Source organism: Medicago truncatula, chromosome 1 (assembly GCF_003473485.1).
Source record: "Medicago truncatula cultivar Jemalong A17 chromosome 1, MtrunA17r5.0-ANR, whole genome shotgun sequence".
In the NCBI taxonomy this organism is placed as follows: Eukaryota; Viridiplantae; Streptophyta; class Magnoliopsida; order Fabales; family Fabaceae; genus Medicago; species Medicago truncatula.
The window spans coordinates 17781310-17853398 of NC_053042.1; the positions used below are offsets into that span (position 1 = coordinate 17781310).

General features: G+C 33.3%; 5 protein-coding genes and 3 long non-coding RNA genes across 10 annotated transcripts; 5 read left to right on the forward strand and 3 right to left on the reverse strand.

Moving 5' to 3' along the window:
* Positions 1–10825: 10825 nt before the first annotated feature.
* Positions 10826–11565, reverse strand: LOC25483038 (uncharacterized). The gene is made up of 2 exons (XR_003010468.2): positions 11305–11565; positions 10826–11202 (listed from the first exon to the last, which is right to left on the reverse strand). It is a non-coding gene; the product is annotated as an uncharacterized lncRNA (long non-coding RNA).
* Positions 11566–17691: 6126 nt separating this feature from the next.
* LOC120580184 (uncharacterized) lies at positions 17692–18276 on the forward strand. The gene is made up of 2 exons (XR_005645869.1): positions 17692–17891; positions 17992–18276. It is a non-coding gene; the product is annotated as an uncharacterized lncRNA (long non-coding RNA).
* A 1031-nt stretch (positions 18277–19307) lies between these two features.
* LOC112417984 (uncharacterized) lies at positions 19308–22386 on the forward strand. Its single transcript, XR_003008326.2, has 2 exons — positions 19308–19551; positions 21497–22386. It is a non-coding gene; the product is annotated as an uncharacterized lncRNA (long non-coding RNA).
* Positions 22387–29708: 7322 nt separating this feature from the next.
* LOC120578108 (F-box/kelch-repeat protein At3g06240) lies at positions 29709–30866 on the forward strand. Its single transcript, XM_039830236.1, has one exon. It carries the CDS (start codon positions 29709–29711, stop codon positions 30864–30866), a length of 1158 nt encoding a protein of 385 aa, XP_039686170.1.
* Positions 30867–33910: 3044 nt separating this feature from the next.
* On the forward strand, positions 33911–35179 carry LOC25481441 (putative F-box protein At3g16210). The gene has a single exon (XM_013586072.1). It carries the CDS (start codon positions 33911–33913, stop codon positions 35177–35179), a length of 1269 nt encoding a protein of 422 aa, XP_013441526.1.
* Positions 35180–38553: 3374 nt separating this feature from the next.
* LOC120578112 (F-box/kelch-repeat protein At3g06240) lies at positions 38554–39711 on the forward strand. The gene has a single exon (XM_039830240.1). The coding sequence runs from the start codon at positions 38554–38556 to the stop codon at positions 39709–39711; it is 1158 nt and encodes a 385-aa protein (XP_039686174.1).
* A 548-nt stretch (positions 39712–40259) lies between these two features.
* LOC25483040 (B3 domain-containing protein At1g49475) lies at positions 40260–43130 on the reverse strand. 3 transcript variants are annotated; one of them, XM_024775296.2, is made up of 6 exons: positions 42364–43124; positions 42025–42107; positions 41425–41893; positions 41224–41348; positions 40869–40946; positions 40260–40753 (listed from the first exon to the last, which is right to left on the reverse strand). In XM_024775296.2, the coding sequence occupies exons 2-6, from the start codon at positions 42085–42087 to the stop codon at positions 40514–40516; spliced, it is 975 nt and encodes a 324-aa protein (XP_024631064.1). In that variant the 5' UTR covers positions 42088–42107; positions 42364–43124; the 3' UTR covers positions 40260–40513. The 3 variants fall into 3 exon arrangements, with proteins under 3 accessions (XP_024631064.1, XP_013467138.1, XP_039690646.1); XM_039834712.1 differs by having other exon boundaries at positions 40588–40782; positions 42364–43130; XM_013611684.3 differs by lacking the exon at positions 42364–43124 and having other exon boundaries at positions 42025–42274.
* Positions 43131–46053: 2923 nt separating this feature from the next.
* LOC25483041 (alpha-1,6-mannosyl-glycoprotein 2-beta-N-acetylglucosaminyltransferase) lies at positions 46054–48061 on the reverse strand. Its single transcript, XM_013611685.3, is given in 2 exon segments — positions 46054–46415; positions 46417–48061. Coding segments are annotated over 2 exon segments (1251 nt in total). The 5' UTR covers positions 47634–48061; the 3' UTR covers positions 46054–46381.
* Between the last annotated feature and the right edge of the window lie 24028 nt (positions 48062–72089).

Genomic DNA, 72089 nt, shown 5'->3' on the forward strand with positions numbered 1-72089 from the left:
TCAACCTCACCTTCTTCTTCCGCAGAAGAGAAATGTACCGTCTTACTAAAGCAGTTGATATGAACTCGATTATATTCTAACCAATTCATACCAAAGATAACATCCATACCCGTCAACGGCAGACACACTAAATCAATCACAAAATCTCTACCAAACATAGATATAGGACACCGCAGACAAACAAGAGAAGTGGTTACTGAACCCTTAGCTGGAGTTTCAACAACCATTTCCCCTTTCATATCAGATATATCCAAGCCCAACTTATAAGCACATTCAATAGCAATAAAACAATGAGTAGCACCAGTATCAATAATAGCAATTAAAGGAGTACTATTAAAGAAACAAGTACCTCTGATAAGTCGGTCCTCATTAGGAGTTTGCGTACCAGTCAAAGCAAACACCTTTCCACCAATTCTAGTCTTCTTCGGCTCAGGACACTGCGAACTGATATGACCTTCCCCATTGCAGTTGTAACAGACAATGTCCCCACGCTTGCATTCAGCTAAACTGTGACCCTTCTGACCACACCTGAAGCACTTCCTATCATCCCTTCCACAAACATTACTCTTGTGGCCTTTCTCACCACACTTGTAGCAAACAATCTCAACAGGAGCATCTCTCCTCTTGGGCCTCCTATCATCACCCATCCTCTGCTTTCCTTTGTCAGCAGGAGCACTGTAAGGCTTAGGACGATTCTGTTGTCCCTTACCCCTCCTCTCACTCATAATCTTATAATGAGCTTTGGTGTCTTCTTCATAAATTCTGCACCTGTTAACCAATTCAGAAAAGACTCTGATCTGTTGATACCCAATGGCTCTCTTGATGTCAGCCCTCAGCCCATTCTCAAACTTGATACACTTGGAGAACTCAGCCGTCTCCGCACTATAATGAGGATAGAATGTGGCAAGCTCCACAAACTTTGCAGCATACTCTGTGACAGACATGTCACCCTGTTTCAACTCCAGAAATTCAATCTCCTTCTTACCCCTGACATCTTCTGGAAAATACCTGCCCAGAAACTCTTTCCTGAACACGGCCCAGGTTACCACAGCATCATCCTGCTCCAGAACAGGCAACAAACTAATCCACCAATCATCGGCCTCCTCAGCTAACATGTGCGTCCCAAACCGCACCTTTTGAACCTCAGAACACTGCATGACCCTGAATATCCTTTCAATCTCCTTCAGCCATTTCTGAGCACCGTCAGGATCATACCTACCCTTGAAAGTTGGTGGATGATTCCTCAGGAAAGTCTCTAGCATCCTGGTTCCATCACCACCAGTCTCAACCTTAGGTTGCTGTTGAACAGATTGAGCTACAGCCTCAAGCGCAGCAACAAGAGCAGCGTCACTACTTCCAGTCATCTCGAGATTCTACACGACAAACAACAACTCAGAACAACAACAAAAAGCAACATTAAAGTTGACACTCTATCCTAGGTGGCTCAACACGACTCTACTACTTGGCCGGACGGACCAACCTGCTCTGATACCAAATTGTAACACCCCGTTACCCAAAGCAATAAAATAACATATAAACATCAGAGTAATTCCACAAACGGGCATGCTACATTGCAAATTCAAAATTCTTAAATAGAAAATAAAACTATTTAATTCAACATCATTCATAACTTCAATAATTATGCAGCGGAAAGTTTGCATTTCAATAACAACAACAATGTTTTATTCTCCAACAACATCTTGGCATTAAGCCTAAACAACAATAAGTTAGCCAATGAAAGGGCCACATCAACAAGTTCCAAAAATTGATACATAGGAGGAAAACAACAATAAAATAATATAAATGTTCTCATCCCACGTATCAGAGCCCTAGACACGACAATGAGCCACCACCAACTACTCAGGATCACCTGCAAGTTACCCATAGGAAGGGCAATGTTTTCAAGCAGAAGGGGTGAGATTCACAACAATAAATATAGATATTAAAATCATCAAATGAATCTAACACCCTATTACTTCAAACATATTAATCTTGTAAATATCAATATTTAATTCACAAGCCACAACAACATCACCATAATAATCCATTTAGCAAGTATGTATACAATGTACATATTACCAATAACATCAACAACACATCAAGATCACAATGAATATATATGAATAAATGTATATTCAACATCAACATCAACATCAGATAAAACCGAACAACAACCAAGACTCATGCAAATGACATGACCACTGCTAAGACACCATCTTAGACTTCTTAATGAAATGCAATTATGCATGTGGTACCAATCAGGACCGGAGCCCTCACCGCTTTTGAATGGTTAAAGCATTCATCAGGACCGAAGCCCTCACCGCTGTTGAGCAACTAGTACTCCAGGACCGAAGCCCTCACCGCTGTTTTATGCATATGCAATGGACCTACTTGTGTATATCTACATACAACTGACCATGCAATGCAACTCCATGTGACTCCACTTAAACAACATGTATGATTCACTACTTTGCATACATTTCATTCATCATCAGTAATCATCAATTCAGCAATCAAATCAACCACAATAATGCATAATTACATGAAACTATGCTCAACACAACAACATTAAGGTACTACCGTTCATGCACGAAAATCAACATTCAGGAACTGAGTAGCTCGCCTCGCGAGCACATCTGCTCGCCATGGCGAGTTCACAAAAACACTAGCTCGCCATGGCGAGTTCAAGGCGAACTCGAGGCGAGTGAAAATCAGGTACTCTCGGGAAAAAGTGACATTTCCTCACTCAAACTCCAATTCTAAGTTCCCTATTCATCTTTTTAACCTAAAACTTCCACCATTCATCTTTAAAATCATCTAGGTACCTTAAACCATCCCCAAAACATCTTATAACAACTTTTCAAAAATCAACTTTTATCTGGGCTTACTCGCCATGGCGAGTTGGACTGCTCGCGAGGCGAGCTATGAAGTTGCTCACTCGCCATGGCGAGCGCAGCTACTCGCGAGGCGAGCGATGAACTTCTGTACGGGCAGAAAACTGGTTTTTCCCAAAAATCCCATTTTCCTCCCAATCACTCCCCAAATCAGTTTACAGATGAGAAATGAATGTTTCTATGCAACCAAAACCAAATTCTAACTTCAGAACAACAATATCTACTCCAAAAACCATAAATTCAATTAAAACCCAATTCCTCAATTTCACTTCAAAACCTGTTAAACTCAAATCAGACTTTAAAATCTATACTATTGAAGTAAACCTCACCCTTACCTTAGAAATTGAAGAAGAAATGCACAGCAATGATCAACTCTTGGTTCTCCTCTCTTGTTCCTGGTTTTCTCTCCCTTGGCTTGGTTTCACGTAAACTGCTTCTGACATCTATTTCCCAACTTCCCTCTAACTTAACTCCCTAATATTTCCATTAACTCCCCATTAATTTTAATAAATATTAAATAACCCCCTAACTCCAAAATAACTAATATTTCATACTTATTTTAATTATTATTAAATAAACCATATACTAAAATAATACACCACATAAAACATCCAAAAATCACATATACACAAATATATGCATATACTCCACATAAATCACCAACCAACATATATAAATATATATATATACTCCACATAGTATAAAATTAATTAAATAAATAACTAGGGCGTTACAGGAAGACCTAGAGTGCTGCGATTTTCATTGTTAAGGTAAGGGTGAGACTAACTTTGCAATTCTATTAAGTCTGTGATTCAATGGTTAGATTTAACATGATGTAGGATGAGTTTTAGAGTAATTGAAAACTAGATCAAAATTGTAGAATTATTGATTAAACGGTGGAAACTTGTTATATTGATGTAGAAACTGTTCCTAGACTTTAGAAAATATGTAGGATGAATTCTGGAATCAATGACAGACTTTGAACCATGAGAAAAAGCGAATCTTCACAAAAACTGCACTTCTGCCCGTAGCGACATTCATCGCTCGCCTCCCGAGCTATGATCTTTGCCACGGCGAGTGATGAACTTTATCACTCGCCTCGCGAGCAAACCTTACCCGCCTCGCGAGTTGCACCTTGCAGCTCGCCATAGCAAGCAGATGAACTCGCCTCGCGAGCTTGACCAGAGAGCTTGCAAGATTTCGTGATTTTGACTTTTTAGTTGAACCAAGATGCTGTTGAGTGCCTGAACATGTCTAATAATGATTAGGAAAGATTGTAGAATGAGATTGAACTTGGAAAGATTTTAGAATGAACTTTTGTGAGTTAGACCTGTACTCGCCATGGCGAGCAGAGGCTCTCACCTCGCGAGTGACCCAGAAACAGAGTGCCTTGTTAGGATTGTGCGATCTGTGTCGCACCAATTGTTAAGAGTTGAACCTTGAGGTAGTATTGAGACTTGTTTATGATGTTAATTTTAATATGTGAAGTTGTTTTGAGATGTTTTGACATTGATTATGAAGTGATATAATGTTATACGCATTACTTGAATTATGAATGTATACTTGAGATGTTGTTGGCTTGCATTTGATATTATGATATCTTGTTGTTGTTGCATATTGATATGTTGCTGTTGTTATTTAACTAAACTGCATGAGTCGGTCTAAGTCGAAGATGATGATGTTCCAAATTATTGGATTATATAAGAGGTTGTTGTTTTAAGATGTTTAAGAGGTTGAGTCCATGCATTAGCATTTCATAGTGATGGGGGCTTGATGCCCTGGAGCCTTTACTCAACACGATGGAGCTTTAGCTCAATAGCGATGAGGGCTTGATGCCCTGGAAGTATATTAATACTTATAGCGATGGGGGCTTGATGCCCTGGATTGGTACCATATGCATATAAGAGGTCTAAGTTGCATAGTCGCATTTGTCGAGTCAAAGATGATAAGTTGTGATTGTTTATATGAACTATGAATGAAGTGATAAATAATGATACATTATTATCTATGATCAATATTATGATGGTTTCATGTTGTTAAATATAATTGTTGAATTATATACTTAATATTATTGTTTTGTGAAATCTCACCCCTTCTGCTTGAAAATGTTGCTCTTCATATGAGTAACTTGCAGGTGATCAAGTTTAAGTAGCTGGAGTTGCTGTCGTGAGTGGTTATCCCTCACTGTGTCCTTTTAGGTGCTCTGATACGTAACGGGATGGGATCTTTTGTGGCTATTTCTTGTTCCTCTACGTATTTGATTTATGATTAAGTTGTTTGACTGAATTTATGAGATATTTTGATGAGGCCTGCGTGCCAAGACTTTATTTATGATGATGAACTAATTCTACTGCGATGTTTGAAGTATTTTGTTGAAGGATAAATTGTTATTTATCTATTTATGATTTTTAAGAAGTGTGATATCCCGTTTGTGATGATTTACTCTGATAAATGTATTGAAATTTTTAAGTTGGGAAAACGGAGTGTTACATGGTAGGCCACATTGTGCTGTTGCTGATGACGAGCCTTAGCCTCAGGTTGAGCCAGAGTACGATCAGATGGACGTGGAGAATCAGGTGGAGGATGATGTTGAGGCAATGGAGAAGGATGTGGATCATGGCCAGCAGTGATGGAGGGGGAAATGTTGCCGGTGCCAGACCATGAGCCTCTGGATAGTTATCCAGGTGGCCCACACGACACTACCCTGCTAACGAGGTACCATGTCCATGTAGCCAGGAAGGCGTCTGAGGGAGAGGTACTTATTAATGTGAAACTTTAATGATTGTAAACTGTTTTTAATCTTTGAGAAACTGATGTTAATGTTTTGTTTTAAATTTTTTGCAGTGGCGATACCAGGCATATCATGAACGCACGGTGGTGGCGTGATGGACTGTGTAATAGCCCGTTTTTCACTAGAATTAATTTAATTATTTATTTTGTATGTTTATATGTGCTTGTATCTGATTATTTGTCTTTGTGTGTATTTTATTCGGGATTACTGGATTTTTGCTTAAGAAGGGTATTTTAGTCATTTTAGTCTCAGGGGTATTTTGGTCATTTGGTGAGCAAGGGTAAATTAGTCTTTTGTTAAGAGAATTATTTTTAGTGTTATAAGTGGCAATAATTATTTTTACCAACTTACAAGTGAGTTGGGGTAATTAATTAAAGACGGTAATTATTCATTATTTTGACGGTTTAAGTGTGTAGTAGCCTTGGTGAATCAGTTGGTAAAAATATTCAGCCCATTAAAACAACTAGAGATTGAGCCCAATTGTGTAATGACTATATAAACACTTGTTTTATGAGAAAATTAGTTAATTATCTTCATTCACTCATTTTTACGAAACATTTTGAGATAGAGGTAGAGGGAGAAAGGGGATCTAGAAGAGAAAAAAAGAGCTAGAGAGAGAAAACTTGGGATTGGTGGCTAGGAGCTAAATTGAAGCTAGGAATTGGATTCTTGAAGATTAGAGGTAAGGGAGATAATGCTCCTTCCTAATTAAGTCATAATCTAGTATTTTCAATTATGGGTTTAAGTGCTTTTGTGATAATTGTAACCTTTTGTGATTTTGAATGATGGAATTCGTGCTCCCATTTCATGTGAAAATTGTGGGTGTGATAAACTTCATAAAATTGATGTGTTGTGTGGTTAAAACTCATAGATGTTGTTGTTGTTGATAAGTTACTTTGATGCTTAAAATTTGTAAAAATGAAGTTGTTGTTGTTGTTGAATATTGATGAAATCATGAAATTATACTTTGAATGTTGTTAGGTTATATTGTTAATGATGAATTATGCTATTGGTGTTGAAGATTTCATGAGTTTATTCATGTTTGGTGTGATGTTGTAGTGTTGTTGTGTTTTGGTGAAAATGGTGAAATAAGTTAAATTGTAGTTTTTGATGACTTTTAAGGAGTTGAATAAGTTGATTATGATGAGTTAGAGTAATTTGAATTTCTATTTTTGATCATTGAGTGGTGGTGAGAAACCGTTTGGGAGAAAATTGAAATTTTGAGTAAAAGTGATTTTTAAGTGTTTTTGGAAAATATGTGATTCTGGGATAAGCTATTTTGGGATGTGAAAACATGATTTTTCCAGTAAAATGTGATAGATCTAAGTGAATAGAATACGTAGGCGAAAACGGAATCAAAAACGGGTTAACGGTTTAAATTTTATGATCAAAATAGTAAAACAGAAAAGTCGCGTCTGCACTGCACTGCAACATCAGACGTCTAGCTCTTTTAATGTATTTAACTATTGTAAAGCTTTCTAAACCTTTGGAAAACATCAATTGAGTTAGATTGAACTTGGTTTTGTCAATCGTATCATAAACTTTTCGAAAATGGTTTAAGAACATGAAATTTCCGAAAATTTGTTTTCTCAAGGAAAAAAAGGTAGGACTATGGTTGTCTAGTATTTCCATGATTTATAAAAATGTTTTCGATGGGAATTATGAACTTTAACTTGGTTTTGTTTTGAAAACTTGAATTCTTTGAAAAAGGACAAAACGATACGAACTTTGTGATTGGGGTGAATTGGCCTATGAAACATATATGTATGGGGTGATTAGAGAGATTCAGTGATATGAGGTTCAAAAGTGTTGTGAAAGTGACTCAAAATTGTAGAAATTGGAGGATGCTGTCAATTTCGGTGGCCGAATTGGATAGCTCGGTGGCCGAATTTGCTCTGTCGGATGTTGGCACCTTTGAGAAGGATCGCAAGAATGTAGTTGCTGAAGAAACCCCCAAGATTGCCTCTATATTCCTGCTTCTAACATTGAAAAAGGTAACCCTGATGCAACCCTAACTACTGTAGATATTGAATATGGTAAAAAACTAGGGCTAGAAGACTTAAATTCCGCTATTGAGAGTACTAAGCACATGTATGTGGATGACTCTGAAACTGGTGTTGAGAAAACGGTTGATGACTCTGTTCAACTATCTCCTGAGAAAGATGATGATTGAAAGAATGTTGGGCCGGATGTTGGAACATCCTTGGACCAATAGGAAAAACAGGGTGATGACTCTAGAACCCCTGTTGAAGATAATCAGGCTTTAAAACTGCTTCTGAAAAAGAATTCCCTTATGATGATACTGTTGAGAACTCTGCTGCAGAAGAAGACAAAGAGACTGAAACTGATCCTGAAGAAAACCCCTATGTTGAGAAGGATAAGGAGGATGTGGTGAATGTTAACAACATTGACTCTGATGATGTTCCTCTGGACGAAAGATATGGTGAAAGTGTTGCCAAGAGGTTAAGAAGTAAGAAATGAAAAGTTGTTTCCTCTGTGACTAGAACCCCGAAGAAAGTTGTTCCAAATATTTCTAAGATCCCCTCTGCGATGGAAAGTCCCAAGACTAGGACAAAGACTGCTGGTGTAGGACCAAAGAAAGGCTAGAGCAAGGTGAAGGTAAAGACTACTGCTGGAAGGTCAAGGAAGAGGAAATGTATCTCTTCTAGTGAATCTGAGTATAGTGTTGAGGAGGATGTTCTAAACATCCTCTCATCTACATCAAAGAAGTCTGTTGGGAAGAAGGTAGTGCAGACTGTTACAAATGTGCCTATTGACAAGGAATCTTTTCACCCTCATGAAAATGCGCAAAGGTGGAATTTTATCTATCATAGGTAGCTGGCCCTAGAAGATGCTGCTATTGAGGATGAGCATGAGGTAATGAGGAAGAAGAAGCAGAGGATGCTGGTAGTGAGGAAGAAGAAGAAACAGAAGATGCTGACAATAAGAATGAAGAGGAAGCCTCTGACAGTAGCCCTGATGCTGTTTGATTCCTTGGACATTTTTCATGTTGCAACCTGTGGTTTTTCTCTTTTTTTCTTCTTCTTTTTGGGCTATGCCCTGGATAATTTGAGCATCAAGTGTGCCTATGGTCTGTAATCCTAATATTCTTCTCTTTTTGGTTCTTTTGGCACTTTATGAGTATTCTGCAAATTTATGTTCTTCTGAGGATTTTTATACTTCTGGTATTCTCTATTTTGGCATATTTTGTGGCAAAAAAAGGGGAGTAGATGTTTATGTATGCCTTCCTGTTTATGTTTGTTTATGCATTTATTTTGCATGTTTTCTTTTGGGTGTATGTTATCTGATGTCCCTGTTGATGTCCAAACATCTCATTTGTCTGCCTATGGTGCTTGAAGTAAGTTTTCCTTTCTTTATTAGTATGCATGCACATGTTAACGGGGAGTAGTAGAAAGATATTTGTCCTGTGTTAGTATTCACTCATAGGTTGTTATGTTGAGGGGAGTGATACTATGAAGTGTGCTTAGGTGTGCTCAAGTTGTGTGGTAGGATGTGGTATTTGATGTTGGAACATCCAGTTGCATGTGTGTAAGGGAATTTATTTTTCCCTTGCTGAATATTGTTTTCTGTGAGGCAATTTTTTTTTTAAATCCACTACTGTTTGCCTCTAATTTTCTTTAGTGGTACCTCATTTCTCCTATCAACCTTGTTCCTGGTAAAGATTTTCTGAAAATTTGGAAATGGCTTTTATGAGTAGTATCATATTTTATTCTGGTATGGTTGATTAAGTTGTGTGACAGAAGACCTATGTGTGGTATCTCTAAAAAAAATCTACATATCTCTGAATTCTCTTCAGAAATATTGTTTTCTGCTACTTTTCATTGAAAGAATGTTCTAGAAGTAGTTTTTGGAAAATGTTCTACTGTTCTTCATGGCTGTGTTTATGATGATTTGAAGAAGTGTATTTGTGGAATCTCTTTAGATATTCTTTTTTATGTGCTGCTTTTTCTTCATAAGATGTGTGCTCAAGATGATTGAATAAATGGATGTTTGATATCTCTCTACTTTTTTTATGTCTTCAGTTTGTTTTAGCAAAAATTTGCCAAATGGGGAGATTGTTGAGTATTTGAAGTATTGGCCTCATTTTTGCTAAAACAAATATTCATGTTGGATATGTTGTTCCAACATCATGGTATCTTGTACGATGTTGGATATGATGGCACGGATCAGTGTGCCTTGTGTTTGTGCTTAGCTGTACATGTGCTTTATCTTATTAAGGTTTCCACGCCTTATTTCTTGTTGGCCATGTAACGCGTTTTTGTCCAGGATCTACTAGAAGATTTGTTCCTAAAATATACACAATATTTTTAGGAAATCTTTGGATATGTTTGGCGGTTCCTAAAGATGTTTCTACTTTTTAGGAGATGCTATATTTGTTTCTATTTTGTTATCTGGATCAGCTGAAGGATCTATAATGTTATGGAGTCCAACAAGACTATTATAGCTTGTGTTGCTTCAGTATATATTCAAGACTTCAAGACCTAATCAAGTACTCAAGCCGTCATTCAAGAATAGAGTTTTTAGGTTTTTGAGTCGTTGTTCTTTGTGAGCCTTTTTCTTGTATCGCTTTGATACATGATAAGGACTGAGTTTTAGTGTTTGTTAATTGTAAGCCTTCTTGTATCACCTTGATGCAAGGATATGACTCATTTATTGAGTTGTAAGTTGTAGCTACTCCTAAGCTTTGAAGCACGGAGGTAGGTTATTGTTTGAAGGTAACTTCACCATATTGAGTTGAAATCTGATAAATCACAGGGGCTGTGATTGATTGAGGGAAGTGAGATGGGATCTCAGATCTAGGAGTTTCTAGGTTGAAGTCAAGACGGGTAGGTCCTAGGTCTAGAGTTGTAAACGAGGAGTTTGCTGAGAAATTAGAATAAGGACTACACTAGTGGATTTCCTTCCTGGCTTGGTAGCCCCCAGAGTAGGTGTGTTTGTCACCGAACTGGGTTAACAATTCTCCTGTGCCTTTTATTTTCTTGTCTCTACATTTACGTATTTTATGTTAGTTAAGTACGATGTTTAAACATTAAACTCAACATTCGTTTTTGTGTGTCTGGTGTTGGAACATCGCATAGAACATCTTAAAACTAACGTGCTAGAATTTCAAAACCGAATCTCAAAGATATTGATATGAATAAATCTGCAAGCATTGAACAAACCAAAATAAACCAGAGACAAGTCTGAGAAAAATCAAACTTGTATTTTAACTGATGAAATAGCAACAGACCCGAAATAAAATACAAATTATTCCGGGTCCATGAAATTAGAAAGGGAAGTAAATACAAATTATTGGAAATTTTACTACCAGAATCTTATAAACGAGAACTTATGGAAATTTCTAACGGAATATTATAGGCACATTCACTCAAATGCAATCACAACGGCCCATCGGAAAATCCTCGTATGGCTCTGTAATAATCCTACACCAGTATCTTTTAGGAGGCAAGCATTTTTCCCCTAGACAATCTGCATTGCGTCGACATGGCACATATGCTGTGATAAAAAAAAATAGAATAAAAATATGTAACTAAAATGAGAAAAAATATTATGTAGGAAGGAACAAATAAAATTTGAGTAAAATAGAAAATGTATTACCATCAACGTTCATTGCAACAATAAATACTGAAAGCAAAATAATTATAAGATTAAACTTGACAATTTCAGTCATATTTTCTCCACTTTCGATGTAAGAGATAGAATATGTTTTTATCAATTTATGATTTATGAAACTTATTGTTTGCCTTACGTACATTAAATAGTTTTCATATCTGATGAAGATGTTAACAACCTTTCTAAAATTATAATCATTACTAAATATCTTTTAAGTAAATCAATGTGATATGTTTGTCCCTTTAGCCTACATAGTAAAGTGGTTACATAAAAACTTACAATTAAATCTTTTTAAGTACATCAAAGGGTCATGTTTTTAATTAAAAACTTACAATCATAATAATATAGTAACATAAAAGCTTATAATTAAATCTCTCTTAAGGACATCAAAATGTCATGTTTGTCTTTTAAACACCATCAGTAAGGAGGTGACATAATTTTTTTTTAACTATCCTCAAAATTCATTCTAATTTTATAAATTTCCTTTATTCTATAACCTAGAAAATGGAACTTATGACTTGACCAAAACAAAAAAAATGTGGAACTTACTAATGAGGTAAATTTTTGTTAGATTTGATGTGATTATTAGGCTACATAAGTTAATGTTATCATTGATATAAACAATATCAATTTCTCTGGTACTAGTATGGATACTTGTACCAATAATTGGCTAAAATTTGACATACTTAAATTATGGTTGATCTTAACCTAAAGCGATTATGCAACTCAATATATGCTCCCCCTACAGTCACAACATTATGATGAGTTGTTTTGTTTTTTTTTTTTTGGATATTATTTGTTTAAAAAATATTTAATCTCAAATTTTAGTTTTTGGATGCCATTTATTTTGACGCTAATTTTTTATGTAGCATCTATTATTTTAAATTACATCACTTTTGATCTTTGGTGGGATTTAATATATTATGAGTAGGCGGCATAGGATGGGGTATCTGTCTGTCAGACACAACTTGATGTCTCACCTATCTCTTTGCCTATAAAAAATAAAATCTTTCGTAGGATTTCACAGTGGAAAATTGTCGATGTTACTTATTAGACATTTTAACTGAAGATGTAGTGTTAATCTAACTTATAAGATTGCTCTTAGTCTATTATGATGATACAACTTAGTGTATGCTCCCTTTTTAAGCCCACCATTATGATGAATTGTTTTGTTAGTACTTGGATATCATTTTTCTAATTTTTTTATTGTAAAATTTAGTTTTTTAATGTCATTCGCTTTCATGATATTTTTTTATTCAACCTCAATTATTACAAATTCCTTTACGTTTGGCCTTTGGTTGGATGTAAAAATGCAAAATAGCAGTCAATAAATTACACACTTATTATTAGTTATTTTAAAATGATGTGATTTTTTTTTAATTAAGTCTTATTTGTTGATAAAATAATTACCCAAAAATCGTCAACTTCAAAAAATTTATATAACTGCGGGAACATTCAGACAAATACATTCACATTCACATATCGCACCATTCACATATAACTGCGGGAACATTCAGACAAATACATTCACATTCACATATCCACATTCACGTGAAAAGTTATTTTGACAATTAAAAAGTTTTCTAACACCATATTTTAATACATTTATTAATGTAATAGTATTTTTTTCTTGATATAATCAAATTTATTATTTAAAATCTTTAAAGAGTATCTTTAAGACACACGTTAGAGTGCATTTTTATAATAGAGTGTATTTTTATAGTGTTGATGTACTTAAAGAGAAATTTAATTATAAGTTTTTATATAACCACTTTACTATGTAGGCTAAAGGGACAATAACAACACATTGATTTACTTAAGAGACATTTAGTAATGATTTTAATTAGAACAAAATTCAAATGCATGTGTAAGCATAGGGCAAAGTCAAAAATCAAGGGATCACCAACTTAAGTTTCAAGTTAGAGTCTTAGGCTCTCTAAGTCACAAATTCTCAACAAAAATGGGCACTCACCTCACAAAATCACTCATTGTAGAAGAATGTAATTGAGTCTCACTAAATTGTTTATCAGCGAATAAGTCCTGCTATAGGGTTGACAATAAACCTACTTTTCTACTATTTCTCTTGTGGAAGCAAACATGAATAAAAAAAGCACTCTTTAAAGTGCTTCATTTTCATTATACATGCTTCACAAGAAAATAGCTTCAAAAAGGTTACAAGTAAAATTCTAGAGGAACATGAATCAATGAGAGATTTCACTCGAAACATGGAGAAAGGGAGATATTTTGATTTTTTTTTTGGTTTTGTTCAAGGACATATAATGACTCGAAATCTCACATTTTTAGGGCTAACTTCTCAAGCATGGAGTTGGTTCATCAAACAAAAATTTACTTACCATCTATCCACACATACACAAGAATTAAAATTACAAGTATATTGTAACAAAATGTTCAAGCAAATGAGTAACTTGACTGTAATAGTCAAAGTAAGAAAAACAAAAGAAAACATAGATTAAAGAAGAACAATATTAGGTACCCCACTCCATATTTGAATTGGACATTATTCTCAATGTTTTAGCATGAAAAGGTAAATAAAGTGAATGAGTAATAAAAGCTCAAAAGATTGTTTGAAGAAGGATGCCTTATTGATTGGATTGCTTCACATCCTTGATATAAATCTAGATTTTGTCTTTATCTCTTGATGTAGCTTGAAGATCTGATCATGGTTATTAGTTTTGGGATTGGTGCATGGGTGTAGAAATTAGGATGATGGATGGGTTGTTATGTGTGGTTTTGGAGAATAAAAGAAAACAAAAGTAAAGAAATTAAAATTTGAGTATTATTTTTCCCATTCTATGTCATACTGACGTGCTCTGCAAAAATGACCAATATGCCATTCGGATTACATAATTCGGAAAAATACGAAATACATTTCGGATTACGTAATCTGAACTTCTTCGGTATATATAAGGAAGTTCACCTCCTATTTTACTGTTTCACTTTTAACCATCTCTCTAATTTTATAAAGATTGTTAACATCTCCATAAGATATGAAAACTATTTAATGTACGTAAGGCAAAAAATAAGTTTATAAACCGTAAAGTTATAAAACTATATTCTTTCTCTTAAATCCATAAATGATAAACTATGACTGAAATCCATAAGATATAGATCACTTTAGTTACATCATTTTATTTCGAAGGTGAGAAAAACACAAGAAGGGTGGGGGGTTGAATTGTGTTAGTTTTTTCTTCTTTTTAAGTCCAGAGTTCAGAGTATGATAAAGTTCAGATCCTGAAACAATGTTCATAGTCTAATGCAGCGGATAATGTAAAGATAAAGAGATAGAAGAGAAAGACACAAAACAATTATACAGGTTCCATCCACAATCTAGAAGTAGTCCTGTCCCCTTGCACTTCCAAGGAGAGTTTACTAAAATCAGAATCTGATTACAAATGCTCAAGTACACTAGCAAGAGACTTCAAATACTCAAGCACACAAGCAAGATGTTCCCTATGCTCAAGCAAAAAAGCAAGAGACTTCTAAACAAATAAATTACACATAATAAGTTTGGATTGAACACTTGATATACTATCAGTGGTGTTCACAATACGAATAAAATACAGACTCTTAAGACTCTAGAATTTCTAAGATATGAAAGTTTATAAGAAAATATTAGTGAACTGATGTGCAACAATTTCAGCCGAGTTTTGGCACAGGTAAATTATTGTTCAGTCTCTACAAATCTTCAAGTCTTCATTCCTTTATATAGAGGTATGAGACATACGTTGTAGAAGTGCCAGCACATCAAAAGATTCGTTTTAGAAGTTTGATCATCACCAATGATCTATTGCTTGATTTGGTTGAATTGTGTTAGTTTTTTCTTCTTTTTAAGTCCAGAGCTTAGAGTCTGATAAAGTTCAGATCCTGAAACAATGTTCATAGTCTAATGTAGCGGATAATGTAAAGATAAAGAGAGAGAAGAGAAAGACACAAAGCAATTATACAGGTTCCATCCATAATCTAGAAGTAGTCCTGTCCCCTTGCACTTCCAAGGAGAGTTTACTAAAATCAGAATCTGATTACAAATGCTCAAGTAAACTAGCAAGAGACTTCAAATACTCAAGCACACAAGCAAGATGTTCCCTATGCTCAAGCAAAAAAGCAAAAGACTTCTAAACAAATAAATTACACATAATAAGTTTGGATTGAACACTTGATATACTATCAGTGGTGTTCACAATACGAATAAAATACAGACTCTTAAGACTCTAGAATTTCTAAGATATAAAAGTTTATAAGAAAATATTAGTGAACTGATGTGCAACAATTTCAGCCGAGTTTTGGCACAGGTAAATTATTGTTCAGTCTCTACAAATCTTCAAGTCTTCATTCCTTTATATAGAGGTATGAGACATACGTTGTAGAAATGCCAGCACATCAAAAGATTCGTTTTAGAAGTTTGATCATCACCAATGATCTATTGCTTGATTTGGTTAATGTCCTAGGAGGGAATAATTTGAAATCCATTCCTTGTTTGGAGAATTAAACAGTGTAGACACAGTTGTAGTTGTACTATGTGCAGACAAGAGTCAAGAGTGGAGTAGTGGTTGTACAATTGTCCTTTTTATGCGCTCTTTAGTGAATAAGTATTCAATGCCTTCTAATTCCTCTGAAATTGTCGTTGCTCTAGGCTTTTATTCCTTCTCCAAACTTATGTCTTAAAATAACCAAATATAACTAACTCCAGGTTCTTAACTTGAAACTCTGACGAACTTCAGACTCTGGCAGTCAGCTTCTGATGTTCTTCAAACTTTGATGGTCTTCAGACTCTGACTTTCAACATAAGCTTGCTTTGTAAATTCCATTGCTCTCATTTGTTATTACAGAACCAATACTTAGTTTTAAGACTCGTAAAATTTTTAGTCTATGGTCCTGCACACTTGAACAAATATTAGCATAGCCAATTGAACTTTTAATTTCATGTTATCATCAAAACTTAAGCTGAAAATGTTAAACAAATTTTGTTCCAACATATTCTAGTTTTTATTGAAGCAATAATTCTATGTCAAGTCAATTTTGATTGTCAAGAGGATATGTGTTCCCCTCCTAAAAAGCCTTGGTGCGATATCTGAATATGAATGTATTTGTGTAAATGTTCCCGTAATTATATGAATTTGTTGAAGTTGATGATTTTTGGATAATTATTTTATCAACAAATAATATTTTATTAAAAAAAATCACATCATTTTAGAATGTTTAATAAGTGTGTTTTTTTTTTTTTAGGGAAATAAGTGTGTATTTTATGGACCGTAGTTTTTCATTTTTACATCCAACCAACGGCCAAATGTGAAGCAATTTCTAATAAAAGAGGTTGAATGAAAAAAGTACCATGAAAGCGAATGACATTTAAAAACTAAATTTTACAATAAAAAAAATAGAAAAATTACATCAAAGTGCTAACAAAACAATTCATCATAATGTTGGGCTTAGAAAGCGAGCATACACTCAGTTGTATCATCATAATCGACTAAGTAAGTATTTCATCAATTCAGCATAACACATCGACAATTTTCCATTGTCAAATCTCACCGAAGATTTTTTTTTATAGGCAATGAGATAAGTGAGACAACAAGTTGTTTCTGACAGACAGATACCCCATCCTATGCCGCCTACTCATAATATATTAAATCCCACCAAAGATAAAGTGATGTAATTTCAAATAATAGATGTTGAATAAAAATAATTAGCGTCGAAACGAATGACATCCAAAAATTAAAATTTAAGATTAATTATTTTTTATGCAAATGATATCCAAAACAAATAAAACATCTCATCATAATATTGTGACTGTTGGGGGAGCATAAATTGAGTTGGATAATCGTGTTAGGTTAAGATCAACCATAATTTAAGAATGCAAAATTTTAACCAATTATTGGTACGACTATCTATACTAGTACAGGAGAAATTGATATTGTTTGTATCAACGATAACACTAACTTAAGTAGTAGCCATAGCCTAATAATCACATCAAATCTAACAAATTTTTACCTCTTTAGTAAGTTCCACTTTTGTTTTTTGTAAGTTCCACTTTCTATCATGAAACGTTAAAGAATAAAGCAAATTTAAAAAATTAGAATGAATTTCGAGGATTGTTAAAAAGAAAAATATGTTACCTCCTTATTGAGGGTGTTTAAAAGACAAACATGACACTTTGATGTCCTTAAGAGAGATTTAATTATAAGCTTTTATGTTATCATATTATTATGATTGTAAGTTTTTTTATGTCACCTCTTTACTAAGGGTGTTAAAAAGACAAACATGACTCTTTGATGTATTTAAAAGAGATTTAACTGTAAGATTTTATGTAACCACTCTACCATGTAAGATATTTAGTAATGATTATAATTTTAGGAAGGTTGTTAACATCTTCATAAGATATGAAAACTATTTAATGTACGTAAGGCAAAAAATAAGTTTCATAAATAATAAATTGATAAAAATATATTCTATCTCTTACATCGAAAGAGGAGAAAATATGACTGAAATTATCAAGTTTGTTAATGTTATGATTATTTTGCTTTCAGTATTTATTATTGCAATGAACGTCAACGGTAATCCATTTTCTATGTTACTCAAATTTTATTAGTTCCTTCCTACATAATATTTTTCTCATATAGTTACACCCTTTTATTATTTATTTTTTTATTACAGCATCACCAGTGTTATGTCAACGCAATTATGAATGTTACGAGCAAATATGCTTGCCTCCTAAAAAACATTGGTGCAATATATTAGAGCTAGTTCGGATCAACGGATTCTATCTAGGCCTTTGTGCATGTATTTGAGTGAATGTGCTTATAAAATTCTGCTAGAATTTTCATAAGTTGTCTTTTAGTAAATGTGCAAGAACCCATAATTTGTATTTTATTCACTTTCTAATTTCATGGACCCATGATAATTTGTATTTTATTTCGGGTCTGTCGCTATTTTCTGACTCACTCATACTCTCATGGTGATGTGTTTGCTACTATAAAATTGGGAAAATATAGCATCCTATAAATAGCGTTTTTAACACTGAAGCGCTATATATACAAATACGGAGGTCTTAGATAGCACTTCTTAAGAAAAATGTTATCTATGATGCTATCTTTATACAGCACTTTATTTAAAAACGCCAGTATAGGTTAATTAAAAAAATAATAAACATAATAAAAAGTTTCAGATTAATCATTAATAGCAGTTATTACAGGAAGTGCTATTTATGATTCAACCATAAATAGCGTTTTAAAGGCGCTGCTGTATGTTTGAAAAACATAGCGTTACAATTCTTAGGTGTTTTTCGTATGGTAAAGAGTGGTAAGTTTGCACTGAGGTCGCTTGTTTGATCCTTGCATCATTTTTTTTTAGGGTTAATTATGTTTTTGGTCCATATAAATATACCAACTTTTTATTTTAGTCCCTCTAAAAATTTTCTTCAACTTTTAGTCCCTATAAAATTTTCAATCTTTACTTTTTGTCCCTATTTTAAAGTAAACTCATATGTAGAATTCATATTTTTAAATAAAATTTTGCAGAAAAATGTATAATATTATAAGGATCTCTCCCAAAAAAATTTAGAATTTTTTATCAAAACATGAATTAAATATGAATTTTTATATTTTTGGCGGTAAAAAATTCATATTTAATTCATGTTTTGTTAAAAAATCCGAATTTTTTCTTAGAGTGATTTTTACAATATTCCATAAATTTCATTAGAAAATACAATAATTTACTTAAAAATAGGGACCAAAAATAGTGATTGGAAATTTTATAGGGACTAAAAGTTGAAGGAAAATTTTAGAGGGACTAAAACGAAAAATTGATATATTTATCGGGACCAAAACCATATTTAACCTTTTTTTTATTTTATTTTTATAAAAACGCTATATAAATATTAACTAAAAAGTGCTTCCGTAAAAATAAAATAAAAAACTATAAAGTGCTATTTTATTGGATCCTCCAAACAAATAGAAAAAATCAACCAAAATCCTTTTTTTTTTTTTTTTTAACAAAACAAAACTTTTCATCTTTTACGATCGTGATTCATTATTCCACAATTGCTTCTCCCCTTCCATTCATTTTCATCAATTGTCTATCTCTCTTTCGATGATTCATTCATCACCTGCTGCCTATCTTACGACCATCAGTTCTCACCGCTGCTGTCTGTCACCTACCTATCGAGCACCACCTCTCACCGTTGTTGTCGACTGATTTCCATCTTCTTCATTCCAGGTACCTGCTTAATTCTTTCCTTACCTTTCATCCGTCAATTCAATTTCAATTAATTAATCTTCAATTTTTCATATATAATGTTTTAGGATTCAAACTAAAATTAAGACAACTGTGTTAGTATTTTGGATAATTTAACAATGGGAAATTGGATCTTCGAGTTGTAAACAATTATTATATACAAGCAGCGTGATAGATATAATAGTTGCTGCGCATTGTCCCAGCGGTCCAGATGCTTCTTTTTATTTCCTTGTCCCTGGTTCAACACTTCCAGGATTCACGTTTTTGTTTAATTAAATTTTCCTTTTATTCTTTTTGCTTCTTTGATTAATTTATCTTTTCCTTTTTTTCTTGGATCAATTTTTCTTTTTCATTTACTTTTTTCTCTTATAATTTAATTTAATTTTTAGTATGAGAGGGCTTATTGTGGATTTGACTCTCATCATTCCTCAATACCGTCTTCAAATCAGTCAAATTCTCCTTAACATATTGGATTATATATTTACAAATAAAAACAATATATATATATATTTTATTTGAGCACTTGTAATTTTTAGTCCATATTTCGTATAAATATTAAAACTTTAAGCCTCTAACAACAAACATTATTTAAAAAAAAAGAATAAACATTATAAATTATTCTCTCAAATAAAACATTATAAACCTTTTACGGATCTTATTTTCAATTTAAATAGATGATTGCTCTTTTAAAAAAAATTATATTTTTATTTAATTAGGGGCCTATATTTACTGGAGAGCCGAGCCTCCAGTTACAAAGGGACGGCCCTGTGTGATACATATAGTGTGAGGAAGAGCCATGTCAAGGAAAATCTTATGATGCCATCTATTATATTTGTGCTTGTATGGAATATGGGGTTGGGACTTACTGGTGTGCTGTTGTTGTTACGCTAATACTGTTGTAGTAAACTGGATATTACAAATGTGGATTTAGGGATATTTTTTAGAAGTTCCTTGCTGAAAGGTGACCATAATGCTTATTATTAGGAAAGCTCAATGCACCAAACACACAATTCAATAGAAATTAGGCTAAATTACATTTTTCGCCCCCTATGTTTCAAAATGTTGCAATTTTGGTCCCCTATTAAAAAAAAATGGCAATTTTGGCCCCTTTCATCCAAAAATTGCTGAGAAGACGTCATGTGTCCCAAAAAAGGGGCCATAATCGCCACGTGTCCCCTACAATAATAGTTTCTAGGCTAAACTACACTTCTCGCCCTTTATGTTTCAAAATGTTGCAATTTTGGCCCCCTATTAAAAAAATGGCAAAAGTGACCCCTTATGTTTAGAAAAATATGCTCTTTTGACCTCCTAACGTAAGTGACAATTGTCTTTCTAATAAAAGTTCTTTTCTTTTCCTTTACTTTCTTGTTATTTACTTTTATGCTTTCTCTCTTCTTCTCCATGTCTACGATGAACATGAGTGAGTAGACTTCTTCTTGTCTTGGGATTGTTGGATAAGTTTAAATTACATAATCCTAATCAAACCAAGCTTTAAACCTTAATCTTATGTAACCCTAATCTCTAATCTAAATTCACCATTTTAACATGAATTAACCATTATCAAACTGTGGAAACGAAAGTTGAGGGTTTGATAATTGTTAATCCATCATCTCAAATATCAATTCATAAGACGAAAGTGGAACTTTGATATTCAAACAAGTGAACTTAGACAAAGATTGTAAAGGCAGGAAATAGTCTTACTTTAGCAGTTTCTACTTTTTCTCTTAATTAATTGACCGGTTTCATTGAAGCAAAAAACGTTGAGTGGCTTCATTATTTTTTGTCAAGATAAAAAATCAGACGAGGAGAGCAGGGAGATGACAATTGCAAAGCAATTTATCATTTTTGCAACTTTTTAAATGCAAGTCTTATTTTCTATTTCATTGAATCAATGATCATGGTTGAAGGTTATCTTTTCTTCTTTCAGGGAGTAGATGAGTCTCACAAGGAAGGAGTTAATGTACTCTTCAATTGTATGGTTTGATTTTTTCTATTTTCAAATTTACCCTTTGTTGCCACCAATTACTTCAACACGTTAAGAGAGTAACTGCAACATGCAACAATATGAAGAAGCGAATATATACAATTGTTAAAGGCAAAAACAAACTTAACGGTAAAAAAGAGTTTTCAGCCAGTTTTAATAGTTTAGTTTTTTTTTAATAAACCGCACAACAAAGGAGGTTATCAGATTTAATCTTTACGCTACTGACCCACATAAAGAGCTGAGTGAAAAAGATAGAAGGGGAGATGGAGCACCAAGCAAGTCACCGGAGAAAGGTTGTTTGGTTGTCGTAAATGTGAAGAAGTAAAAGGAGGGGAGGGGAGTTTTGTCTACACGACAAAATATAAGAACAGCAGGGGTGGTTGGAATTACTTATATGCGGTATTCAACAATTCATATGCATGAACAAAAATACAATTTTAGCTTTGGTGCTTGAATGCAAAAACCAATTCAGGCACTTCTCAATTGGGGAATACAAACTTTGGTAACAATTCTAATTTATCTCTTCATCAATATTACCTTTTCAATGGTTGTTTTAAATTGTTATTTTTTTTCTTAGGGTGTAGGGACCAGATTAGAAGTTCTAATCCCAAAAGAGATAAGGCGTCAAAGGAGAAACTCACACCAACATAATAGACAATAGTTGCAATTTAATTCTATGTGTGCATGGCTGGGTTTGTGTGTGTTGGTGACGGATGAGAATGTTGTAATTTCTACTATTTTCTTTGATTAATTCACTTCAAATGTACTGCACAAATGAGAAATTTTTTTTTACTGTAAAGTAAATTATTTTCATTGGTTGGTTTCAATTGCAATTAGTCCATTACTCTTTGCTCTGAATGCAACTTTATTTATCTTAACATGTTGTTTTAGTTTCTTAACCCTTATATTATTTCTGTTTCTTCTTTTCTTTTCAATTATGAGACTAATTTAAATCTCAATGTCTCTCAGGCCTTTCTTTTTTCTCTATAACCCTTTTTAATTTTGTTTTTCAATCTCTATGCAGTTTAATTTCTCTATCATTGAGCATAATGGAACTCATACTAACATGGATTTGTACTTAACAATCTAAGTTGACAAATAGGAAGGAATACAAAATGAAAATTTAGTTTATAATAAGCGAATGATGTAATTGAGATATCATTGATGGACTTCAGAAATTCCTCATGTCAGATTTGACATTTTTGCTTTTGTGATTGAAATTTTTGTTTTTGTTAAAAAAAAAATGATAATGGAATATACATCTTTGAAATTTTAATCGGAGATGAAAAATTGACATTTCATGATGTGCAAAATCCAATATAAAATTGAGGCCAAGCCTATGGACTCATTCTGACCTTTCAAATAGAGTGAAAATTTTTGTCAGATATTTAGGCGACTATCACTTTCAATTGAAAGCTCTATGTTAGTTACTTAAATCTAAGTATGTTTTTTACACGGTAACACGATGCAAGATGTTTGTATTATTCTTAGAAATAATATTTAAAAATCACTATGCTTTGTAAATGATACTTACAAGTTCACGTTCAAATTCTAGAATCATCTTAAGAGCAAGTATATAGACTATGCTTTTTTATCTTGAATATCCTATTTCCATCCCATATGTGGATGATTTATATGTTGAATATCTCCTATATCAAGTGGAAGGGATGAGAGATCGAGACGAGTGAAGGAGTTGAAGAAGAAGAGAGCAGAAGAAGATCAAATGGAACAAAAAAAAAAGATTTTGAAGTTATTGAAAAATAGTGTTACATTATCGACAACAAAAATGGTGTCATTTTTTTAAAGGTTTACATTATCAATAATCACTTTTTTATTCAAACGCTTAGCACAGCCAAGAGAAATAAAATAATGAGTCGCATTCGTATCAATAATAACAATGAATTGAGTGTTGTTAGTTGTAACACCCCGTTTTCCCAATATGAAAATTTCTTAAACAAATATCAGAGTAAACAGCATAAACAAACGGGATATCACATTTAACATAATCCAAACCAGTTAAATAACAATTTAACCAAATAACTTAGACATTGCAGCGAAAATTATTTCATAATCCATAAAACGTTTTGGCACGTAGGCCCCATCAAAATATTTCAATGGTTAATCCATAACATTATATAAATAACATAATAGTCACATAAGAGAATGAAGCATGCATATTAAACACCCCATCCCGTTACGTATCAGAGCGACCTAGACGACACAGTGAGGCAAGGCCACTCACAAACAGCAACTGCACACTAAGCACGATCACCTGCAAGTTACTCATACGAAGAGCAACATTTTCAAGCAGAAGGGGTGAGATTTCATAACACAATAACATTAATCATTATAATTTGAAATCATAATTAACATCATAATCAACATTGCATCTTTGATAAACATTTATCACATAATCACAACTCCAATCATCATCAATAACATAAACATCTTTAAAACTCGACAAATGCGACAATGCAACTTAGACACTTATATGCATGTGGTACCAATCGTCATCATAAGTATTAATATACTTTCATCGTGCGGAGGACAAAGCTCCTAAACGTGCAGAGGACAAAGCTCCTAAATCGTGGTGAGGACAAAGCTCAATGAATGCTAATGCATGGACTTTAACAACAAAACACCTTAATCAACTTATCACTTATACTTCCAATAATTTGGAGTTCATCATCAACTTATTCATAATCATGCAACTTAGTTAAATAACAATTGCAGCATAATCAAATCACATCAAGTTAAATAACAAATCATTCTCAATAGTTTCTTGAAAAAGTTAATCCTAGAGGAAAGTCATAAGAGTAGCTTAAGCATTCATCCGGGAGCTACGAAGATGTATCATGATTTGAAAAAGCTGTTTTGGTGGTCTGGGTTGAAGCGAGATGTTGCTCATTTTGTGTATGCATGTTTAACTTGTCAGAAGTCTAAGGTTGAACACCAGAAACCTGCAGGATTGTTGACACCATTGGATGTACCGGAGTGGAAATGGGATAGCATTTCTATGGATTTTGTGACGAGTTTACCAAACACTCCGAGGGGACATGATTCGATTTGGGTTGTGGTTGATAGGTTGACGAAGTCGGCACATTTTATTCCTATCAACATTAGTTATCCGGTAGCTCAGTTGGCTGAGATTTATATACATAGTGTTGTGAAGCTACATGGAGTTCCTTCGAGTATTGTGTCGGATAGGGATCCGAGGTTCACTTCTAGGTTCTGGAAGAGTTTACAGGACGCTTTGGGTTCGAAGTTGAGGCTGAGTTTGGCTTATCATCCTCAGACAGATGGTCAGTCGGAGAGGACGATCCAATCATTGGAGGACTTGTTGAGAGTGTGTGTGCTTGAACAGGGTGGAGCTTGGGATAGTCACCTACCATTGATAGAGTTCACCTACAACAACAGTTATCATTCGAGTATAGGAATGGCACCCTTCGAAGCTTTGTATGGTCGAAGGTGCAGGACTCCGTTGTGTTGGTTTGAGTCAGGAGAAAGTGTTGTGCTGGGACCGGATTTGGTTCAGGAGACTGCAGAAAAAGTCAAGATGATCAGAGAGAAGATGAAAGCGTCACAGAGTCGACAGAAGAGTTACCATGACAAGCGGAGAAAGGCCCTTGAGTTTCAAGAGGGTGATCATGTATTTCTAAGAGTGACTCCGATGACGGGTGTAGGACGTGCTTTGAAATCGAGAAAGTTGACTCCGAAGTTCATTGGTCCGTATCAGATTTCAGAGAGAATCGGAACGGTGGCATATAGAGTTGGCTTGCCACCACATCTATCGAACTTGCATGATGTGTTTCACGTGTCACAACTTCGGAAGTATGTAGCAGATCCTTCACATGTTATTCCGAGAGATGATGTGCAGGTTCGGGACAATCTCACAGTTGAGACCTTGCCGTTGAGGATCGATGATCGGAAGGTAAAGGCATTGAGGGGCAAGGAAATACCCTTGGTGAGAGTCGTTTGGGGCGGAGCAACTGGTGAAAGTTTGACTTGGGAGCTGGAAAGTAAGATGAGGGACTCTTATCCTGAGTTGTTTGTTTGAGGTAAGATTTCGAGGACGAAATTCAGTAATTTGGGGAGAGTTGTAACACTCTAATTTTGATTTAATTATTTTTAATTGTGTGGTGTCATTTATGTGATTTTTGGTGATTTATGTAGTGTATATTTATTTATTATATGATTATTTTATTAAATAATTAAAATAATATAAGAATAGGATTAATTATTATTTTGGGGTTATGAAATAATTAACATAATTAGTAGGGAGTTAATTGATAATTAGGGAGTGGGAGGTTACATTTTGGGAATTGAGAAAAGGAAAGAAAAATAGAGAAAACTGTTTTACGTGAAAACAGTCTAGTTTGGGAGAAAACCAAGAACAAGGGAGAGGAGCCTAGGAACCATTTTCTGCTGTGTTTATTCTGCAATTCTAAGGTAAGGGTGAGGTTTACCGCAATTATATAGATTCTGAATGTTGATTGTGTTCTAACAGGTTTATGTGAGGATTTGGGAGAAATTAGGTTTTTGTTGATTAAGGAGTTTTGGGTGTAGGAATCATAGAATTGAGGGTAGAAATGGGTTCTGGGTGCATAAAACCTTTCATTGCATATCTGTAAACTAATTTGGGGAGTGATTTGAGGAAAAATGGGATTTTTGGGAAAAACCTGCATTCTGCCCGTACAGGAGTTCATCGCTCGCCTCGCGAGTAGCCATTGCTCGCCATAGCGAGTGAACAACTTCATCGCTCGCCTCGCGAGTGATACAGCTCGCCATGGCGAGTAGCCTTGTGAAAATCTGGATTTTGAAAAAGTTGTTATAAGCCGTATTTTGGGTAGTTTCGTGTACCTAGATGATTTTTAAGAGGACTAGAGCAAGTTTTAAGTGTAAAAGATAATTAGGGAGCTTAGAATTGAGGTTTGAGTGAGAAAAATGTCATTTTTCCCGAGAGCACCATATTTCTGTTCGCCTCGAGTTCGCCTCCAACTCGCCATGGCGAGTACCTGTTTTTCTGAGCTCGCCATAGCGAGTAGATGAGCTCGCGAGGCGAGCTGCCCAGTATTTGGTTGGTTAATTTCTGTTGTTGTTTGGATTGTGTATTTTGTTGAATTATTGCATGGCTTGTATGCTGATATATATTTCCCTGGATGCTTAGTTGGTTTTGATGAATGGATGCTGACTGATGTGTGTTGTATATAATTAAATTCCCTTAAAGGTGTAAGTTGGTTGGTGAATCATATATATGTATATGCCTAGGTTGGTTGGTATGTAGATATACTCTATGGGGATTAGTTGCATTAACATAACAGTGGGAGAGCTTCGGCTCTGGAATGCTTAGTCGTTCAAAGTGGTGGAGTACTAGTTACTCAAAGTGGTGTAGTGGTGAGGACTTATGTCCTGTTGAGAATGCTTTAACCATTCGACAGCGGTGTGGGTCACGGCCCTGATTTATGGTACCACATGCATGGGAGTTTAGAGGAGTCTTAGTGGAGTGGTGATAAGTTGCATATATTGTTGAGAGGTGTATGAATTAATATTATTAATAATATGCGAAAATGATGTTATGAAATTAATAATAATGTGGATGAATTATGATAGGGTGTTAGATTCAATTGATGTATTCTTTATCTATATTTTGTTGTGAATCTCACCCCTTCTGCTTGAAAATGTTGCCCTTCCTATGGGTAACTTGCAGGTGATCCTGAGTAGTTGGTGGTGGCTCTATGTGTCTAGGACTCTGATGCGTGGGATGGGATTTATAGTTTAAATTTCTACCTATGTATCAATTTTTGGAACAAGTTAACGTAGTCCATGTTTATCGTTGATTTTTATGTTGCGGCTTAATGCCAAGATTATTTTGGATAATGGAGTTTAATTTAAAGAATTTCCCGCTGCAGTTTAATGAAGGATGTTGTTAAATAGTTTTAATCTATTTAAGAATTTATATTTTGTAGTGTGACATGCCGTTTAATGTGGAACTCTGATTTTATAATTATAATTAAATTGATTTTGGGAAACGGGGTGTTACACGCATGGCAAGCGATGAAGTTCATCACTCGCGAGGCGAGAATCATAGCTCGCTATGGCGAGCGATGAATTTCGGCTCAGACAGAATGCACTTTTTACACGAAAATCATCATCTAACAAAGTTCTAAGCTTAGTTTCAATCCCAGAATTCAGCCTAAACATATTCTAAGGTTATAGGACGGTTTCTACATCAATCTAACACCATTTTACCGTTTGATCATCAATTTTTAGGATTTTGACCTAATTCCAAAACTTTTCTAAATCAATCCTAACTTGGTCAATTAATCATCAGAATTACAACAATTAACATTACTGAATTATTAGTCTCACCCTTACCTTGTATGAAGAAAATCGCAGCCCTTCTCTTGGTTCTCTCTTCTCTTGGCTTTTTCTCCCTTTTCTCCAAAAACGTACGTACAACAATGTTTTTCTAAAACTAGGTCTATCTCTTATATACCTCTTCCTAATATCTTATCTTATCTCACTTTCTCCCCCAAAACTCTCTAAAATCTCAAAATAGCCCTCAACTAAATATTTTTATTTCCTTATCAAATCTTATTTTATTTAACAATAAAATAAGTCTCATAATCTTATCAAAACACATCAAATTATCCAAATCAACTTAAATCATCTTAATTCAACAAAACTCACATATATATTATAAAAATATAATATAATTGCATAAACTCGATTAAATAAATAATTAAACGAAAGTGGGCGTTACATTAGTAAAACATATACATTTGAATAAATAGAATCAAATGTTTTTATAAGAAAAAAATGTCTCTAAAAACTTCACTGAATAATTGATGAATTGAGAAAATGTTTGGTTGTATGGTCGTGTAGCTAAGAAACCAAACAACTATTTGGGAGATAGGTCAGTAGGACAGTTGTATGGCCGTGTCATGTGTAGCCATGACTAATGTGTAAATATTCTTTCACTCTTTTTAAAATGTCTTCGTCCTTTGCAAGACTTATATGTGTTGTCAAAGTTTTGTTCTTATTTCTTTTATTGGTTTTCGTTTGATTTCCCTAATTTTGTAATTTGTGACAGACTCAAATGGCTTGAGAAATAATATATAGCATATATGTACTGTTTTTTCTGTAAATTGTGTTAGCGAAGGGAAAGGTTTAATGTCTTCATCAAACCAATCCCCATAACTGTCACTCATGTTTCATGCATATTTATCCTCCATGTATAGATGAGTATGCATCACAAAACTAAGTATATCCATGTTAAAGAAGTGCATGAATTACATATCTTACATTTTTTATCAAGTTCGATCCTTCTCTTTTTGATCAAGCTTGATCATTCTTCTAATTCTAATAATTTTATGCAAGATACATCAAGAAAAACTAAACCAACATTGATGTTGAAAAACATACTGTTTATGAGTTACATGTGTTAGGGCAGTAGAAAGAGCGGACAGTCGGGCACGGGATTACTGTAGTTAAATTACTATAGTTAAAGTGCTCCCTCCGTTTCAAAATGAGTGTTATTTTAGTCAAAAAAAATTGTTTCAAAATAAATGTCACTTTCAGTCTCCAATGCAATAATAACTTTTTATTTACAATTGTACTATACTCTTCAATTAATACTCCCTCCGGTCCTATTTACAAGAGAAAATTGATTTTTTAAATACATTGAATAATGTATGTATCTAGTCAAGAACCTAAACCAAATACATAAATTATTTAATGTATCTAAAAAGTAGATTGTTTCTTGTAAATAGGACCGGAGGGAGTACTACGTTACACTACTTCCAAAATATTATTTTTTCTTTAATGAAAAACAAACCAATAGTTGATTATGATAATTTCGTAAAAATGTTATGACATTTGACTACTTTATTTGATTCCATAATATTCGTAAAAATGTTATGACATTTGGCTACTCTATTTGATTCCTTAATATTGGTAAAAATGTTATGACGTTTGAGTACTTTATTTGATTCTTTAATTTAATTTGTGCCATTGGCTAAATCGACGCAGAGTAATATTGATTCTTTTACAAAGAAAAGAACGGAAAGAAGGGGTATAATTACCATAGCATAGATAGGGTTTTCCGCTACCCTTTTCATCCGTTCAATTGTTCCATAACTCTTTCAATCAATCTATGGCTTTGGTTCCAAATCGTAAGAAGGTTAGTTGCAGTAGCAGCTATATACATGATGATATTGCATTTGGTATTCTCTCTAAACTCCCTATCAAGTCTCTCAAGCAATTTACTTGCGTTCGTAAATCATGGTCTCTTTTATTTCAAAACCCTAATTTCATTCAAAAGTTCCGCAACAATCTTGTTACCAAATCACATTCACCGTATGATGATGATCATGATGATGATGTGTGTTTCCTCTTCATTTGGGTTGTCTTTCCAAGTTTGTTTTATTCGATTTCGGGTGAGAAGTTTGAGAACGAGGTCAAATTGGATCTGCCGCCTCAATTTGATGATATTTTTCATCTTGTTTTAGGTTCATCTATCAATGGCATTATTTGTGTATATGACTATGTGGATCAGAGCAATGTAGCACTTTGGAATCGTGCTACCGGTGAAAATAAGGTCATTCCTCCTAGGCTTTCCGAGCGTCTACCTAATTTTGTCGAAGACTTTCATCTTTGTGGATTTGGTTATGACCATGTTACAAATGACTACAAGGTTATTCAACATGTAAGTTTGCGTCCTATATTAGATGGTCGTGTTCGGGAAGAAGATTTGCCTATGACACCTGACCGGTTCTGGGAGATATATAGCCTAAGAAGTAACTCTTGGAGAAGACTTGTTGTTGATATGCCAGTTCCTAACTCTAATAGCACTAATGTGTACTTGAATGGGATGTGCCATTGGTTTGGGCTTTCAGATGGGAAATCATTTTCCGTTGTGTCATACAACTTGAGCAATGAGATGTTTTTCACTACGCCCGTAGATTGCCATGCCAGATCTTTTTCTAATTTGATGGTATTGAATGGGTACATTGCACTAACAACAAAATGTTATGATGACAAGTTTTTCAACATATCGGTTTTGGGTGAAATCGGTGTCAAGGAATCATGGACTAAACTCTTCGAATTTGGTTCTATGCCTTGGATTGATCTGTCTCTTGATGTTTGGATGAAGGGCAAAATATTCTTAAGTCAAATAAATGGTAAAGTAGCTTGTTTTGATTTAACTACTGAAGAAGTGATTGAGGAGATTGATTTTAAAGGAGACAGTAAGAATTGTCTAATCGTACCTTACAAGAAAAACTTTGGTACAACTGGAGAAGTAGACAATTAATTGGTTTTGTAGTCAAAGCATAAAGTTTTATTAAACAATAGGAAGTAGTACTTGTTTGGTTTCCCTGGTTTTATTTTAATGCTTATTATCTTTCTATGACATGTTGGATTGATATTTAGTTCTCCTTTTACGGACGAGCTCTTCCCTGTACCATATATTTCAGGAAACATTGATACATTCTGCTCATGATATTTTCCCTTTAATGTGAAGTTACCTTGAGTATCTTTTCTCGATTTGTTTTGATTAAGACTGAATATTTGATGCAGAAGTGTGATTTGTTTTTGATATGATTTGTTTATACTGTTGAAACATAAATGGTTGTTTATACATCTGTACAACCAAAATAGTCATTGAAAAGATGTTTTCTGATATATATGTTCCAATCAGTAGTAGTACATTACGTCTTCTCTATTTTCCTTTTGCATTGCACTTGTGAATGATCATGAACTCGTAACTTTGTCTCTAGCAAGATAAAATGCCACTACATCAATGGATACACAGTTCTTGATTCACATGGTAATATTATGAAGAACTGGCCTGGTATAGATTATTTTGTTGATGTGATGATCTGATAAAACAAAAAAAGCACTACAGCAAAATGACCATAGTTAAAGGATATTCTACCACTAAGCCGCGCATTGATTTGTGAAATCATGTCCAATCATTTGATATATATTATATTTTCGGTCTGCGAAATAAAAATAAAAATATATTGGACAATAATCTGGTGTGGCAAGTACGTACCATTCTTTCAGTGTGCTTCTCTGTGGAAAAAACTTTGAAGAAGTCTGGGTAATCCTTGGCCATCTTAGTTACAATTTGGATATCTGAAAATACCAATATTCAAATTATAGCACACCTTGAAAATTCACACTTTTTTTTTTTCATGTTCAAAACAAATAAATTTTTCAAGGAATTGAAATGATAAAAGATATCTAATATGAGAATACATTATCAAATAGTAGCAAATCAACAAAATAAAACAAAATACTAGATATGATAAACCTATATAAAATCCCCTAAAAAAAACTTATATAAATTATCAAATCACACAGTATATTCCAAAACAGAACCAAAAAAAATAGAGAAAAGGGATTTTGGGAGTTACCTGCAAGTCCAAGAATACAGAGAAATGAGAGTTTCTTTGCTGGTCACTGATGAATAATGTAGCTTCTGTATTTGATTTTAAAACATTATTCCTTCTTCTTCCTTAATTAATTGCTAGTTTCCTTCAAAGAATAAGGGTTGGTAGTGGTCCACTTTCATTTCTACTTGTAACATTCAGTCAATATCATTTTTCCACATTTCTGTCATTATTATTTTTCTGTTTGTGGAAACTCATTCTTTGGTGTGAGATACACACTGTAATAGTGATGATCTTACATGTGCAGTGCAGTACTAATATGCTAGTTCAACCTTAGTGGTCCTTCTCAAAGAGTTGTAATATTATAATTGATTATGGTCCATAACTCAATTTGATTCATTTTGAAAGTGTTGATTATTGCTTGATTAATTTGGGAAGGGAAGGACTAAGGAGACTTTATCCATGCAAACCTATCTTATCTGTCTTCCAATAGTTTAATACTTTATACAAATATTTCACTTTTTTACATTATACTATTGTTTATTTTTCCTATAATATACGCGAAGTCAAGAAAAGTGACTTAAAGATTGAATTTTTTTCATGATTTTTTGTAGACATGTTAAAGATGTTAAAATAAGGCCTTCCAAAAAAACTAGAATTTTTCAACAATGGATGAATAAATTATGAGTTTTTAAAGTGCTAGAAACTCAAAAAACAAAACAACGGAAATCGGCCTAGAAATCGAATTTTTATCTGATTGTTTTTATAGACATCTGCAAAAATAGATAGAAACAATCTTCAAAGTTTAATAGCATTTTGAAGATTGGTCAATTTGTTTTTATTTTTCAACAAAAATGTGCAAAATTGCAATTTTGTTCCGACTAACCATATACTCACGGATCAAATGTTGTTCCCCAATTTTGTAGGCATGGTTAGAATATGTAAGAATTTTCACCATGAATTTTTTAGACTATGAAGAATCCCAAATTACTAGAGTAAAATATGTGTTTTTATTTTTACACGATTATTTTTTAAACTTCGCGTGTATTACATGACCAATTTGAACAATTAACCATTTATATTATTATCGAAAATTAGTTTCCTTGAAATTTAAATTTGAACAATTTGTGATGTGGTTTTGTGAGAGACAATAATTTCATTTTTTGTCTTCCCCTTTGCTTCCAGTTTGTCTTGCCCTGAAGTACTTTTACAAATCAAACACTGTACAGTTGGAGCTATTACTTGCCTTGTTTCGAGTTTGTCTTGCCCTGAAGTAAGTTTTTACTCCCTCCGTTCCTTTTTAATTGTCACTTTTTTTATATTTTACACAAACCAAGACAATCAGTAATTTGTTACTACTTTTGATGCAATAAGTTATACTTTTATTATAATGACCTTATTCATTTAACAACTCATTTCATATATTTCTCTCTCCGTAATAAATAACTAAGGATAATATTGGTAAAACAACATTTAATGTTGCATTGAACTTTGAAAGTGACAGTTAAATAGAAATAAAAAAATTCTCCAAAAGAGACACTTAAAAATGAACAGAGGGAGTATTAGAAAATGAGTTATATATACAAGACCCACAATAAACTCCCTTGTTGTTACCAAGGCAAGTAATAACACCCGTCTTTGGAACCTGAAAATAATTTACATCTACTTGGAGCATATCCAATGAATGTATGTTGCTGGCACAAATTTCCAAATCCTATTGATAGTAGGCAAAGGAAAAGACATTTTGTGGCAGACACTGTTTAATTAATAATTAATTGTTAGTCTTGGAAAAAATTGAAGCGCCACACACACATTTAGTAACTCACAAGTAGTATTTATATGGCTTAATGATCTAAAGATTGAAGCATACAAACCAGCTCTATTATAAAACCCTATTCTGCTCCAACTGTTTCGTCTGTCACAAATCACAAATACTGTTGTGTCTCCATTTTGGATCACCATGCTCTCCATTTACTATTTACTGGTATATATTGTAATTGTTTCAATCTCAGCTTTTCTGTTGCTCAGAGAATTCACTTCAACATGGAGAAGTTTGAGAAAGAAATATACTGCTTCAAATAATTACAAGGTTAGTAGTAGTAACTATGTTCCTGACGATGTTTCCTTCGTTATTTTCTCCAAACTACCTCTTAAATCTCTCAAGCGATTTACTTGTGCATGCAAGTCATGGTCTCTTTTATTTGAAGATCCTCATTTCATGAAAATGTTTCGCAACAATTTCATATTTATGCATCGATCATTGTACAATGACACATGTCTTTTCCTAAATATAAAGGAGATACTGCCATATGATCAACATGGTTCCACTTTGTATTTCCTCTCTGATGAGAAGTTTGAGAATCGGGTCAAATTGGAAGATGATAGTACTTATACTCATTTGTTGGATTCTGGTATCAACGGCATTCTTTGTTTATCTGATTTTTATCATGAATATATTAAATTATGGAATCCAGCTACTAAGGAATTGAAGTTTGTTCCTCCTAGCCCTGTTCAATTTTTATTTTATAAATGTTTTTCATTTGATATTCATGGATTTGGTTATGACCATGTTAATAACGACTATAAGATTGTTCGTCATGTTAACATTTCTTATTATCAACCTAATGACAGTGTTGATTGGACTTATCTGCCAACGACACCAAGGTCCTTTTGGGAGATTTATAGTGTAAAATGTAACTCTTGGAAAAGACTTCATCTTGAAATGCCTACATATGAAGGATATTTTAAGGTCTACTTGAGTGGATTGTGCCATTGGTGTGTGGGGGAGGATTATGATGTTACATCCATGGTTTCCTTCAACTTGAGCAACGAAGTGTTCTGTACTACACTTTTACCCTTATATACGAAAGGAAATTATTCCGATAATTGGGTGCATCTATACACTAACTTAGTGGTGATAAATGAGTTTGTTTCTATAATCTTTGAGCATGTAAAGACAACTTATTTTCACATATATGTTTTGGGTGAACCTGGCGTTAGTGAATCGTGGACAAAACTCTTCATTGTTGGCCCTTTGCCTAGTGTTGAGCGTCCTATAGGCGTACGAAAGAATGGTGATATATTGTTGATTAGAAACGAGAATGAATTGGCTTGTTTTGACTTAATTACCCAAACAATTGAAGATTTGGGTGTTAAAGTGAATCACTTATATTGTGACTTGGCAATTTATAAGAAAAACCTTCTTCCCATTGGCCAGATAAAGAAGTGACAGATTTTTATGAGTATAGTTATTAGGATTCCAGATTTTGTGACCAAGTAGAATGTTATGAGGTCATTTCAACACAATATTGTCATTTTCCCATGTTATATTAACTATCAAGTGTATCTTTTTTGGTTATAAACCATTGTGATATCAATCTTTCTTTCAATGTTCTACTCTATTTTCTACTGCATATATATTGTTCTTCTTTCGATTCAAATTGTATGCATGGTCGTTTTGGTTTATTCAATGACTGCCATTTCTGTGTGCAAATAGCTTATATTTTGCAAATACCTTAATGCTCCACCTCGATCTCTATAATCCGTCGTACATTCTAACAATCCGCCACATTAGAAGCTCGCTTCCCCTAACCTCCCTATTAAGTTTTGTTGTTTGACTTTGGCCCAAAACCAGTGTCCTATCAGAACCACCAATTTTCATTGTCATACTCATATCCTTAGTTTCTCTTGTTCACTCTTAGTCTTTTACAAAGATCCCACACACACACACATATATATATATATATATATATATATATATATATATATATATATATATATATATATATATATTATGGAACAAAAATAAGGAACGATACTAAAATTTAATTAAGTTATTGGCCTGCACTATAAATTATCAGAGAAATCTACACAATTAATTTATTAATGTTAAACTATATATCATGGTCCGAGTTCGAATTGGAGATTCTCATTTATGTGTGTAGATTTTTAAGTGAATATTTTCACTTCATCTTTCTAAAGAAAAAAATCAAAATTAATAATATTTTACTTTTACCAAATCGAAAAAATGACGAACGAGAACCCAAAGAACAAAAATGAGAAATTTGGTTTCCTTTTCAATTCGTTTATATTTCATTGACAATGAAAATGAAAAAATATTCAATATATCATAAATATGAGAAATTGTCAGAGCTGTCAAAATGGGCCGGCCCGTTTAGCCCGAATAAATATAAGGATTGGGTCTAAAATATTGAGCCTGAATTTTAATAGGAATTTTTAGCCCGGCCCTTAAAAGTCCGGTACCCGTTAGGGCTAGCCTGAATGGGTCGCGGGTAGCCCGTTAGCCCCCATAACAAAAAAAAAATCTATAAATTATATATATTTTTCAAATACTTATTTACTTAGTTGATTATCAAAGTAAAAAACAAAAGTGAAAATTCAATGAATTAACACAAATACAAATGTAATATTTTATATTTATTCATTTCGTTATTTATAGTTTTAAAGATCGAATATATAAATATCTATAACCATAACATATCTAATTTATTTAAAATCATTTTCCTCGTCGTTTTAGTTTACGACGTTTGTACGAAAATGTTTACAATTTATTTTTGTGCTAGATATTATTTAAACATATTAAAAATATTATTTATAAAAAAATTATAGCAGTGTTTTATATTACTTTTTAAAATAAAAATAAAAATATAATTTTTAATACGGGCCGGCCCGTGTAGGGCCGGACTCGGGTAGTATATTTCAAGCCCGTTTTGTCAACCAGGCTTTTTGGCCCAGCCCACTAAAGCCCGAAGCCCGCTAGGGCTGGCCCGTTTAGGGCCAGGCCGCCCGTTTTGACAGCTCTAGAAATTGTAGAGAACAATTATGATGTATATTTACTACATCTAACTTTTCTCTTTCTCAATTGTGAGCTGTTACTAAAAGCCTAGTTTTTTCTCGTTCAACAATCTATTTTCCTTGTTTTTTCTCTTTTCATTTTATTGAAATAAGTGATTTTCACATCTATTTCGTTTTTTATTTTGTGATTTCATCATCATAGTGCGATATTGGTTTGTTCGTTGTCTTTGTGCGGTGTTGTTTGTTTTTCTTGTTTCGTTCAGGTATTTGTTCGATTCAGATTGTCATATCAGCTTCGATTCAGTGCATATTCAATCAATGACTAGCATCATCCACGTTGCAGATCCAGGGACATGGATATTCCATAGACTTGAATATAGTCATATGTGTAGACTTTTGTACTTTATCGTTTTATGCTATTAACATGGATACTGTGAGTTTGTTCACATATTCATCCCTTTTGTTCTTAACGAATTTGCATTGTATTGATCGATATATTCTATCAATTTAAATGAATGAATATCGTTATTTTGTTAAAAAAAATATGATGTATATTTACACACACATACTTGTTTTAGTTTTGCTTTCCTTAAAAAAAGTGATTTTCACATCTATTTCGTTTTTTATTTTGTGATTTCATCATCATAGTGCGATATTGGTTTGTTCGTTGTCTTTGTGCGGCGTTGTTTGTTTTTCTTGTTTCGTTCAGGTATTTGTTCGATTCAGATTGTCATATCAGCTTCGATTCAGTGCATATTCAATCAATGACTAGCATCATCCACGTTGCAGATCCAGAGACATGGATATTCCATAGACTTGAATATAGTCATATGTGTAGACTTTTGTACTTTATCGTTTTATGCTATTAACATGGATACTGTGAGTTTGTTCACATATTCATTCCTTTTGTTCTTAACGAATTTGCATTGTATTGATCGATATATTCTATCAATTTAAATGAATGAATATCGTTATTTTGTTAAAAAAAAATATGATGTATATTTACACACACATACTTGTTTTAGTTTTGCTTTCCTTAAAAAAAAAAAATTGCAAAATTAAATGAGTTGCCTACACTGCTTAAAATTTTTCGATCCGTAAAAAAAAAAAAAAAAACCTCTTTTATGCAGCAATTCAAAGTCCATACTGTAAAATACAACCCTTTTATGCACAATATATGAAATGGATTAAAAATAAGAAATACTTATTGAATATCTAAATAAACTATTACTGTAGTTAAAAAAAAATCAAAAAATTATTGTAGTGTAAAATACTCCATCCGTTTCAAAATGAATGTCGTTTTAGCCAAAAATATTATTTTAAAATGAATGTCACTTTCAGTTTCCAATGCAATAATAATTTTTTCTTTACAATTGTACCCTTCAATTAATACTCCCTCCGGTCCTATTTACAAGAGAAAATTGACTTTTTAGATACATTGAATAATGTATGTATCTAGTCAAGAACCTAAACGAAATACATAAATTATTTAATGTATCTAAAAAGTAAATTGTTTCTTGTAAATAGGACAAGTGGGAGTACTACGTTACACTACTTCCAAAATAAACAAATCAATAGTTGATTAAGATAATGTGGTAAAAATGTCATGACATTTGACTACTTTATTTGATTCCTTAATTTGTGCGATGCAGAGTAATATTGATTCTTTTACAAAGAAAAGAACGGAAAGAAGGGGTATAATTACCATAACATAGATAGGGTTTTCGCTTTGCTTTGCTGCTACCCTTTTCATCCGTTCAATTGTTCCACAACTCTTTCAATCAATCTATGGCTTTGGTTCCAAATCGGAAGAAGGTTAGTTGCACTAGCAGCTATATACATGATGATATTGCATTCGGTATTCTCTCTAAACTCCCTATCAAGTCTCTCAAGCGATTTACTTGCGTTCGTAAATCATGGTCTCTTTTATTTCAAAGCCCTAATTTCATTCAAAAGTTCCGCAACAATCTTGTTACCAAATCTCATTCACCGTATGATGATGATCATGATGATGATGTGTGTTTCCTCTTCATTTGGGTTGTCTTTCCAAGTTTGTTTTATTCCATTTCGGGTGAGAAGTTTGAGAACGAGGTCAAATTGGATCTGCCGCCTCAATTTGATAATACTTTTCATCTTGTTTTAGGTTCATCTATCAATGGCATTCTTTGTGTATATGACCATGTGGATCATAGCAATGTAGCACTTTGGAATCCTACTACTGGTGAAAATAAGGTCATTCCTCCTAGGCTTTCCGAGTGTCTGCCTAATTTTGTCGATGTCTTTCATCTTCGTGCATTTGGTTATGACCATGTTACAGATGACTACAAGGTTATTCAACATGTAAGTTTTCATCCTATATTAGATGGTCGTGTTCGGGAAGAAGATTTGCCTATGACACCTGACCCGTTCTGGGAGATATATAGCCTAAGAAGTAACTCTTGGAGAAGACTTGTTGTTGATATGCCAGTTCTTAACTCTAATACCACTAATGTGTACTTGAATGGGATGTGCCATTGGTTTGGGCTTTCTGATGGGAAAACATTTTCGGTTGTGTCATACAACTTGAGCAATGAGATGTTTTTCACTACGCCCGTAGATTGCCATGCCAGATCTTTTTCTAATTTGATGGTATTGAATGGGTACATTGCACTAACAACAAAATGTTATGATGACAAGTTTTTCAACATATCGGTTTTGGGTGAAATCGGTGTCAAGGAATCATGGACTAAACTCTTCGAATTTGGTTCTATGCCTTGGATTGATCTGTCTCTTGATGTTTGGATGAAGGGCAAAATATTCTTAAGTCAAATAAATGGTAAAGTAGCTTGTTTTGATTTAACTACTGAAGAAGTGATTGAGGAGATTGATTTTAAAGGAGACAGTAAGAATTGTCTAATCGTACCTTACAAGAAAAACTTTGGTACAATTGGAGAAGTAGACAATTAATTGGTTTTTGTAATCAAAGCATAAAGTTTTATTAAACAATAGGAAGTAGTACTTGTTTGGTTTCCCTGGTTTTTTGCTTTAGTAATATTAAGATGGTCTATGACATGTTTGTTTTTTGATCAAAACTCACTAAATTTAGAAGAATTTCTTTAGTTCTCGTTTGTTTGTCGTTTTTTAAAATTCAAGACTGTGTTAATTATCACTTTTAGGACTGTTCGTGGTTTGGTTCGGTAAGAAAATCGTACTGAACTGGAAAAAAACAGTTCTTTTTTAACAGACTGAACCAATTGTTTTTATAGTTACAGAATCAAACTACTTAAGCATGATGAACCGAACCAAACTATCTACAAACTGTCGGATGTTTCTTTACGGGAGTTTACTCCAAGTTTGTTGTAAACAAGTTCGGGGATTTTAAGGCTAATTCTTGACTGTTAACCTTGCAGCTCAAACTATGGTAAACTAAAACTTTCTTCCTTTCCAATTGACGCATATAATAGATAAATGAGGGATCAATATAATGATCATGTAGAACAATAATAAGCAATGACTCAAAGGGAATGTAGCAATAATATTTCAACCATTGTGCATTGTTGTCTTCCAATGTAAAACCACACAAATGATTGTGTAATGGTCAGTGCAAGCTAAATAATTATACAATAAGTCATAAAAATGGTCATCATAGTCATTACAAACACCATTTTAGAAGTTATAAAAGCACACTTGATAAAAATGTTTTATAAATAAACAAGTTCCATCTTAGAAGTTTCAAGTTAACATCAGTACTATTGTATTGCAGTTTGGTTCATTCCTTCCTAACAACGTGCACCCTTAAAATTCTGATTGTTCCATCTTCACGCAGCACAATCTCGCATAAGCAACTATCATTTTCTGTGATCTTGCTCTTTCTACAAAAATCTTCCCACCCTAGCACACGTACTCGACCATCTCTCCATGTACGTACTTGGCCTCTCTTTTCGATATGTATTGTGCTGATTTGTGGCAAGATGTGATGATAGGCTGCTAAGTCATTGCTCTGAATGTCCTATCATAACCAAAAAAGGATGAATGCAACTGAAATATCAAATTATCAACACATTAAACAAAAATGACATCAGTTCATAAATGTGAAAAATAAAAGCTAATGATTAGAATTATACCTTACAGTGGCAACATTCAAGGGTGACATGTTTTGTGAAGCAGAGGCAGAAATCCTTGATAACATTCTTTGGAATAAACTTCAAATGTGAAGCGTGATTGCATAATAAGTACATCAAAGAAGTAACATGAAATGATCGTAAGTTAAGAAAACTAAAATTGCAACAACTTGGACATAAAGGTAATAAAGAGAATAACTAGACAGGCATAGAGTACAAAGGAAAATTGATAAGAAATGACAAGTCGAAGGTGAAAATTTCGACTAACTCCTCTACCTAGGGTTAAGCAAATGGACTAATCACTCGTTTAACTATGCTTCCATGTCAAAAAAAAAGTAATGGACATAAAGAATTTTACCAATTCATTAGGTCTGGAATGAATATATTTTGCAATAAAGTGAGGATTTCCCGGTTGAATATATATTTCAGCATCAATTTCGTCATCTTCAAGTTTTGATCGTGCAGAGCTGCTCCCAATGTTCCCTAAACCAAAATAAATCATCAGATAAGTTCTGACTCATGCATGCACAAACTGATATAGAATGATGTCAAAACTTACCAGCTTTGCACTTGCAGCAGGTTCTACAATGTTGATGTTTACTTCTACTAATTTCCTTATACATTCTTTCATTCTCGTCGTCGTCATCACCATCATCATCGGCAGCAGCAGCAGCATCATATTCATAATCATCATCCTCATCATCGTCATCACCATCATTTACCTCTTCCTCATCCTCCATATTGTTATTTTCCTCCACGACACTTACCTTCTTCTTTTCACACATCGATGATAGTTCAAGAATTTTGAACCTGAATACGGTATTTTCAATATGTGTAAAAACAAGGAAATCATCCTCCTCTAAAGAATTTTCCTCTCTAAATTGCTTCCAGCCACCGTCAAAATAAAGCTCATCGCCAATAAGACGAGCTTTGACATGCCAATCTCTTCCTCTACGATCTCTTAGGATAAAATCCTTTATTACCTTCCTTTTTGAACGCATCAAGTTCACAAAAGCATTTGGGATACGCTGCAATAGATTTAAAAAAATAAAAATTAGTAGTTAATAACTACTACATCACAAGTTATTTTCAATACACTTAATAAACTCTGAGGAGATCACTTAAGGAAGAAAAAACATCAGAGGAAGCAAGCACGTACCATTCTTTCAGTGTGCTTCTCTGTGGAAAAAACCTTGAAGAAATCTGGGTAATCCTTGGCCATCTTAGTTACAACTTGGATATCTGAAAATGCCAATTATATTCAAATTATAGCACCCCTTGAAAATTCAAGACTTTTCTTGATATTCAAAACCAACAAGTTTTTAAATAAATTTCTCAAGGAAATTCAATATCCTACATTTATTTGACTATAAGGTTGTCATAGATATGATAAACCTTTTTAAATCACCTAAAAAAAAAACCTATATAAATTATCAAATCACAAAAAATATTTCAAAAGAGAACAAAAAAAAGAAAGAAAGGGAATTTTGGGAGTTACCTGCAAGTTCAAGAAAAGAGAGAGATGAGAGTTTCTTGGCTGGTTACTGATGAATTTGATTTTAAAACATTATTCATTTTTCTTCCTTAATTAATTGCTAGTTTCCTTCAAAGAATAAGGGTTGGTAATAGTCCATTTATATTTCTACATATGACATTCAGTCAATATCATTTTTCCACATTTCTGTCATTATTATTTTGCTGTTTATGGAAACTCATTCTGTGTGTGAGATATAGTGATGATCATGCATGTGCAACTTTGTGGTCCTTCAGAAAGATTTGTAATATTATAATTAATTATGGTCCATAACTCAATTTGATTCATTTTGAAAGTGTTGATTATTGCTTGATTAATTTGGGAAGGGAAGGACTAAGGAGACTTTATCCTTGCAAACCTATTCCAATAGTTTAATTCTTTTTACAAATATCTCACTTTTTTACTTCATTTATTTATTTAAGCTTATTTATTTATGCTTTGTTACATCATTTCTTCTGTCTTTAAGATCATCAAATAACTTTTACAAATGTAATTATATTTACCTCCCTCTAATGGCAACTAGGGTTGTGCAAGGGAACCATATCACTTAAACCAATCCATTTAAATGGTTCTGGTTTGCTAACCAAACCATTTTTTTCAAAGTGGTTACAAACCGGTTCGGTCCGGATTTGGATTTAAAAAACGGTTTACAAACAGATGGCTGCTATATCCAGTTTTCTCTTAAACTCATTCTAAAATTGGTTTTCATTAAACTGTAAACTGGTACTACACCTATTTTTTTTTTTTAAACTAATTGAAACTAACGTAAAGTCAAACGTAAAAAAAAAAAAAAAAAAAAAAAAAAAAAGGAGAGTTTATTAGTAATTCTATAAAATTAAAATAAAAAAATGAATAAAAGTAGAAGAAATTTGGAATTCAAGAGAAACAGAAATTCTATCCCAAGTAAAAGGTTTGCAGTCATGTGCATACATAAACACATCTCCACCATGCTTATCTTCTATTATTTGATTTTATGGAAAGAATATTAGTAAATAAATTCTGAGAAGGAGGGATTTTATGAGGAAAGCCTCAGTTATTCTTCTGTGTGGTTAACTTCATGTCTTAAACCGGTTCTAATAAGTGGATACAGATTTTATTAGTTTTTCTAAAAATGGACTGGTTTAGTTTTTTAATAAATGAATTTGGTTTTTTTGACACAGTTCCAGTTTGGTTCTAACTCAGTTCAAGTAATCTAGATTTTTTGCACACCCCTGATAGCAACAATGGAGCTTGAACTTGAAATCCCTTTCATTCTGTCTTTTTACCACTTAATCAAATGCTTGGAGTTTAACGATAATTGATATCTACATTTGATTTGGTAATCGATAATTGATATTATTCATTATACACTTCATCAAAAACTTGAGATATCATTTATCAAATTGATACTATTTGATTTTCCATCATTGATTTTGATAACACACAAAAAATGAGTTGTCATATAATTTCAATTTGTAGATAACACACAAAACTAGAGATTTTGATATTTAAAGTGATTAAAGTAGTTGTTATTTTAACAAACTTGTGATTATCTTTTTATAAAAATAAAATAAAAGATGAGTGTGAACCTGGAGTCCCGGATCTAAAGTTTATCTTTAGGATCAAAGAACGTTTACAAATGTATTTATATTTATCTCCCTAAAGGCAGAGCGGAGTTTGAACCCGAAATCTCATATTCAAAATATGTATTTTTACCACTTAATCAAATTCTTGGAGTTCAACAATAATTGATATTGTTCATTTTCCACTTTTATCAAAAACTTGAGATATCATTCATCAATTTGATACTATTTGATTTGCCATCATTCATTTTAGGCTGTGTGATTACTGCATTATCTTAAGATTAAAAGCATATGTGAGCGGCATCAATCACTGATAGCCTGCATTAAAAAAAAATGGCAAAAGTCCCCGTGAGCTTAGCTCAGTTGACAAGGACAATGCATAATATATTCAAGGTTTGGGGCTCGAACCCAAGACACCATAAAAAAAAAAATGACAAATCATAATGAAAGATCACGTATAATTTGATTATATCAAGAAGATCCTGTTTTTTGAACCTTAAACTATGAATATGATGGTTATTAGCCATTGTTCTTAGCCTTTTGTTTTTTAAACCATTTTCTTTCACAACTTTTGGAAAATATTAACAGTTACTTACTGATGCACATGCTAAGATTTTTCTAAATTGAAAATGCTAAAAATTTATTTATGATCTACACATCAAAGATAGATTAAATCTTTGCTTTTGTTTTTGTAAAATAATAATATTTTAAGGTGCTTGTATTATGAATGAATTAGTAGTAATTTTGCAATAAAAGTACAAGAGAATAATATTCAAATGATTAATAGAACAATGTTCACTCAATTTGCACAAAACACCTATATTCTCATGGGCAGCCCCCCTTCTCCAACGAACTCTCGGCCGTTGGATTAATTCAACGACCAAGACTTCTTAAATATATAAACTAGCCACATCAACCCCTTTGTCGTAACTCCCAATAGATTTTGTGCGATCGGGAGTTACAATCTGATAAATCCGATTAGTTTTTGAGCAATGCCAGGAGCCTATAACACAATTACCTAACCTCACGACTAACCATGTCAGATCCCCATAACTTGGCCCAAGTGCATCTTTGCAAAATAGACTACTTGAACAATCATAACCTCTCATGAAACATTGTTATATATGTTGAAATTTCTAATTATTACTATTTAGTGCTACTCAAGGAATCATTGAGCGAAGGTATATGAAAGCTTGTAACACTACTTATAGAATTTCCTACTCTCCTAGTAATGCGCCAATAAATAATGTACTCTAAGTTCAATTAGTAATTGCCAAAATGTTGTTAACTTCTACTTTCCTAGTCATCAATAATTTGAGTATCGGTTACTGTTTAGAGGAAGATGCTAAGAGGAAAACATATGACTGTGTCAACACAGCATACATGTGGACCAATAACAGGGTACTAATGATTTTGTAACATTTAAAAAGCTATCAAACAGTAGTTGTTGTAAATCAAATGCATCCTACAATAGCAGGGAACCAAGAACAGGGTACTGAAGTAAACCCCAAATTCTAATGTTAACTCATCCTGACCATACCTATTATACTTCTCCACGCACTACTTTTTTTTAGTAAGAAACGAACTCAATACACTAGGGTTTAAAACACTTGCACAATTCGCCACACACTATGATACATATATTCACATAAATTTTCACAATCTACAGAAAAGAAACAAAACATGAAGTAACAGAGCAACGGTGCATGAATTCAAGCGGTTTAGAAAACATAAAACATAAGATCTGACTTAAGTTATCTATGGAAGGGTTACACTACATTTCTGCTAGTGTGTTTCCAGTGGAAAACCTAAAATAGCCATAGAAAAAAGGGCACAGAACAAGAGAACAAACAAGGTGAAAATTTCGTATTGTTACTATTGACTTGTTTTTGTTCTTGTCTTTCTCTGTCCATCTAATTTAGTGATCAATATAAGCGTAGAACTACTTTGGTGTTTCGGGTTTACTGCAAAAATTGAAGATTTTATGTGGAATTAAACATTTTGGTCAAAAATAAAAGTGGAATTAAACATTTGACATATTGCATCAAAGGCTAAGCATTTACTGCAAAGTCACACAGACAGGACACAAAGATGCATACAAAAAAGTTACTCTCCAATTCGCATAAGTGGATAACTATGAATACCTTCCGATCCAATGACTGATATGTATGAAAACATAGTACAAAAGATTCTTTCGTCTGAGGAAGAACCAATATGAGAGAAAATCCATTCAGTGTTAACTATCAAATTAACTATGGACCCTAAAACTGTTTGTAAAGTGAATTCACATATCGAAGAACCTAATTTCCTCACGTTGACCAAATTAAAAATAAAAACAAGTATTGATGAAAGCTACCAGAAACTTAACTCTTACAAGGGTGTTACAGTGCCTTTGGAGGAGCGATACATGTCAGCAAAGCTCAAGCATAAGTGACGGTCTCTGTCATCCCCCCAACCTCCCCAACCTTTAAACCCGGCTTTATAACCAGGCTGATTTTTATAGACATGAACATCCCAATCTGAATCAATGTTCGAAACCTTATCATGATCATCTACACGAATGTTCGCCATGCCGTTATCAATGCAAGCCTTATTCTCCCCCTGACCCTGATGCAAACCACATTTCCCAAAATGAACAGCACTAGTCCTTGGGCCTCGTAACGTGTAGACAGGACTACCAAACGACGGATAAACAGTCGCCCACATAGTGATATCCCAATTATAATCATCAAAGAAACAAAATTCTTTAGCTTTATTGTGTATTTTCTTCCAAACCGTTCGATTAAACGAGTAACCTATGTTTCCCATTCTCTCCGCAACTAAACTATCCCACTCTTCACCTCTCGAGTTCACATCAGAAGGTGCTAAATTTGCAGCATAACAATCAGGACATTTCATAGGCTTCAACGAAGTTAGAATCTGTAAATTCCGATACGCATTGGGAAATATAAAGTGGTCTTCTTCAATAAAAAGAACATGCCCAGAATGCGCTCTAGTCTCACTCAATCCATCCCATACTGTATTCATCATCCACCACCAATGATGCTTCAACGACACAATCTTCGGCGCCCGATGGTTCCCATACTGATCAGGATTCCCTTCACAATGCTTCTCTTTCGCATCATCTTTCTCCTTACAATCACCAACCGAAACCCCCGGAAAACTATTCGGAAACAAATGAGGCGAATACGGAGCATATATCTGTTTAACTTGACAAAACCTAATACCACTAATGATCTTATTCATTTCCTCAAAGTAACCATCATGACTAACAATCAACAAAGTCTCATTAATCCCTACAACCTTAGCAAGACTCTCAACAACCACTTTAAGATACTGCGGCCGGTTATGAACATACAAAACAACAATGATAGCATCTTTACCAATATTTGGATACAAATCCAAATTCCTTGGTGGCAACAAATTCAACTTTTCCAATTTTTTCGACAAATCACTCTGCTGTGGAAGATTTTGCATCTTCGTAAACTTCAAATCGCGACGATAACCAGCACCATCATCAACACTTTGTGATTCATTAGTTTCAATAGTTGTACTTGAATTTGATCCAAGTAAAAATATCAATATCAAAACCCCACATAAAGTAAGAAACACCACAGATAATAAACGACGCAAAGCCAAATCTCTAAGACGTGGTTTCTTATAAGAAGCCATAGTAAACACAAAGCATAAAAAAAAAAGAGTATAAATTTATATCAAAATTAAATCATAACCTTGATGTTGAGATTGTTTGGACCAAAACCCAGTTCTAGTTTGAAGTAAAGATGAAAACTTTACACAAATCAGATGTGGAAATCAAGGTTTTGAGAGTAAAAAGTTAGACCCAAGTGGTTTATTGTATGAAAAATGGGGTGTGGAAGAAGAGGGTGTGGATAGTGATTTGGGAGGGTGAGAATTGAGTTGAAGAGTAAAGAGAGGGTTTATTTGGTAGGTATAGGAATCAAACGTAGTAAACACGATAAAGAGTAATGAAGGAAGAAAGAGAGGTTTGAATTGTCAACAACAGTGGAGGCAGAAACAAGGATGATATTCGGGTCTGGATTGTTGGTTTGGGGATCCGACAAGGTATGATACTGTAGTGTAGTGCTGGAAAAACTAGTCAATTTTTGCTGTATAATCGGTTAATTAAATATCTTTGATATTGTTTGTCTTTTCTTTCTCTCTCTTCTCTACTTCTCAAATTCTAACCGTCATTTTTTTTTTTTTTTGAAGAAACAAAAATGAATTATATTACCATGAACAACGTAATTGTTGAAGCACAAGGCGGGTGTCATAACAATCACAGAAAGAGCAACATACTATCAAATTACAACAAAGTCAATGGATGCACATACATAAAAGCGGGCTCGACCAACAATTATGTGTATCAAAATTAAAGACCACATTACTAGCTTTCAACCACCACAAGATATGAGATTTTACTTTATCTAACAAAAGTGGCATAGAACTTTGACGGTTTCTAAATAACCTGTCATTTTGTTCATTCCATAAAACCCAAACACATTGCAACCAAATCAAATGGAATAAGGATCGATGGGATTTCAAGCCTCCTGCATATTCAATAAATTGCATAAAATGATATGAAATAGCAAGAGAATCTACCCCTTCGACACAAAGCCAAGCCCACGCCATAAGCTACAATGCGACAAAAATTGGGCAAGACAAAAACATACGAGTCACATCTTCAACATGCCCACACCCTATAACACAAAATCGAGCCTCCATAGGTAGAATTCCGCGCTCTGCCAAATTGTATTTTGTAGGTAAACGATCCCTTAATAGCCGCCAAGCAATGATTGAAACTTTTAGAGGAACCTGTTTATGCCAAATTAACTCCATATTTTGATGAACATGAGGTTGTTCCTATGATGTCAACATATCATACACACCACGAACAGTATAGCCTCTAGTCTGATCCGGTAACCACAACCACCTGTCAGTTTCTGTTTCATGCAAAGAGATTGTTAGTAATAAATCTCTACACTCCTCTACCAAATCCTCCTCCCACACCCATAAACGATGTCGCCACTGCCACGCTCCCCCATCCTCCTCCACCCCCAACAAGAACATGTTCCTTACTGTGATTACTTTATTGACAGCTAAGTCATATAGTCACCTAAAACGCTCACACAAAGGAACACTACCACACCATTAATCTCGCCAAAAATATGTTGTGGCTCCATCTCCCACCCTCCTCCTAACACAATCCGCAAACCAACCCTCCACACCCTCGCCTATCCCATCTCTAATTCTGACTATCTCCCTCCACCAAGAAGAGCAACTTCGGCCCCCATCCTCCAAACCACCATCCTCCACACCATACCTAACCACCAACACCTTACGCCACAATCCATCTCTATCTACTAACAACCTCCAACACCATTTCCCTAACAAAGCAATGTTAAACTCTCTCAACCTCCTAACACCCAACCCTCCATACTCCCTCCTCAAACACAAAGAATTCCAACCAATCCAAGAAATTTTTCTTTTTTCCTCACTACCCCCCCAAAAAAATTTATTTAACAAAGATTCAATTGAAGAGATTATACTTGACGGAGCTTTGAAAAAGGAAAGAGCATAGACAGGAAGCGCAGTTAGGACGGATTTGAGAAGAATCAGGCGACCACCAAAGGAGAGGAACCGACTATGCCAACCAGAAAATCTAGATTTAATACGATTAACAACAGGCTCCCAAAATAATAACCGACGTGGATCGCCTCCAATCGGAAGACCCAAATAGAGAAACGGAACTTTACCCACTTTGCAACCCAACACAGAAGCCGCTTCAGACAACCAAGAGGCATTAATATTGACCCCAACCAGAGAGCTTTTATGGAAATTAACTTTCAGACCAGACATAGCCTCAAACAACACAAGACCAGCCCTTAAAGCACGAACATTAGCCCAACTTTTATTCCCTATCAAGAGCGTGTCATCAGCAAATTGTAAATGAGACACTACTACTAGATTAGCGCCCCCCACCTTGTATCCCGTAAAGATATTTGCTTCCACCAAGGCTTGCATCAACACATTGAGTCCTTATGCTGCTAACAAAAACAAAAAAGGGGGGAAAGAGGGTCACCCTGACGTAAACCCCGCTCAAGGGGAAACTAATCTGTAGGGCTACCATTCACTAAAACTGAAGTCGTGGCGGTACAAACACATTCTTTAATCCACTTTCTCCACAATGTCGGAAACGACATACTAACCATTACCTCCTCAAGGTACCCCTAGTCAACAGAGTCATACGCCTTCTCAAAGTCTACCTTGAATAACAAAAGATATTTCTTAGATTTGCGCGCCTCATCCACCACCTCATTGGCTATCAAAATACCATCAAGAATTTGCCTATTTTTAACAAACGCAGATTAAGTATCTGACACAACACTCCCAATAACCTGTCTCAACCTATTTACTAGAATTTTTGCCAATATTTTATAAAGACTCCCCACCAGCGAGACAGGTCTAAACTCATTCAAAGATTGAGGGCTCTCAACTTTCGGAATAAGAGCAATGAATGTAGAATTTATACCATTCGACAACTTCCCATTCCTATGGAATTCAGTGATAAAACGCACAACATCATCCTTCATCTCGTTCCAAAAATTCTTGATGAATCCAAAATTGATGCCATCTGGACCCAGGCTCTTAAAACTATCGCAGTCCCACACCGCGGGCTTAAGTTCATCCACCGAAAAAGGTTTAGTCAAGTTTCCCATTTCCACTTTCTTCTACTTGTTGTCAGAGGGGTAATTTAGGTTCCATTTTGACCCAAAAATCACCTCTCTGATTTTGTTTCCTTCTACCATAATTGAATAAGTGATTTCACATATTTTATGTTTTCTTTCGTTTGTTTTTGTGATTTCGTCGTCTCTGAAAGACTTTGTTTGTTTCGATTTCCCGTCTTAGTGCGGTGTGTTTTTTATTTCCCGTCTTAGTGCGGTGTTTATTTGATTCAGGTTGAAAGATTAGCTTTGAGCAAGTACAGATCCGATCAATGACAATGACTTTGGCATCGTCAACGTTGCAGATCCAGATACATGAGGATTCCGGAGACTTGAATATACTCTTATTAATCATATTTGTAGGCATAGGTACCTTGTCGTTTTTATGCTATTAACATAGATGTTGTGAGTTTGTTCACAAATTCATCTTTTTTGTTTTTAGCGAATTTGTATTGTATTGATGTAGTCTATCAATTTGAATGAATGAATGAATATCGTCGTTTATTTTTGTCTCACACACACACACATATATATATATATATATATATATATATATATATATATATATATATATATATATATCTTTGATATTTTTTTTCCGGGTTTGAACCCCCGACTTTGCATACATTATGCATTGTCTTTACCAATCGAGACAATTAAATATCTTTGATTAATTTAATAAAAAACTTTCTCTTTTCTTCTTTACTTGTCAAAAAACTTTCTCTTTTTTTTAATTAAATCATTAATAACTTTTTTTTTAAGAGGAAAATTGATAACTTTCTATACTTCAATGAAAAGAATCATAACTTTCTATAATTTTTTTTATGTAGAATAAAATTTAGATGAGTTGAACTTGGACGCCAACCAATTTCTATCAAATTTCAAAGTCTAAAGATTGTTTACGGGGATATCAATCAAAATAGTCTTTTGTGTTAAAATGTTCGGTTAATAATGTCCTATCAGTTCCTCAATTTACTTATTTATTGTCGTACCAATCATTTTAAGTGCTTATTGTCATATTGATCTCTCTAAGAAAAGAGTTATTGTCATTATTGAATATTTATTTTAACGTCAAGTATTATTTTGACTAATAGAATGCATAATCAAAGATTATTTTAGAATTTTGATACATTGAAATTATTGTGGCTACTAATTACACATTCCGGACCAAAATGTATATTTTCAGAAAATTTCCATCTTGATTGAAACGTTAAATTTTTTAGTGTTGTCTTCGACAATCATAGTTCAAACCAACTACTATCATTCTTCACCATAAAGAGTTGAAAGAAAACCACTCCAAGAATTTTTCATCGTCTTCGGCAACAATAATAGTTCCAAGAATCTCACATCACACTTTACATCAATGTAAGTCAATATTCATATCACTTAAAACCTCGTAGGTTATTCTGCAGGAAAGAACTAAATAAAATAAAAACATGATGTCATATGGTTGGAGTCGTTGAACTAGGGTGTTTTTGTGTTTTTATTTTCGTTTTAAAACAAGTTCGTTATTTAAAAAAGAAGAGGAATTTTTTTTTTTTTTATTTTATAAAATAGGATAGGAGTTCTATAACTTTTTATAAAATTTGATATGACTTCTATAACACAAATATATTATTCTGTGGAAGATATGAGGAAATCTGCAAGTAAATGGATATCTTGTAAAAAAGAAAGAGTATCGAAAAACATCAATAAACTATTTTTAGTTTTTAAAAGATAAAAAACTGAATAATTTACCTCAAAAAAACTGAATAATTTATTAAACTGTTCCTTATGAAATTGTTTATCAAAATAGAAAACCAAAATACAACCAAACATTCATAAAATAAAAGAAAAAAAATGGGCATCAAACTTGGATGCTCGTGGAACTCGTTTGGTTTTTTTGGTTGTTTAATTTATTTATTTTTTATTAAGTAAAGTTACACTTAAGATCCATTTATAAAGAGATTCAAAATTTGTATCTTAATTTTAGAAGACTAAGCTTTTATTAGTCGGGTAGTTTGATTTGATAAAGACGAATATTCGATGGGGGAAATTCTTTAGAGTTTTACTTTTTCCACCATATACTTTTCCTCGCGCACCCTATTATTTTTCACTTTTATATCTGGTCCGGATTTAGTTTTCTGAAATGCATTGTTAGATTTGGTCGAATTTTAAAATCCGGAACAATCATTTTCCATCATTTTTTTTCATTTTAATCTTTCAAATTCGTAAAGTAACTGCAAATATGAATATAAAACAGAAATAAAGAGAACACAAAGGTAAAAGGAAGTTATTTTATTAATATTTTATTAATATATGAATAATACATTACAGAATACAGATGTTGAAGCTTTTTACATAAGAACCTAAAACTATTTCTAATCTTATTACACAAGAGCCTAAAACTATTTCTAGGGGATAAGCTATACCAGTGGCTTCGACTGATAGGACATACCAGTACCTCCACCGTTGGAGGGGAAACAGAGGGGGCACAGGGGCCTCTGGGGAGCAAGAGACCATGATGGTCAAACTTACGCCCAGACAGACCAACCTCACACCCAGACTGACCCCTTCCATATTGACCAATCATATGATTCCTGATGGATTTCCAAAGAGACCTCTTTCTATGAAAGGCCAACGATAGAAGAGGAGAATCGGAGAAAGAAGAAGGTGTGAGAAATTGTGAGGAAATAAGCCTATTTATAGGGAGGGACGGTTAAAAGAAAGGTGTGAAAGCCATTAATGCAGTCAAAAAACGTGTAAAAACACGTTTTTTGATTTTACACCGTCCAAAAACATTTTAAAAATGTTTTGTTTGTGGTGCAAACCACCAGCCAAAATGGTCTGGTGTAGTCCGGATTATATAATCCAGAAAAATATGATACTGGTTAATCAAAGGGAAACTTTGAACTTTGTGTATGGTGAGGGTTGGTTCGGATTTTAGAATCTGGATTGCTTCAACATTGGATTCTTTTATGTGTCCCACATTCCACCGACAATTTTTATGATCCATAACACCCACATACCTCTATAAATAGGGGTCCTTGTTTTCATTACACGTAAATTATACCAGGAAAAAAAAATCATGGAATTCCCTGGCTTTGACCCGAACACCAAGCTAGTGGGAGTCTACTACAACGGTGAAACACCACCCCATCTGTTTAGGATTTGCAACGATGTCACCCTCTCAGGGCTGAAGGGTGAGCTGGATCAAATCAATCGTCAAATCAACCACAGAGACACGAGGAGGGTGGTCGGTGTTGAATATCGATCTCCATTGACCGAATCATCCGGATCTCTTCGCTTCAGCAGGATGAAACTCACAAACGACGATGACGTGAGAACCATGTTCTCTGTCTTGGTCAGCACAGTACTAGAGGACCGACCGAGTTGGACGCTTCGTTGGTTAGATATGTTGAACAAATTCTGAAAATTTTGCAACGGCCCAGGCACTACGAAGATATCAGGGCTCTGCTGAAGGGACCAGAGGAAGAAGTTAGTTTAGATGATCTGTGATAATGTGCTATGTTTTAATTAATTGCGTGTTTTATGTTGTTTTGATTGCGTGTTAGTTACGTATTGTTGAATTAAGTTGTTGCATTATGTTTTGAATAATACATACATATATATATATTATTTAAACTTTCATTATATTTTAATTTACGTCAAAGATGTTCATTTAATCGATAAAATAACCAAAGAAAGACACACAATTTCATAGCGCATGCGTCCGGATTTTATTTTCTGAAAACACTAACAATCTGGTTCGAAAAACGAAATTCGAACCAAGGGTATTATTGGAATTTCTGCATGGCGTGCGAGAAGGCAGCAAAGTGGGAAAAGTATAACTCAATTCATTATGTGTAAGCTCTCAAATTTTATTTTTTTGTAAATACTCTCAACTCTCATGAAGGTGGGCCATAGAAGCATGCTCGTCTTTGGGGTGCAAACAACTCAACCAAGTTAGGCCACTAAAATTTAAGGGTCTAAAAAAATTTATAACTCAACATCCACCCTTCACTCAAAGAAAAAAATGAATATTCCTACTTTATTCTTTCTCTGGTAGACATATTTTCAACAAAAATAGAATTTGTTTTGTTATGAAAATTGTCTCAATTTCTAGATAATAAATATCACTGATATTTTTAATATTAGTGAGACAAGTTATAAAGAACAAACGGTCCAAAAATATATTACCAATTTCTTCGATAGTAATTTTTTTTTCACATTATTATGAACAACCAATTTTTTTTGAATGAGAGGGTGTATATAATTTTTTTTTTGCTATACAGAGTTATATATAATAAATCTCATCAAAAAGGGCCAAAAACATTTACAGACTTCAACCCAATCCTTTATCGTTTTAATGCTTGGGATCTTTCGATGGACTTTGCTATATATAACCCCATAAATCAATTATGTCAATATAGACTTCCCTCTTTAAAAAAAATTAAGCCCCCTACCAACATAGGCCCTAGGCCGTCGCACCCCTTATCTATGCCTAGGGCGTAGGGTTGTGAATAGGCGAGGCCGGCCTACAGGGGCCTACGGCCTGGCCTGTTTTGGCTTGGCCTGGCCTGGACTGTTTAGTAGATAGGCCTAGGCTTAGACTTTTTAGAAAGCCTGTTTAGTTAAACAGGCCAAACTTAGGCTTCAAAAAAAGACTGTTAAGCCTAATAGGCCGGCCTATTAATACTTATTTATTAAAAAATATTTTTTTCTATTAAAATAATTGCATATATTAAAAATATAAACATCTTTTTCTCTATCTATTAGTCCCTTAATAGACTTTGTTGTTATAGACTTTTATGTAGGCTTTAATCTAGTTGAAATTTACTTTGTAGTGAAATAAGCTTTTAAGTAGGCTTTAAGACATATTTAACCTATTTAGTAGGCCAAATGAACTATTTGATGACCTTAATGTGAAGTAGGCCTGTAAGTAGGCTTTCAAGCCAGTCCAGGCTTTTAAATAGGTCAGGCCAGGCCTAGAAAAACGGCCTATGATAGGCCATAGGCCAGACTCAGGCTTATGATTTATTTCGTAGGCCAGGCTCAGGCCTATCAAAATCTGGCCTGGCCTGACCTGACCTATTCCCACCCCTACTAGAGCGGACCTGAGTGTAATTTAGGGAGACCATCAACTGACTCTACTATATACATTTGTGCTTGTCTACACCCACTATATTAAGAAATTTTTTACGATGTATGGATGAACCAATCAAGCAATCAAACATAACTTTTTAGTGAAAATTAAATAAATGTTCTATGTTTTTAATTACTAATTAATTGAAATTTCAGTTTATAATCGCTAATTTTATTGAATGTTGAAAAATCTGGTGGATATCACTTTTTTGTGTTGATAAATATATTAGAATATGGATCTTTTTGTATTAGTTACAATGATGGCTATTTTTTATGCTTACCAAGGCTGGCCTGCGACGGTCTAGGCGGGGGTGTATATAGTAAGGATTATTTTAATGGGGGTGTATATAGTAAAAAGTATAAAAAGGGCCCAACAAACTTAAGCCCATAAGCTCTTCTTTGCAATACTATTTCAAAAGGCCTCAAACCCTAATAGATTTAAGCCCAACTGGTCTTCAACTTTTTTTTAGAATTTCTTTTCTCACCATACTCATTTTTTAAGCGCCTTCAAATTGATCATCTTTTTCGTTGGGATTTTATAATTCGAAGCTTATTTGTTGTTTTTCGGTTTTTATAATCTAAATTGTGATTAACTAGTTTTTTCAAAACGGTGACATAAACTATTAAAATAATATAAATGAAAATGACAATTTATGAAGAATTGAACATATTATATTTTATTATTTGATCAAGAATTCATAATAAATTCAAATTAGCATAATATTTATTGCACCAAATTATTTAATCAAGTATTCATAAGAATAAAAAAAATTATTGTTGTTTATATGACAATTACTTTTGCGGAAAATAGATTTGAGGAATCGAAGATGTTTGAAATGATTTTACATCTCAAAATGCTCGAAGAAACTGCAATCTTATGACTTCCCGATAAAAGTGAAGTTTTTTTGTTTTTTGATATTTTGTAGAACAATTGTGGATTCTCAATGGTGATCTATATATCATAGTTTTATTAAGGCTGGTTTTATTTTTAGATATGTTTGATATGTCTACGTATGGTTATACAAAGGATGAGGTGCATTTAGCATAGTTAGAATTTCAAAACATAGTATTATGGTAACTTGGGGTGTCAACATTGTTAAGAAGTCAACCAACATAATTAATGTGTGTCCCCCATTCATCATTTATCAGAAGAAAAAAAATTGTGAAGTACTCATTCCGTTTTAAATATAAGTAAAATTGACTTTTTAGGTTCATTCATTTAATGATGTATGTGGTCCATATTATAAACCACATACATCATTAAATGAATGAGCCTAAAAAAGTCAATTTTGCTTATATTTAAAGACCCTGATTTGCGGATGTTATTTTCAATTTAAATTGAAGATTGCTCTTTTAAAAAAATGTCGTTTTTATTTTATTAGGGATCTATTTTTAATTTAAGAGACGAGCCTCCAATTTTATAGAGACGACCCTGCATAGAAGCAGCGAATGATCCATTGTCTTTCCCTTTTTGGAGATTGCTCTATGTGCATTGTAGATTCTCAACCTCTAAAATAAATCGATTAGAAGTTACATTTCAATGTAGAAAATGGGGATTGGATTGTATCTTCTAATATATTTTGTGCGACCAGAAATTACAATCCGATAAATCAAGAGAATTTTTTGCAAACTAAGAGGCACATAGAGAAATCATATTCCTTAGGCCCAGAATAGCATGTTTGGACATTGTGTCTGTCCATGGTTATAGAAAAAAGAGACAAAGGCCAGAAGGCAATAAATTCAATGCAGTAATATTTGCTTGAGATGTGTGTTTAACTTTTTTTTTTTTTGAGAGCAAGTGTGTTTAACTTTTTAAAAATTTAAAAATTGTTATTTCTAATAAATAAAATAACTTAAGGTTTTCTTAGGTACTTGTTATATTTTTTTAGACTAAAGGTACTTGTTATATTTTATATTATAGAAAGGAGATTAATTTTATTTTGTGAGAAAGATTTACTTCTTTAGTATTTAAAATTGGCTACAATTTCTTCACATAAAATAACACATGTCTTTTCTAATTTAAATAGAGTATCTTATCTCAAGTTTGAATCTAGATATGATAATACACCAACATTGAAACTCTTGGGAAAAATATCATAAAGCCCCTCAATGGTTTGTAGCTTGAGCGAAAATAGAAAACTTACTAAATATGTGGGGATGATTCAAAGACAATGACAGTGTGCTTGGGCTATCTCAAGCCACAGGTGATGAGGTCTGATGGTGTAAACCAACAGTAAAAAGATTCAAGTGTAGCATTGATGCAGCTGTTTAGGTCCGACCGACAATCATTTAGAAGGTGGCGTCCGACCCGCTATCATTTTTAAATTGAGTATAGGTGAGACATAAAGTAATGATTTGAGCTCTATCTTAAGCGAATTTTAGCTTTCTTTAATGCGTTAATCTTTTTTTTTTTTTTGTCAAATCGTTTACTGACTTAAACGAGTTCACCAGTTTAAAATTGAACTATGTAGAGTTCAATATAGTTATCAAATAAATACCAATAATTTTTATTTTTTTTTAAAAAAAAAGGCAAAAAGAACTAGCATATCATATAAAAAATAAAGCATGACATACATGTAGGGGAACTTGAATTAAACTTGAGTTTTACATATCATAGTATTTTAATATAGCATGCAAAAATTAAAATATTGATTTCTGTATTTTTATATAATAAAAATTTGGAGGTAGCTAGGTTCACCTTATAATTTAAATAGTTAGCTGTGGCGTATATTGGCAATTTGCAAAGCACATGGTATTCTCCATGATAAGTTATTTGTTCATTTAAAGCTCATTGACCATTTCCTCAATTAAGGTCTCAACTTCTTGTCCTATTCTTTCTCCAAACATTCATGTGCTCACATGTGTCCCCATGTTTCACATCTAATTCTCTCTCTTATAAGGGAACAATTTGACTAAATATTTATATAACATAGATATACTTTCAGTTATTACGGTTATGGTAGTTGCATTTGTATCCATAGACTGCCAACATATTTTATAAGATGTATTTTATTTCAATTATATGTTAGTGGCTTTGGAAGGTCCTTTTATAATGGCCACTTGAATTACATGACTTATTTTAATATACACTGAGAAGCAGACAAGGATTGGTTTCAATAACTACATTCTGCACATTGTAACTTCTAATTGCGTGGATGATCAAACGTTGATCCATATCTACATTCATCGAACTAACGGCTTTACTCTAGAATCCACACATTTAGAAATCATTTTTTAACCAAGTAGCTTGGACTCCAGTGGCAAGGAGCTCCTTTCAATGACGTTTCCGGGAAATATCGGATTCGATTTTCGGGGGAACAATGTTTGACCAGTGCGCATGCCTCCACGCATGAGCTGGATTAGTCGTCCATTGCTGATGGGTCGGAAACCGGTGCGAAAGCCAGAAGAAGAAAAAAAATCATTTTTTTAGGGAATTTAGAAATCATATTTGAAGAAATTGTTTCTGTTCTTTTTTTAGTAAAAAATTCCAACAATCAGTGTTATTAACTTTGTATTTATCAATTATGTGTAGGGTAGGGATAATGGATTTGATATTATTTGAATTTGAATTTTTGACCTCAATTTCATAATCATTCTTAACCGTTTTAGTTTAATTTATTTGATTAGTCGGGATTATCAGGTTCATTGGGTCGATTTGATGAAACCTTTATATAAAAGAGATGTTGATATTCTCAATATATATATCCTTGACCCAAGAGAATATATACGAGTGGGTAATTTGTTAATGGTTTTAAATTTTTTAAATGTATTATTTGATGACTCATTGTACGAAATTAATTAATATTGTTCATGTATTATGTATATAATAATCTTCGGCAATCATTCAATATATCTTTCCCCTAAAAAAATAATATATTTCATGAAAAAACATAATTGATAACAGTCACTCATGTATCCCCTAAAAAAACAGTTACTCATGTATGATTTTATTTTGGAAATTTGAAAATTTTCCTTTGATGTATAACGAAAAAAAAATTATTTGAGGGGAATATAAGGAACTTTTTTTTAGGGTAATTTCAGAATAGAAGGAAAACATTAATTTTTTATGGCTTAATCCCACTAAGAGAGACTTTTTTTTTTTTTTTTTTGAGCAACCCACTTAAAGAGACTATCTGACTACTCAATGTGAAACATGGTTGCATTCACATCCTTCTAAGAATCGACATCCACGACAACTTTTATTCTCTCTTTCATACTCACATTATGTTTTTATTCTTTGTCTTCATTTTTCTCTCTTCATTGTTTTTAACCAATTGAAAGAGAGGAAAAAAAAGTTGTCATGATAGTTGTCAAAAATAGTTGTTCAAATATCACTACTCTTTCTCTTATGTGATTTCTTAATCAAGCCTATAATATTTTCATACCCAAATACTCATTGAAAGCAACGATTAGTATGATTTCTTATGCATGTGAGAGGTGCTCAAGGAAAAAAGACTAGTCATGTTCGGGATACCAATTTTTTCTTAAGATATATATTTTTTTAAATTCGGTATTCAACCTGAGCACCAACTAATATAAGGGGTTCAATCTTTCCGTCTATTTGTTGGAGGCTATTTTAAAGTTAGAGCAAACTTCTGTGTGGACTATCACAACATAATTGACACCAGCGAAAATCAAACTTAAGATCTTAAAAGGAGCACATTTCAAGATCTCAAGTCAACACCACAAAACCAACCCAAGTGAGTTTCTTAAGATAGTTAGTTGCTCCAAAACCAATCCAAATTGCACCAGAATTAGTCATGGTTCAATACTTATAAATATTTTGGGGATGCCAATTTTTTTTTCTTCATAGTATTTAAGGATGTGAATAGGTCAGGCTGGCCGACAGGGGATTACGGCCCAACCTACGATAGGTCCGGTCATGCCGTTTTTTTTTTTCTTCTTAAATAGAGAAGATCTAGACTTTCTTAGAAGCTTATTTGACTTAAAAGATCAAACCACAAACCATGAAAAAAGCATATTAGTCCTATTAGGCCGGCTACTTAAGTAAATATGAATGATAATATTTTTTATTATATTATATTTTATACTTTGAATTAAATTTTAAATTTGTAAACCTTTTCAATAATTTAAAGTTGTTAGTATACATTATTTTTTCGCATATTTAAATGTACTATTATAAACTAGAACTATAATATGATATAATATATAGTTACGTTTTCTAAAAATTTCATGTTGAATATCAAAAGTGAGTTTAATTTTATTCATATATTAGTTCGTTAGTCCATTTAAATTAATATCACATTACTTATTTAAAGATGTTCATATAAAATAGTTTTTTAAACAGTTTAGCAGACCACATTAGACTTTCAGAAAGTCAGACTCATGCTTAAAAAGTAAGTCTATGACACACCGTAGACCAGACTCTGATCTTAAAATTTTGGACACGCTAGACTTAGACATTGCAAAGTCTAACTCGGTCTAACATATTCACACCCCTAACTGTAACACTCCATACTCATTTATGCTTTCAGGATTGTTAATTAACTTCACAAATCAACAAAAGTATTTTTAATTTGTTTTATTATCACTCATATATTTTGCAGAAAACTTCTGGGAAGGTCAATCATCCTAAAATTATTCTAACTCAAACATGCTTAACTGCGTAGTTCTTACTGCATACTCTACTGAAAAGAAGAAGCATCTTGTTGATATATGTAGTATTAATAAATCCATATATGCCCTCCAACTATATAATCTCGTACCTTCAAAATCTAAGGACTTCTCTCATTCCTATGTCATGTGGTTCTTTCATACGCCCCCTTCCAAGATGCATGCCAAGAGTGGATGACTATACGTGTCGTACTCACTAGTCATGCCTTACCTCCCTCAACGTCACATCCCCACCAATTTCCACTTTGTTCATCCCCAAGCCACATTATAATGGGATATGTTGGTTCAAATACCTTTTCTAACACGTGAGTCTACTCCATGATTGCTGACTGGTCCCAAAAACCAACACAAATCTTTTTCAGCGTTTTTGTCCTCACACACTTGAGAAACTTCCCATAATGACGTCCATCCCAAAACTGCTCCAATTCAAGCATAATTAGTTATATAGTTCTTATAAATTAATGAGCTACCGGTAGATGCATCTTGTTGATGTATGTAGTACCGATTAATCCATATAAGTCCTCCTTCAACCATATAATCTCATACCTATACGATCTTATGCACCCTCTCATTCTGATGTGATTTGATTCATCCATATGTTCCGTGTCTAGAAGCATGTCAAGAGCCGCTCATTGTACGTGCCATACTCACATGCGATCACTCCTAACCTTTGGCGTCCCAAAAATTATTAAAATCTTATTTGTGGTCTACTATGGCAAAATAGTATTTTTATTTTTTTATCACAGTGTCACAAGATGGATCAAATAGTGTTGATTTGATTTCTAATCAAAAATAAATTTCTAAAGTCCTTGATTGTGCAAAGTTTATTAATAATTTTACAACAGAAACGTAATGAAAAATCAACTCTAATGCTTATGGCTGCATGCAGGGCAAAAAAATCATAAAATTAATTAGGACCACCACTTATACAAACAATCTAAAGTCACAATCTAAACATAAAATAACTATCAGAATGTATGTGGAAATCAATCATCACATGACCATATATTTAGTTATATGTTTTTCAATGTGTACTCTTCCATAGATGGTGGTCAAAGGCACTAATAATATGTACAAAGATTTGGAAGCCGAACTTAAGAATGTAAATCAAATAAAAGATGTTGGTAGCTCTAGAAAGCAAGTTGATTTAGCTCAATAATGTGATCTATACCATTGATTTATGTATATAAAAATTACGAAGACCAAAATTAAAAGTACTTGGGGACATTATTTATTGGTAATTAACATAACCGACCATATAAACCGTATCAAATCATGAAAAATTGTGTTATTATAATTTGCAAAAGCTTAAGCAAAACGATTTAGAACCTACTTAATTTTCCATTCATAATATATCCTTTTTTTTTTGTTACAATTCATAATATCCTTGATCTTTCTTCCCACATCTTCATATTCCCTTTTATTTTTATATATATGTTGAGATTCTTCAATCATAAAGCAAACTTTTTTTTTAAGATTATTCAAGAATATATAAATATTATAAAATAAGTATATGATAAATAAAAAGCACATTATTGTGCCCTTATGTGTACAAAAGATTAATCGATAAATTCATTAAAACTAAATAAGGAGAAATGATATTGTTGAAATTTGAGGTCTAACTCATGCTTACAAAACCGGCTTGTAAGGTGAAGAGTGCCTCCTCGGTATAAACTCTTATCAAGAGTCTTATCTATCCGATGTGAGACTTGGGTTTTTTCTCAATACACCCCCCTCACGCCCAACACTCTTTGGGCTTGGTGCGTGAATCGGTAGGTGACCCTTGAATTCGACAAACTCTGATAGCATGATAAAATTTGGGGCCTAACTCATCCTTACAAAACTGGCTTGTAAGGTGAGGATTGCCTCCTCTATATAAACTCTTATCAAGAGTTTTATCTATCCAATTTGAGACTTGAGTTTTTTCTCAATAGTTAGTTAGTTAGTTAGCTTTGTTATGTAACTACCAAAATTTGGTCAGACCCATGTATGACAAGTTTTGATGATAAAGTCACATGGAGGTTCTGATATAGGTCATTCCCTAGCTACCACAATATTTTGTAGAAAAAATTCCCTACCTCAATTTAATGTGAAAAATAAAATTTCAGACCCCACAAGTAATTTCTTTCTGACATTGATTAAATTCGCACCCCCTTATTTTGTACACTGCATATGCAAAAGTACAGAGAATGTGCAAATGAGATAAAATTGGGTCAAATTTTTTGTTGTAATATTGCAAGTTGCAACTGAGTCTAAGGTTCTTTCCGGGAAAGATGGTGATGTTAATTAGATTTCCTGGTTATTTATCGATTTATTTGTTTGAACTAGATACGTTATCATAGGTTTTGTCATGTTCTTTTTAGCTTTGTTTGTGAGTTTGGAGGGGACAGGAGAGAAGGAGTTTGAAAGAAAAAAAAAAAAAAAGGAGTAAGTAAAAGAAATAGATGACTTTGATAGATAACTAAAAAATTATATTTGAGGAGGATTTATCAGCGTTTACATCAATTATTCAAATTTAATCTATGTAGTTAGGGTGTACTTGGGTTGGGTCAACCCGGAAAATTCGGTCAACCCATCCAAAAAAAAAAAAGGGTTGGGTTGGGTAAGTATGATTTCAAAAATGAAAAAACCATAAAAAAATAATGAGTTTCAGGTAAAATTAGACTCAAACCAATAAACTCACTTACTCGGTAATGTTAACATTTTTATTTTTATTTATATTGGGAAGAAGAAGAATACAAAAGATTATCGTCATAAATCAAATCTAACTTTCAAAATTGACAAAAAGCATTCTCTATATTGAAAATCAAAACACGTTAAAGTTACAAATTCAGATGTTGCATTTTTTGGTTGTTTTGATACTAATGCAATTTCATGTCATGCAACCTTAATTTGTTGCAAGTATTTTATGATGAAATTTGTTATTCGAAATTATCATTTATTATTTTTTTACGCTAAAATATAGTGAAAATATGTTATACAATTTTTTTAGAAAATAAAAAAGTTTAGTATTTTTTATGAAAAAATGTGAGGAGGACTCATCATTTAGACATTTGATTTTAACAAAACCAATAAATAAATAATTTGGATAACCCACTACCCAACCCCACCCAAACCGAAAAGCAAAGCAATGGATTTGCTTAAACCGACCCAATAGTGGTTTGGATATTGGGTTTAGTCAAACTCAACCCAAACCGACCCACTTACACCCTTATATGTAGTTATAATATTCTTAAAATTAAAAATATATTAATCATAAACATTAATTTAACATTCTCTAAAAATTTACTCTTTCAAAAAATGTGAAATATTTTACCATTTTCCCAACCATCCAAAGTCTTCCCTTCCCCTCCCCTCCCCTCCAAAGAATTATGCTCTTTACCCAAATGGTTTCGCTCATTCCCAAAGTAAAAATCCCAAATGCCCTTATGCATGTTAACTTACGTAGTGAGTTAACATGCACTAGTTATAAGAGAAACGTAACTTAAGTCACACAGCGTGACTTAAGTCACGCTCCGTGCTGTTCTTAGCCCAAGAAGAACCTCATCCTGCCTCATTTTCAAACAACAGACACACACATCTCAATTTTCTCTCAAATTATCCAACTCCAAAATTTCTTCAACTTCAAATCAAACAACACTCCAGCAACAAGAACAAGTATGCTTTCACTTAAATTATGTTGGTATGATAGATTTTATCACTTAATCTAGAATTTTTTAGGTTTATTGTTTTGTTAAAATTTTAATTTTTTTTTGCAAGAAATGATAGAATGTTACATGCAAATGACTTATAGTGCTTAATTGTTATGATGTTTAGATGTTTGCATGACTATGTTAGATTTTTTACACTTAGATTATATTATTTTAGATTTAGGGTTTGTTTAATTTTTTTTTCAAGATATGATACAATGTTACATGCAAATGAGTAATATTGCTTAATTATTTAGATGTTTGCATTATTTAGATGTTTGCATGTTTATGTTGTAGTTATCATTTTTAGGGTTTATATATAATTTGCACTCCAAGTGTTTGATAAAATGTTGGAATGAGTTTTTCATTGATTGTTTTTAATTTCTTATTGTGTAGATTTGAAGCAATGACCGAGTGGATTGACGTTCATGCAGAATTCAACGGCGGAGAACCTCAGAGGTTGAAGGTTCGTTGCCTTGATGTAACGTTAAGAGGTCTCAAGGATCAATTGAATGAATTGAACCAAGGAGTCAACCCTAGAGACACAAGGAGGGTGGAAGACGTTCGGTATAAACGTCCAATGCTCGACGAGGGGAGGGTATCATTCACTTGGGTGGAATTAAAGAACGACGAAAACGTGACGAGCATGTTTTGGGAGCACAACATGTTCCAGTGGATCGATATGCAGGTAACGTTGCTGAGATCAACTGAAGTTATCATTAAAAGTTTGATTCCGCCAGAGGATCGTCATTAGTTAGGGTAAGGTGCATTCCAACTACAACAATTGTCTTACCTCTGAAATGGGGTAATTCAAACTTGCCAAACGACAAGTCCTCAACATTCGCCTGACATTCATGTTTTTCCTTTGAAAAGATTAAATTCTTGTTAGGCTAGTTTAGATGAAGGTATTGAAGTGTCAAGGAATGAACCTCATTTCGTTGGAACTTAAATACCATCATCTAAAGCAAGCCTAACAAAAATTTATTCTTTTCAAAGGAAAAACATGAATGTCGGGCGAAATGCTTGAGTCCTGTTGTTTCGCCAGTTTGAATTTACCCCATTCAAAGGTAAGAATACTTGTCTTACTCTGGATGGGGCAATTCAAACTTGTTAATCGGCAGGACTCCAACATTCACACGGAAGTGCTTTTGTTCTATTCAAAAGGTTAAATTCTTGTTTGCTTCGTTTAAATGATGGTATTGACGTGTCAAAGTCTGGACCTCATTCCATTGGAACTTGGATACTATCATTTTAAACCAAGACCAACAAGAATTTAACCTTTTTAATGGAACAAAAGCACTTCTGGAGGTATGTTGCAGTCATGCTGCCTAGCAAGTTTGAATTTGCCCCATTCAGGGGCAAGACAATTGTTGTAGTTGGAATGTGCATGTAATGTAATTGTTGACATACATGTCGTTTATGTAATATAACGTAACCTTAATTAGACTTTTTAATCGAATTCACGCTGCCGTAATTTTTTTCGAATTCACACTGAATATATTCTAATTTATTCATTGACTTTATTCGAAATTTTAATTCAATACGCAATCATAAAATAAATGCAACAATTAACAAAAATAATAGATATAAAATATCACTTTATTAATATAATTCTTATTACATTTACAATTGGGTAAAACTAAATCTGCGCAAAAATAAAAACCACCAGAAAACCTATCTATCTGGCGTAAAACTAAAAAAAAAACCAGCAGAAAACCTAGCTTCATGGGGTAAAACTAAATCTGCGCATTTAGTTTTATCCAATTTGATTCTTTTCCCAAGAAAGTTGCTCACTACTTATCTTTTCCCAACATTTCCTCTACTTATCATTCTTTCTCTTTTTACACCAAAATAAAGAAGGAAAAAAAAATGGAAATGAAGAAGATTCATAGGGGGAGAGAGTGAGGAGGAGAGTGAGAATGTGAGATGTTGTGAGGAAATGGGGAAGTTTAGAGGTGTATTTATAGGGAGAGATTGTAACATAGGTTATATCTACCATAAATAGGGTAAAAAAACGTGTAAAAACTTAATTAAAACGTGTAAAAACAATTAAAATGCATTGACCAAACTCCAAAAAACGTGTTCTTGAGTTGTGACCACCGGCCAAATTGGTGTGAGTTAAGTCACGCTCAGGCTTAACACTAACGCAAGTTAACTCACGCCCAGATCAAAACTAGCGTGAGTTAACTCACGCCAGTTTGGCCGGTGGTTACAATCAATTAGGCCTTTATTATTTTTTTTTGGTTACATTTAGCCCTTTATTCTAAATTATTTTATTAACTTTATTTTCAATTATTTTATTAACTTTATTCTAAATTATTTTATTTACATTAATCTAAATTATTTTGTTTACTATATTTAAATTATTTTATTTACTTTATTCTAATTTATTTATGCACTTAAAATAAATATTGATTCGATATTATTCATTAAAAAAAATACAAATATAAATAAAAGTAAATGAACTAAATTAATATTTATTCATTAAACACAACATTACAAAATAAAAGCCAATATAAAATAAAGAGGAATGAAAAAAGTTGAGGCATATAACAATATCTCATTTTATTAATAGAATTCATACAATACAATAATTGATACAATAATTTATTCCAATTCACTAATTTGTTCTACTTATTTTCTCCCTCTTTGGGGTAAAAAGTAACCAATCATCTTGGGGTAATAGTGAGCACTCTTCTGGGTTTTTTTTACCCCAAGAAGATTCTTTTTACCCACGGTAAAAAGTTTATGGGGTTTAAAAAAGCAGATTTAAACTTATCCCAAGGGTCGATCACATCCCCAAGTCGGCTCCTCACTATTTTACCCCGAAGAAGATTGATCACTTTTGCCCCCAAAGAGAATATTGAAAAGAAAAAAAAAAAAAAAGAGAAATAGAGGGAGAGAGTGAGGAGGGGGAGAAAGTGATATGGTGTGAGGAATTAGGTAAGTATGGAGGGGTATTTATAGGTGGGAATGGTAATATAGGTCGTAAACACCATTAATGTGGTAAAAAAAAGGTGTAAAATAGTGTAAAAAACGTGTGAATTGAATGTTGAAAAACTGACCACAGACTAAAAAACGTTTGTTCTTCAGTTCTGCACCGGCCAACTAGTGTGAGTTAACTCGCGCTAAGAATACACTAGCGCAAGTTAAGTCACGTAGCGTGACTTAACATAGGTACAAAATACACCAGCGCATATTAAGTCACGTAGCGTGACTTAACATAAGTACAGATTACACTAGCGCATGTTAAGTCATGTAAGGGCATTTTGGACTTTTACTTTGGGAATGAGCATTTCCATTTGGGTAAAGAGTAGAATTCCCCTCCAAACTCTGAAACAAAGCTTTAGGCCTGTAGACCCATTCACAATGGAATTATCTCATTTGAATGTTTAAAGATCTTATGTGCACACTAATTTATTTTATAATTATTTTAATGTTAAACCTAATAAACATTCAATATCTCCAACTTAGTATTTTAAAAAATATATTTAATAAATTTCATCATTAATTCAACATCATTAAATATTTCAACAAAATACACTTAAATACAAAGTATAGGGTTCGTTAAACGAAGAGGGATGATGCTTCCATAGACATTTTTCTCTAAAAAAAAACATTCAAAATGAGAATGTCTATTTAACACAGTGCTAAATATGTGAAACTATGATAAACTTTATTTTATTGCAAGTTCCTTGAGCTCAGAAGAGGAAAAAAAAATGGAAATACTTGTTTATTATGAATTATGTTTTTATGCTTGAAAAAGATATAAACTTCGAAAGTATAGGAATAACATAAAAAAGTTTTTACCTCTATAATGTTGCATGATTAACTTAGCAAGTATGAAGCTTTGAAGAATATTAATCCTAAGTTAATCATGATGGTAGTGTTGGAAAATCATTTTGATCACATAGTCTCCAGTATGTTGTACGATGTTGCAACATTATGTTTCGTGGATAAGGTTAAGTGGCATTCTTTGTGGTGGTTAAAAGTTAACCATGTCGTTTTTGTTTTTGGTTCTGATTTGTGGTGGTTAAGACCCTTGGATTGTTTGGGTCTTGGCTAACTCTTGATTGACTTTGTATATCTGTAATTTTTTGGGGACCCCTTAGTACACCTTGTACTAGGGGGAGCCCTTGGCTTGTTAATATAAGTTCCATTTTTGATTGTTAAAAAAAAAACATTATGTTTCGTGGAAAATTCTATTTTAACGAAGTTATATCCTTAGCCTCAACTTCACAAATTTATTCTAAACCAACTTTTAAAAATTTGTTTACTTTTGCACTTTTAATTTTAAGTTGAAACCATAAACGATTTCTTTTGTTTTTGCGCAAACAAGTTTTCAATTTGGAAAGATGTTGATATATTTTTTAAGATATATCATTCAATGTGTTCTATCGATTCTTATATATTTTTTAAGATTCAATTATATCTCCACCTGTCCCTGGTCGTAAGTTTTCATGTCTTGAAAATGACACGAAATCCATTGTATCAATTGATTTCCGATACTAAGAAAAATAACCAATTCATTCAATGGCCTATGATCAGACAATGTGTGAATGCAAACCCAACCCAGTGTGTTGAAATTGGCTTCAAATTTGTGGTCTGGAAGAACAGAGAAATCGTGACACGATTTTGGAATCGTGACACGATTGGAGGTGCCGTGAGCCAAGTTTGCTGGATGCATAATCGTGGCACGATCTTGGGAAATCGTGACACGATTCAGAAACTTGCTGGTTAAGTATCACTGATAAGGACTGGTCAACCTGGGAACCGTTGCAGATCGTGACACGATCTAGGGAAATCGTGACACGATTTCTTCAGGGGAGGACTAGTATATATTGTGTTCTTGTGCTTTTTTTGAAGACAACCTTAAGAGGGCTTAAGAGAGAAATCTTGGAGATCAAAGAGGGGATCCTATGGGGTGTGTGCCTTTGATGAGAGAGTTTCTTAGGTTGGGAAAAACATTGTAATCACCTTGAGATTTTGGGTTCATAGTGTGAGAGTGGGAAAATACCAAAGGGTAGTTCTAAGGTTTGTTCGTGTGTAAAGCTTGATAAGCTAGAGTCTTGTAACCTTTTGTAACACTTCACATATTGGATTGGAGAGCTGCTCTCTCCCCCAGATTAGGCCATATTGGCTGAACTGGGTCAACAATCTTGCTCGGTGTTTTTTTTTTTGTTCTTTCCTTTTACCGTTTATCTTGTTTATGCTTGTTAGCTCTTTGTGTGGTTTTGCTATACACTAGCTTAGGGCTGTTTGTTGTTGTTTGCTTGGAAGCCATTTGTTCTCATTGATTATCACTATCACTTGCTCCACACATCATTGGTTTATTTCATTGGTGTGAAGGTTCGTTTGTAGAATCGGATTCACAACACAGTGTGTAGTATCTATACATGATTTAGTTCAGATTTCTTATCTAACAAGGAGATGTCTCACATTTTCAAAATCAATAATTCATTTTCATATTGCACATCGCAAAAAGCATTAACAACATAATTAAATCAAAGACATTAAAAATATAGGTTATATATAATTGCCAGACCAAGAGTATTACATTTATTTTCTAGCTAACCAAACCTAATCACAACACAAAGAGAGAATTAGTTAACAATTAGATGAAGGAACTATCATAAAAATGAAGATTGAAGATGGAAGATCATGCAAAATCTTGATTCCAAACACCCAATGGTGAAGAACAACTTCTTTCTATGTTTATCTCTCTATAATGAGACTGAGTATACGAAAAGTGATACATAAATATGATTTACGAGTCTATGCCTACTAGAAAGAAGAGTGAAGTGTCGCTGGGCAAATTCCTGATTGCCCAGCGAATGAAGATTGTTTCAGGTCGAGGAAAAAGTCATCTTATCTTTAAAAGCCACTAAAGCACCTTACTTTATTGGAAAAAATATTTCTCACCCTGCAAAGCTGCTCTTTCTTTTCTCCCTGAAAATTTATGTCCATGCTCGCTTCCAGCTCGCATAGCGAATTTACTTGTACTGAGATTCTTTATTGCAATGTAATTCCACATGGTCAATATTTAACTACATAATATCATACTCATAATAATAAAATTAAAATATTTCCACCTCATCTTATTTATAATAAAATATTCAAACATAAATAAATAGAAGATAATATTTTGCATTCAATCAATTGATTGAGCAAAATAAATTCATTTAATATGAACACTTATATGGTTTGAGTCTTCAGACTAAATGATTAATTAGGTAAAGAGTATAATGTGATATTGCTTTATCTTTAAGAAAATTAGAATTAAATTTAGAGTTTTTTTTTTTTACAAGAGAATTAAATTTAGAGTTATGTACCATAATAATTGGTGCGAGATTGACATATATTTATTTATTATCGATTATCCATTATATTTTAAAAATATCATGACCTTTTGAATAATCGGTTTTATTATATATATACTCCATACTAAATCCGGTTAGTGTGGTTCACATGAAACCTAGAATTTTTCAATGAGACCAACATTGTTCTAGAGATTGCCTATTGAGCAATCCAAGCATGTGCTGTGAATCTTTTAATTTCAGCCTACCCAATAAATTTTATCGAGGCAATACTTCTAAGAAAATGAAATTGTACAGTTAAGTGAAAAGAAAAACCAGTATGCTGCAGCTTTCGTTGTTTATAGGATGGATTATTGGTAGTCTCAAATATATGCACCGTTGTAACATAGTTTGTCACAAAAAAAGGGAGGTTGTAACATAGTTAATATATTTTGCATATCCCAATTAGATCACTTTTTGCATCCATTTATGGGGCAAGGTAGAGGAATGAGGAATATCATTTAGCTGTACTAGATTTGGATTTGGATTTGGATAACTATGGTTAAAATTAAAAAAGAATAAGAAAACTCTAGCTATCCACTAGTGTGTATGAGTTTTCAAGCATGTTATCTACCTATAAAA

Excerpts from the sequence above, each read along its gene's own strand:
- LOC25481441 (XM_013586072.1), top strand. The coding sequence starts at position 33,911 with ATGCTCTCCATTTACTATTTACTGGTATATATTGTAATTGTTTCAATC.
- LOC25483040 (XM_024775296.2), bottom strand. The coding sequence starts at position 42,087 with ATGGCCAAGGATTACCCAGATTTCTTCAAGGTTTTTTCCACAGAGAAG. Across the intron at positions 40,947-41,223 it reads ATTCCAGACCTAATGAATTG|TTTATTCCAAAGAATGTTAT; the intron begins GTAAAATTCTTT and ends TCACATTTGAAG. Across the intron at positions 40,754-40,868 it reads TTGAATGTTGCCACTGTAAG|GACATTCAGAGCAATGACTT; the intron begins GTATAATTCTAA and ends TGGTTATGATAG.
- LOC120578108 (XM_039830236.1), top strand. The coding sequence starts at position 29,709 with ATGGCTTTGGTTCCAAATCGTAAGAAGGTTAGTTGCAGTAGCAGCTAT.
- LOC120578112 (XM_039830240.1), top strand. The coding sequence starts at position 38,554 with ATGGCTTTGGTTCCAAATCGGAAGAAGGTTAGTTGCACTAGCAGCTAT.